Source organism: Lathyrus oleraceus, chromosome 6, assembly GCF_024323335.1.
Source record: "Lathyrus oleraceus cultivar Zhongwan6 chromosome 6, CAAS_Psat_ZW6_1.0, whole genome shotgun sequence".
NCBI lineage: Eukaryota > Viridiplantae > Streptophyta > Magnoliopsida > Fabales > Fabaceae > Lathyrus > Lathyrus oleraceus.
Window position 1 is genome coordinate 285,086,970 of NC_066584.1, and position 72,089 is coordinate 285,159,058.

Below are 72,089 nucleotides of genomic sequence, written 5' to 3' on the forward strand. Positions count from 1 at the left end.
AATGGTCAGGTCAGTTTTGTGTAATGTACATATTTGGATTGATGGCTCTTGATGCCTGAACTGTTGTGTGTGACACAGGGTTTAGTGTTTGGAACATGTTGGTTGCAGGTTCATAGGCTGCCTTAGGTTTGCTGCAAGTTAACTTGGTGAATGGTTGTATGCAGTTTTGCAGCACCAGTCTGTTGTTGTGTTCATGCCATGTTGTAGCATATAGTCTTGCAAATGGATGGTATTCTCTACCTTGACTCACATGCTGCAATAACAGGGTTCTGCAGTGAGATGATTTGATGTTGGCTTATGATGCTTCCCTGTTCATGGCTTGGAGAGTTGGTGTTCAGAAATTAATTCAACTGCCTGTTCTGCTAAACCTACTGCTGCATCAGGGTGAGGCACTCATCCTGTTAATGGTTCACTGTTATTTTATTGCAGTAGGGTCACATTGATATGATCATGACCTTTGCCAATGCCTTACAAATCACTTGGTTCGATCCTCTTGTTGCAGGTCTGGTAATCATGTTGTTTGGCAAGATTGTACATAGTGGTTACAAGAACATTTGGTGAATGAAACCTCTGTTGCACACGACTCCTTCCACTCTTCCATGCTAGCTGCAGGACTCTGGTGGCTGCATTTGGTATGTCTAACTGCTGTGACTTGGTTTGAAAACTTGTTTTAAAGGATTAGCTTGGTTATGCTGTGACAGGTTTTGGTATTTTAATGTGCCAAGCAATGAACATGGCTGCAAGTTAACTTAGGCTTATTTGTATTTTTGCAGACTGATATGAATGATATGCTAATCCATGGCCATTTCCTGATGAGTTTGTGGCAGCAAATGTGTTGCAGCAGACTAGCATGATGATGATGATATGGTGTTGTTGCAAAGCAGGATGTGATATGAGTTGTGACAGCAGCATTGGCTAAACCATCTGCATCTATGGATTTGTTGCATAGGTGTGAGGTTCTTGTTGCAGCCAAAGGACATGAGAAAAGGACAATGGTTGAACTGTTAGGGGATTCCTTGGTCGATGGTTAGGGGCAAGCCAAAGGCAAATGGTTAATGGTTCAAAAGCTACAAAGTCATGGTGCACCACATGTGTTACTTGCAATGGAAGCTACCAAGAAAACATCAACAAACATGAGGATTGGATGATGTATTGAAGAAGAAGGGTCAGGCCAAGTTGGATGGGCAAGAGCAAGTGAAAGTTGGTTGTGGTCAAAGTTGACCAAAAAGTTAACTGTTGACCAAAGTCAACAAATGGTCAAAAAATGTATTTTCTTTATATTTCTTTGTAAATGGACAATGAATAAGTGGTTAGGGTGGAATTTAAGGTTTTGGGGATTTGGGTTGACTTTAGTCAAAGTTGACCAAAAAGTCAACTGTTGACCAAAGTCAACAGTTGGTCAAAGATGCCAAATTTTGTATTTTCTTGTATGGAATCATATGTAATGACATGAAATGGATTGAAATGGTTTTAAAAAATGATTGAAATTGATTTCCAAATTATCTTGTTTTTGGACTTTTGAAAGATAGCTTGACTAATAATGAACAAAACTATCAATGAGACCATAAGGCTAGGGTTCTGACAAAGTGTCCATGATCTAATGGCATGACCAACAAGTGGCTTGAAACACATGGGTTTGATTGTTCAGATGACCAGGACCAAAGATGTGTCCACAACCAAATGAATAGCACCAATGACTTTGAACTAAGACCAGGGCTCCAAATTAGGTCAGGCAAATTGACAACGAATGCACAATCAAGCCACCAAGTTCCTCTGATTACCATCTCCTGATTAGGGCTTTGGGGACCAAGATGAGGCCTAGGGAAGCTCCAAGAGATCCAGCCTTGAGAAATTAGGGTTTTGAATGCCTTAGGTTGTCTGGTCACAACTTTGTTGAAGTCAAACCTTCACCACCATCATTAGGGTTTCACATGCTATGCTGATGATGTGACCAACCCATGCCTTTTGATCTTGATACCTATGTAAGCCCTAACTTCCTGGGCCCAAGTTTCTTTTGAATTCATGAGGAATGATGCATGTGGATGAGTTATGGATATATGCAAGTCATCTCTTGATCAAGTGATTAGATACATAGGTGAAAAAGGGGAGGGCAAATTTGGGGTACAACAACACTCATCCGTATAAAGAACAATCGAAATGGTTCATGTTGAGTACAATGGATGTGAGGGGTGCTAATACCTTCCCCTTGCATAATTGAATTCCTTACCTTGTTTCTCTTCCCCCTGGGTTTTATCAATATTTTCCCTTTCCTTTGGAATAAATAAAGTTCGTTGGTGACTCTATAATATCTTCGAGCATGTGATACACTCAAGTATTTTTTACAGCACGACAGTAGGAAATAGTAAACCAGGGGGAGGGGGTAGGTTCAAATGCAAAAATAAACAAAGTGTTAAGATAGAATTACGAAAGCGATCAGGTTGTGTATAGAATCCCCTATTTCTCTATTGTTGATGTCTGATGCATTATATGAATGATATTGACACTATAATCCTATGGAGAATTAACAAAACCGCTATAACCAATCCCTTACGATATAGATCACTAATTACTACTAGGAGTTTTCTATCCCTAGTCCACCAGCGTAAGCAGGATTAGGCAATGTAACAAAGTGTTAATTCACTAGACACTACTTGAGGTCTCCTATCCCTATTCAACTAGCATAAGCACAACAATTTCCCTAAGTCCAACACATAGACTAATGATCAATATTCACCATGTGCCCAAAATCATATTAAAATAGTATCTCACATAAAAAGAATTATGAACAAGAAGCAATCAAGTAGAATTATAAGTTAAAATACTCATGCAATATCAAATCAAACACATGTCCCAACATTATTGAAACAGGTTCATCAAACACAACCTACCCTAGAGAGATTTAGCTACTAGTAATTCAAAATACAATACCAAAAAAAATCAAGAAGAATTACATATGAGATCCCTTGAAGGATTGTCCTCCAATGGCTTAAAATGCTCTCAAAAATCCCTCATGGTGCTGTAAAACTCATACTTTATGTGCTAAACTTCGTAACCTTAGAAAAGTGCAGAAAGTCCCCTTAAAATTTTCAACATGTACCTAGGCGCGTCAAAAAACCCAGAAAAAAGGGCCATCGCGCGATGCAGTTGATACATCCCTATCGTGCCCGTGATGTTGCACGTGATTATTCTAGTAGCTGCACACTTTTGCTCCCTTTTCACCTTATTTTTCACTAAGTCCCTATTTCTTCACACTTAGCTATTTTTCCTTATTCTTTGGTCTTTGTTCTTCATTTTTGCTCCTCTTTAACTTGTTTTGATCTATTTCTTCGACTGAATTCAAGCACTGACGAGCTGTCATTAGATACTGACGTATTGAAAGGTAATGATTTGGTATCCAAGATAGGATTGCTAAACAACCAAGTTGTGGTGCCACTCACAAGGCATCTCGCTCTTGGTTGAAATATTCATATGGTTGTGCTAAAATATGAGTTCTTAGATGAATAATACAGGTTAGCGAGAGCAGACGAATTATTCGTCTGAGTGAGTACACATGCTATGAAAGTAGCTATTGTGCAAAGTTTTGTCTATTTATGTAACTCGATATATTTTTTCTCATATTTGATTTGGATAGTCAATTGGGTATGTCGATATAGATAATCACATACCCAAACATTTCAATCACTTTAGATACTTATCGCTAGAGTGAAAATTGGTAATCAAATATATCTCCTTGTGGTTCAATATCTTTTACTACTTCGCATCATCGTGAACTTGAGGCTTACATCATGGGAAAAAATTAAGGTAGTGGGGTTCCTACCTTCTCCACTTGCTTCTTCCACTACTACTCCCATAAGGGAACAATTAGAGGGACTTTTGGGGTGATGTTGGGGATCCCTCTTCCGCTCAATCTTCCCTGACTCCTCTTGGTCAGGGTTAAGTTTCTTCTGCTAAGCCAAACAAAGGACTGGATGGTCAGGTTCCGATTGATATTGATAAGAGATATTGGGACATGCATGCTCTTAATTAGGAGAATCATAGTAAGAGGCTCAAGCCTTCTGACCCTTCCCTTACTAGAATTGTTCTTATTAGACCTGGGGACCCAACTACTTCTTTCAAGTTTATTAGCATTTTTTAGCCTCTGATACCCTGCACTTTGCAAGAGGCTCAGGCTTGTTTTCCTGAATTGGATCTCGCCTTCCTCCAAAATCTCACTGACACCGAAAAATGGAGCTGATTTTGGAGGTTGCATTCCATGTGTTATACAATGCTTTTTTGATGTCTATGATGGATGTGGTTTGAGGTGATGTCCTTACACTAGGTAATTCCTCTAAGGAGAAAAGCCTATGGAAGGGTAAAGTACGACGTAGCCATCCATGACCGATTGCTACATGGCACACCCTCTGCCTTGGTAACCAAAGTGTTTGAGTTGCAGATGTCTTTGGAGACCAAAGATAAGATCATTGAGGAAGCGAAGGCTACTTTGGCTTCTCAAGTGGTTGCAAATGAAAAGGCTTTCAAGAAGGAGAGGAATAAGGAGAGGGGAATTCATGTTGAAAAGATAATGATAATGTAGGAGATGGTCAATTAGGCTATGGACGAGGGTTTCAAATCTGTCTTCGATGATTTTGAGGATGTTGTCGATTATGTGGAGATGTTAAATCTAGGTATTGTGATTCCTTGATCGGAGCTCGATCCGGAGAAAATGGTTCTCGACTTGTAATATTTCATGTTGGTCTAGCTCATATGTTGTTGTTATCCCTTCAAGTTTTGTAACATATTCTCTTTTTGTGGTATTTAATAATATTACCTATTGTAGGATTATATTAAATGACTTGGTTCCCTAGATTTGTCTTTTAGACTTCTTCGTCCTAGCATTGTGCATACTTGACTTGTTTTGCACTTCCTCTTTGTTGGTCTGACCGAGCACATACTGGACTTATGGATTTGTTATAAGTCGGCGTGAATTTTAAGTATTTTTTCATTACCTGTCTCGCATATCAGGAGCTGGTGTAATCCTCACTTGTCCTATTCGTTGGGAGCTAGCGTAACTTTTACTTGTCCCTTTAGTTGGGAGCTAACGTATTCTCGCCCGCCGTGTTCATCAAGAGTTGGCGTAAGTTTTACCCGTCTCTTTAGCCGAGAGCTATTGTTATTCTTCGGGGATAATCCTAGACTAAGAATAGGGTCCCCTTTCATGCCCACGGGTTTGAGCTTAGTTCGAGGTGGACGTCTTTAGGCTCTAGCGTCTACGCCCTTTGAGCGACTATCTCCTAAGGGGGTTGCGCTAGGTGCGACACAATGCGCTTGTTTCTTTGACATTATTCTCAAAATAAATAGGATAACATATATCATTTTAACAAGTTATAACATTAGTCATATCATAAGGCAATAAAGATGATTTGGTATCCAAATGCCTTTCTTAAAGTACTTAGCTTGAATATCGCTCGAGGTCTTGATTTAGAGTTGATCCCTGACCTATAATTTGAGGGACCAAAGTTTATCACGATTTCCTAGAAAGCACCGCGATGAGACACACGACATCCACCCTTCTACCCATTTTATTTTTGATCGGCTCCGACGAGTTTGTTCTTTCGCGTTAAAGAATTATAGGATTGATAGACACCCCACTGGTTCAACCCCTTATGTCAACCCACACTAAGTGGTGTGTTCTTATGCCCCTAAGGATCCTTAGGTGCATCAAACTGTCAAGACCTATATCGTCTCAAGAGTCATGGTTTTGATGACGTCATATCAAGGGTTTCACTAATCCTCTTGTGGCATCATGATCCCTGATTCCTCGTTATGTTCCCACAGATCGTCGAGAGTTTGATTATGGGGATTCTCTTGGTACGGTGGTTTCCCTTGGCGTTGTTGGCAACAAAAAATGGGAAGGATATTTGGGCGAAAGACAGGAAAGAATTATATGTATATGCCATCCCCTCATCTTGGCATTACGTCGTGACGAACTGGATTTTGCATCAGACATGGCATGGTCGTGGAAATTCACGATAATCATAGATCAATTCCCACAGACGATGTAATTTTTCTAGATCACAACCAGAATTATACTTGAATTATGAGGTTGGACTCCTTATGCGATGTTGCAAGTCTTAAGCACAATGGATAACGGAGAGTGGACCTGTAAAGTTTGCGCTCTAAAGCTAAAGCCAACGAATGACTCCAAAATGGGATAAAGTGAAATGTAGAAAGTATGAATGTACCTTTGGTGTTATGCGCGTATAATTATTTATTTTTGGATGGTTTAGATTGTTGGACTTTCCTTAGAGCACTAATGAGTCTCCTTAATGAGCATTCAATCGGCCCGAAACAATTACTAAATAAATGTATTATATATTTATAATATTTTAATTACTTTGAAACTTCAATGGTATGAATTATTCGAATTAAATAAATATTTACTTTTATATTAATGTTTATATTCATTTTTATGTTTGAAAATAAATTTTTTTTTTTTTTAAATTTCATAGTTCAAAGTTGAAAATGGTAATGTCTAAATTACACCTTTAATTTATAACAGCTAAATTAAAAATGATTTCTAATGTTTTTAAGAAAATTTTAGAAAAATCATTTAAAAATACTAAGAGGGATTCATTTTCGTTTAAAGAATAAAAAATTTGTTTATTCATAAATTATCATACTAATTTTAATCACTAAAATATTAAAAGGTTAATATCATTTCCCCCAATTATATAGACGATTTAAGATTTTATCGTTTTAGACCTTATAAAAAAATGATTTGTTTTTTTATTTAACTTTGAAACTTTAAAAGATAGAATAATTCAAAATGTTGCACTCAATGGAAGTTGAATCCATGACCTCTCTCCTCTATAGTACAACTGCGTTAACACAAGGAAAAAATTGTTATTTTGTTAAAGTTTCTGATTTAAATGTATATTACATAATTATGTAAGAAACTGAAATTATTTTAAATTAATAAAATGAAACTATTAAATAATAATAATTTAATAAACTGAATTTATTTACTAATAAATTTAAATTAATAAATTATTAATTTCTATTTAATAATTTCAGTTTATTAAATAATTTTGATTTAAAAATTTCAGTTTATTAACTTAAAATAATTTTAGTTTATTATTAATAATAAAATAAATTTACTAAATTGGAAAAATAATTTCTATTTAATAATTTCAGTTTATCAATTTAAAATAATTTCAATTTAGTATTTACTTATATATTCAAATATATTAGTTTCAATATATATATATATATATATATATATATATATATATATATATATATATATATATTGAAACTAATATATATATATATATATATATATATATATATATATATATATATATATATATATATATATTGTGAGGGAAAAAGTTATTAGTCTTTGTTTTAATTATGTCAAACCTTTTAGTAGCTCATATTGTGAGTGCATTCATTCTTTAACATGCTCAAAGTATCAATTCAATATGTCTCTGCATATAGGAGCATCTCATATATGTCAATATTGCACTTGATCATTGTTGGTACCTTAGGCCCATAAGAGAATGGTTCATATTGACCAAAATACATCTTAAAAACTCATTTTTGACCATTTAAAATCTTTGAGTCGACTCATGCTTTGGAACGGTCGACTCATTCATGCATGTCATTTTCTTTGTAACTCACGGGTCTGAACAGGTCGAGTCTTTCAGTCGACTCATTTTTGGAAAAATAAGATGAGTCGACTCATCTCCTGTTTGAGTCGACTCATAACCTGTTTTAATTGAATTGTGTTGTTGCGGGTCTGAACATGTCGAATCTTTGAGTCAACACATTTATGGAAAAATAAGATGAGTCGACTCATCTCTTGTTTGAGTCGACTCATCTCTTGTTTGAGTCGACTCATAATTTGTTTTATTTGAATTGTGTTGTTCCGGATCTGAACAGGTCGAGTCTTTGAGTCGACTCATTTCTGGAAAAATAAGATGAGTCGATTCATCTCCTGTTTGAGTCGACTCATAACCTGTTTTATTTGAATTGTGGTTTACGGGTCTGAACAGGTCGAGTGTCCAGTGTGAACAGGTCGAGTGGTCGTTGATTTCACTCATTTTTCTGCTGTGTATTTTTGCTATAAAAAATTATTGTGTTTTTCACTTGGTTCATACATCATATATATATACATATATATATATATATATATATATATATATATATATATATATATATATATATATATATATATATATATATATATATATATATATATATATATTCTTGAGTCTCATTTTCATAAAATAACAAGAAAAGTGAAAGATATACACTAAAGTTCTTATTCATCTTCATTCTTCAATGTATGTTTCAACAACTACACATAATATTTTTTGTTGATCATAGTGCATTGTTGTGGTGATAACGTCCAAATAGGATTGTGTATCTTAGTTTGGATAGAGGCTTTGAGTGGTATTTTTTTATAATAAAATCTTAGGATTTTGTCCTCCAATATTTAGGTGTTTTTGCACAAATCTTTACTTCATAGATTCAGCCGAGTGAAAGGTTTGAAGAACGGCAAGTTCATTTGAATGAGTAACGGTAACCGGAGGATTGTGAAGAAATGTTTAGGTTCAAGCATGTCGCGATTGAAATCAGCCGAGCTAGAGTTTTTGAGAACTTGGAGTTCTTGCTATAAGGTAGCTACAACCGGAGGTTTCACGCATATCCAATCGAAATCAGCCGAGCTAGAGTTTTGGAGAACTTGGAGTTCTTGCAATAAGGTAGCTATAATCGAAGGTTTATTCGAAACGTTTGAAGTACTTGGTTCAACTCGAATCAAGGGGAGAGAAGTGAATAGGATCTACAACAACACTTAGGCTTGCTTGGTGGTGATTATTTTTTCTCTTGTATAAACTTTGTAAATTGATAATAAATATCTCAATTCTAGTTTTAGAATTGGGGGCAGACTTATCCTAAGTGAGGACGAAAAGGGAACTGCCTAAACAAATTTGGTGTTGTTCTCTCTTTCTCTAACTCTTTAACTTCTGCATAAATTGAATCTTGTGTGAAACTAATCGGTAACTTCATCTCGCTTAATTGTTGTGCATTAAAGCTGTTTGATAAATTGTTGTATCCACTTTGGTTGTAACTGAGGAAAATTTTGCACTATCAATTCTAGTTAAATTAAGTATTGGTGTAATGTGCACACCAAGTGTTTGCTAAAATTAACTTCACACAAGTTTATCAATATTTTGTTTATTTTCTCATTATTTTAATTCATCATTGGTGGCAGCTATATCAAGAATTTGTGTATTTGATCGATTGATTAAGATTGTTATTGATTAGCTTTATCTTAGTCATTCCATTAGGTTTCACGCATATCCAATCTTTCCAGTAACGGATCGTTTAGACGATCGTGGTCTAGGGAGCTTTTACAACCTTTAAAAATAAATTTAAAAAACACTAATTTTTTTAAATACTGATCTATTCAACCCCCCTTCTAGATCGATACTATCGTCTAACATATATATATATATATATACATTTAAAATGAATTATGTTACTAATTTTATCACTAAAATATTATTTATATATTAGTTTCAATTTAAAATAATACTTATTTATATATTAAAATAATTTTATATAAATTTATAATGTATACAATTAAAATAAATTATCTTAAAGTTAATTAACTTAGAGCTAATATATAGATAAGTATATGTTATTCTAAAATATATATAAGTATTATAGATAAGTTAAATAAGTTTTTAATTTATTAACATTATATTTATCCACATATTATATTGTTATTTATTAAAAATTAAAATTAATTTTTAATAATAAACAAAAACTTTTTTAATTTTTGAAAATATAACCTGAAGGATTTGACATACCAGAAGAAGCCCAAAAGATATGCAAGTTACGAAGATCAATATATGGATTGAAGCAAGCTTCCAGAAGCTAGAATCTTCGTTTTGATGAAACAGTAAAACAATATGGATTCATCAATAATGAAGATGAGCCTTGTATCTAAAAGAAGGTTAGTGGGAGCATGATCGTCTTCTTGGTATTATATGTAGATGACATATTACTCATTGGAAACGATGTCCTTACCCTGCAACAAGTAAAGACTTGGTTGGGGAAATGCTTTTCTATGAATGACCTAGGTGAAGCAGCCTATATATTATGAATCGGGATCTATAGAGATAGATCACAAAAACTGCTTAGCCTAAGTCAGAGTACATACATAGACAAAATGATGAGACACTTTAATATGCATGGTTCCAAGAAAGGATTCATACTTATGCAACATGGTTTGTGTCTATCAAAAACACAATCCCTTTCAACTAAGGAAGAAATGGATCACATGAATAAGATTCCATATGCATCTGCAATAGGATCTATCATGTATGTCATGTTATGTACTCAACCAAATGTCTCGTATGCTTTAAGTGCAACGAGTAGGTATCAATCTGATCCCGGTGATGCTCATTGGGTAGCTGTCAAGAATACCCTTAAGTATTTGAGAAGGACTAAGGACCCATTCTTGATATATGGAGGTCAGGAAGAGCTTGTTGTAATTGGATACACCGATGCTAGCTTCCAGACAGATAAGGATGACTTTAGATCGCAATCTGGTTATGTGTTCTGCTTAAACGGTGGCGTTGTGAGCTGGAAAAGTTCAAAGCAAGATACAGTTGTTGATTCTACAACCGAGGTCGAGTATATTGCTGCCTCAAGTGCAACAAAGGAAGTTGTTGGATCAAAAAGTTCATTAGTGAACTTGGCATAATTCCTAGCATTATGGATCTCATTGATCTCTATTGTGATAACAATGGTGCTATCGCACAAGCTAAGGAGCCTAGATCTCACCAACGATCCAAACACAGATTTAGGCGTTATTGTCGTGGCGCGAAAAATACCCAAGCATAGGGAACGCTCGAAATATAAATAAAACAGAGTCGTCACCGAACTTTATTTATTCCCAAAGAGAGAAAGGGGAAATATCGATAAAACCCACAAAAATAAAAAAGAAATGATCGTCGCAACCAAATCGGGTTCAGGAGTCGGTTATGCAAGGGGAAGGTATTAGCACCCCTCACATCCATCGTACTCGATGGGACCCATTTAGCTAGTTTCGTGTTAAAGTGTTAGCGTGATATCGTTTGTGATCTTCTACTTATCGGGTGAGGAAAGAGAAAGAAAGAAAGGAAAAACTTAGGATTTTTAATATTAATGTGCCTGACAAGATTTCGCAATCCTGCTCCTACGTATCTCCAGGTGCTATGAAGAACTCAAGGCATACGTAGTTCTACTCAAAGAGAACTACTGGGTGGATTACTTTTAAAGAGAGTGATGCTTGGAACATATTTGAGTGATTAAACCTTTACTTGCTGCTCGCTCTTGGAGGCTGAAGTCTTTGTTTGTTTCGCATCAAAATGGATATTGCATACTCTTTTCTGAAAATGTTTTCGGAGTCGCACAAGGGCGGAAAATAAGTTTGATGAGTTTGAGTATATTTTAAGCGGAGACAAGCATCTAAGCAGGGAGCTCTACTGCAGTACTCAGATGCTCGAAAAGGAAGAGGCCTAAGCCCAATCACTCTCTTTTCATCCAAAAGTTTGCTATGAAAATGTGTGGCAAATTAGGTCAAAGTTCATTAACGGAAGATGATTAATCAGACAGAGAGCTCTACAGCAGTGTCCAAATAATCGGGAAAGAGAAGGTCGATACCCAATCAATCTTTTTCTTCTATAAGAGAAATGACCTAATTCTGGTAATTACTGTATGTTAATATGGAAGACGAATGTTTGAACATTAAGCTCTACAACAGTATCCTAACATTCGAAACAGAGAAAGTCTAAACTTAATCAGTTTCTTCCATTTTTATTGTGAAAAGCTTTTAAAAACAGCGGGACAACTTGAAATTGGATCAAGCATCTGAAGTTGACTTTATGAAAATAGTTTGGATGTAGCGGGGGCAATAGTTTCAAAATGGTATGAAGCCGAAGTGATTATGAAATCAAATGTGAATTAAGTCGATCAATATTTAATTAACAAAATCAATTGATTAAAAAATAATTTAATCACCTAATTAAGCTTAATCAAAATTATTTGATTAAAAATTTGATATAATCAAATAATCAAGTTAACTAAAATTGGTTAATAAAATATATAATTAATCAAAACTTTAATTAATTAATTAATTTGAATTAAAAAATATAAACGAAAATATTTAGTGCAAGATGATCGGAGAGAAATATGCTCAAAGCCGGTTTGTGCATAATGACAACAAGTAATGTCATATGCAAGATCATAACACAGCGAAATATCATATTAATATGTCAAAATTTTAGCGGCATAACAACATGAAATTGCCGTATCCACGGATCACAAGTTCGATTCACACAACACCAGCTCGACAATAAGCAAACAGAAACAACAACAAAACTTATTCTTAATATCCAAAATTAGTTTAAAAATCAATTAAACAAGAAAAACAAGTAAATAAAATGATACTTTGTACATGAGTTAGCCTACTGAACACTTTATTTTTTTTACTCATGATTTTAACTTATGTATTATAAAGAAATGGAAAGCAAAACAATCAAAAGTAAATAAGATACAAAAGTGGTACAACCTCCCCCCACATTCTATTCTTTTTGTTCTTCCTGAAATTAATTTGCAACTAATTGCTTCATGAAGTATTTGGTTCGAACATTATGGCTTATAAATCATTATATTGAGAGCTAAACATACCGTGCATAACTTAACCACAACAACCATATAATTATTATTAGAACAAAAACAAACAAACGGTAACCTTAATATCTCACCACAACATAAATTCAAAATGCCCAATATTCATGAAATAATAATAACATGCAATATCAAACAAACCGGAAATTAAGTAGCCTGGGTTATGCTAAACTTTTAGATAATCCAGCTTCATTGCATCCAGGGATTCATTGCATGAACTTAAAATAACATTTTTAGAGAAGAGAAGAAAACAAAAGAAAAATTCAATGAAATTGAAACAAAAAAATAAGTGTAGCAGGAACAACGAAGTCGAAACGAACAAGGCAACACGAATAAACTACATATACACTAGATTCGACACAAACCGACAACCAAAATGTAACTACTAAATAAGCAACATGATCAATTCAGCACCAATAGAAGAAAATTAAAGAAATTTTAAAAATAACATGCAATCGAAGAAATAGAAACAACAACATAACATAATCCAAACCGAACTATAAATGAAAACCAAACGGATTTCGAAACGACAAGTGAAACCAACCGAGTCTATGATCCTTGTTGCGGTTCAAATGCGATTGTTGTTGTGATGTTGATTTCAGGTGAGTAGTTTAAAAGCTTCGGCGAGATTTGCGTGAGTTCATGGTGGTAGTGGTACGAAGGTCTGATGTCGTTTCTGAGTGTGATTCTCGCAGGTGTTGTTATTGATTCTTGGAACTTTATTGTTATTATATCACGGTGAAGGGTGATGGACGGAATATAAGATCTATAAGTTGAATGGAAAATGATGGAAGACGGTTGTTTATGGTGGTGCGGATGCCATGGTTGGTGGAAGAAGATGAGCAGTGGTGTGGAAGGTTGTTAAGGGCGTTGGAGCAGTGAGGAAAAAATTTCGGTTTGTGGTAGCTTTTTTTTATTATGAAGTAGTTGTGGTGGTTTTATAGACGGTGAATAAAAAAGAGAAGAAATGAGTGAGGGAGAGAAAAGTTGAAGATATTGAAAACAAAACCAATCCCCTTTCTGAGTTTTTTACCGTCTATTTTATTTCCAAATGAAAAGTTGGAGCCTCTGTGAAACGGCGCCTGCGTACGGGTAGCAATCATCAGAAAAATTTAATTAATTATTTTTATTTTTTCTTTGCCAGCTGCCACGAAAAATGGGGGGAGATTTCCCACCCTTTTGCCTTTTTTAATTTTTACGTAATTCAAACATTCATTTATCATTCAAATTTAAAATAAAATAAAATTTCTACTAATTAAATAAATAAATAAACAAAACAACCCAACCTAACATTGAACTAACATCATAGATAATTCAAAATAAATTTGGCGATCATTTTAATAAAAATAAAAAATAAAAAATAAAAATAGATGAGAAATGAAAAAAAAATTATGCGTAAAAAAACAAACTCCCCAAAAAAATAAATAAACTGAATGCGTCAACAAGATCGGTCTGAAATTAACTTCTCGGAAACATATAAATTTTGATCAAATTTTGAAATAAAAATCGACCGGTTAAAAAGCTCAAGCTATTGAAAATGCGACTAAAAAGTAGTCAAAAAATTAAAAGGAGCACGCCAGATTAAACTACGCAGATCATAGATTAATAAAATTGACGTTTGCAATCTCAGTTTTGAAATTTTTCGCCCGCTAACTCGACGCACAGTTGAGAAACAGTGCGACCAGTTTGTCTGTAGACCCGAAAAATTATTCCAAACGATATTTCAAGTACTATGCGAAACAAAAATATATGTTGTGACAAGTATAAAATACAAATGTCCGGTGAATGCACTGATTCACTGATTTAATAAATACGAACAGACAAACAGACACAAAATGAATCAACATTGGACCATTTACTTCTCATTCTTAAGCACAAACAAAACCCTATATATATTTAGACAATGATAACACTCTTGATTATCACCTTTTGAACCTCTGAGACAAGATGTGATTGAATGAATGATGCACTGAGATCGAGAAATCAAGTCTTTCGATTTCTTAATCAATGTATGATGAATGAATGTTTTTAAGATAAGATAAAATGCCAGAACTTTTGACTTTTCATCCAAAATCTTGATAAATTCTTTTTAACTGATGAAATGCATGACAAAATGGATCGATTCATGTTATGCTTATGCGAGTGAAAAAACTTAGGGGAAAATTTAGGGTATGACAGTTATCACCTCATTCGAGAAATAATAGATAGAGGAGATGTAAAAATATGCAGAGTACCTACACTTGATAATATTGTTGGCCCACTGACAAATTCTCTTGTGCAACAGAAGCATGATGGTCATACTAGATCTATGGGTATTAGGAGTATGCCTGATTGACTCTAGTGCTAGTGAGAGATTGTTGGTGTAAGCCCTAGAGGCCAATACTTTTGGTACTTGTATCGAATTATTTATTAATAATAAAAAGTTTTTTCTTTATTATGTTTGTCTAACAAAGCCCCTAGAATAGTTAGTCCGTTTAATGTATCAAGTGTTAAACATAAGGACATTATTCTTAAAGTATCTGTACTCGAGCTTTGTTGTGAAGTTGGATAACATTAAAGCATTAAGACTATTATGTATATGGACTGATGATCACATCTCATGGATCATGGAAAAGGAGGTTATCAAGTCTTAAACATATGTATGAATATTATGAGTAATATTTATACTGGATTGACCCACTATGAGAATACTACATAGAATGTTATGCAAAGTGTCATAAGTTATTCTCATGGTGATAGTGGTGTATACCACCCTTCGACCTGAAACCACTATGGACCCTAGATGTAGAGCCGAGTGCTTTATTGTTGATCAAACATTGTCCGTAACTGGATGACCATAAAGACAATTGATGGATACTCCACAAAGCATGCTGAGAGACATGAGTGACCTAGATGGAATTTGTCCATCCCGCGTAACAGGATAAATGTCTAATAGCCCAATATTGAACAGGACAAGGATGACACGATCTATGCCTTGTGTTCAATATAGACATAAGGGCAAAAAGGGTAATTATACACACAAGTATTATCACAAAAAGGGATTTGTCAGATCACATGACATTTTCGTGTCTTTGGTAGCAGTGATGTGTTGCTAGATACCGCTCACTGTTTATTATGTTAAATACGTGATTTAATATAATTGTCAATGTCGCGAAAACCTACAGCCTACAAGGTCACATACAAAAGCACGAATTGATGAGAGATAGAGTAAATAAGGAACACTGTAAGGTACGATACACTTAAGTGAATTATAGAACATCATAAGGTACAGTGCATTTAAGTAGAATACGAAATGTGGTAAGGTACCACGCACTTAAGTGATTTTCGGTATACCATAAGATATGAGCCACATACACTTAAGTGGGTTTTTTAGCTTGTAGCCTACACAAGTGGTTCTATAAATAGAACCATTGTGTAGAAGCATTTCACTTGATGAAATTTTGTTTCATTCTCTCGCTCTCTCTCACTCAAAGCCTTCATTCATAGCAGCTAGCACTGAGACTGAAGGAATCTATTCGTGTGGAATGAGTAGAGGCGTTGTCACCATTCAACGCTCATGATCACTCCTTAGATCTGCATCAAAGGTTTCAATCGCCACAAGAGGTAACAGTTTCTATCACTGATCATGCCCATTCATAAGGATCACTATAGGAAAAAATTTAATTTCCGATGCGTTTTGGATCGTAATTTTCCTTCATCTTCATCTAGCTTAGTTTATAACATGGTATCAGTTTAAGTCACCGATCTAGGTTCTGCGATGATGGAACCACCATCGTCATCGATGCCAACACTGTCACCTTCCGCTCAGACCTCTGATACGACTGTGCTGGCGGTGTCGAAATCCTCAGATGATTCGAATCGCTTTCAATTTTAGGTCAAGATCAACACAAACTTGATGAGAATAACTTTCACTTGTGGCGTCAACAAACTGAGTCGTACATTAACGCACACAACCTCATAGAGTTCGTTGTATGCTCACTCATTCTGTCTCAGTTTGATAATGATGAAGCTCGTGCTTCTGGTGTAGTTAATCTCGACTACACTCGGTGGTTGCAAAAATATTAGATGTTGTTTTCGTGGCTGCAATCGACGTTGTCGAGCGAAATACTCTCACGAGTCCTTGGCTGCACTCATGCTCATCAGCTATGGGATCAATTGTTCAACTACTTTCAGAAGAAAAAAAACTCGTGCCAGAGCAAGACATCTTCGTGTTGAGCTTCATGCCCTAACACATGATAATTCCATTATGCAGAAGTATTTGCTCAAAATTGACAATATCGTTGATGCACTTGCATCAATTGGCGATCAAATCCTGGTTTGCATCACATTGATATTATTTTGGAAGGTTTACCTTATGAATTTGCACTTGTCGTCTCAGTTGTTGAGAGCAAGTTTGGTTTGATGGATCTTGATGAAGTGGAGATTCTCCTTCTTGCGCATGAATTTAGTTTCACCAAGTTTAAGAAGCAATCCCCTACTGATCTGGTGTCTCTCAATCTCACACATGTTGGTTCCACAGGTTCCAACATTGAGGACAACAATTCCTCTACACCCGGTCCCAGTCCTCTGGTGGTTGAACAACATTCTGATACTGACTTTCACCAGTTTCGTGGTGGCAGAATTTCAAGAGGTGGTCGTCCAGGTCGTGGTCGAGGTGGTAGGTCTTCCACTGTGCAGTGTCAGGTCTAATCAAAAGTAGGTCTCTCAACTCTCAATTGCTGGGACATGTTTAATCAACATTTTCAACGTACTTCCAATTTTGGATCTACTTACCTCAATCAACCACAAAATGCTTATTCAAATACCTTTGCTATGCAGACTACAAATGTGTGGACCAAACCTCATTCAACCAACAAAACCCTTCCACCACTGAATGTGCCTAGTGCCTTTGTGGCCAACTTTCATCAACCTGCTTCTCCAAGTCCATCTTGGTATCCAGACTCTAGGGCCTTCTATCATGTCACAAATGATTCGAGGAATTTGCAATAGGTGACACCATTTGAAGGTTCTGATTAAATCTTCATTGGCTATGGTCAAGGTTTTCAACTCAACTCAACTGGTTCTAGCACCTTTTCATCCACAACTCACCCTCACACATCTCTCACTTTGAATAATATTTTACATATTCTATCTATTACTAAAAATCAAATCAGTGTTAGTCAAAATTTTATCGTGACAATGGAGTCTACTTTTTATTTACCTCTGACAAGTGTCTTGTCAAATCTCAGGTTTCCCATGAGGTGTTACTTGATGGTGCCATTGGAACTAATGGGTTATATGAGTTTCCCTCTATCAACCTGCCAAGCTTTAGTCCCAAGGCTACTACTAGTACTGTTTGTTCTAATTCAGTGTTTCCTAGTGTTAATTCTACCTTTGTTAGAGCTAGTCCTACAACTATGTGGCATCTCAGGTTAGGACACCCCAATATGCATGCCCTCAAACTTGTATTACATAATTGTAACATTTCATTCAATAATAAAGATTGTGTTTCATTTTGCTCAGCTTACTGTATGGGAAAGTGTCATAATATTTCATCCTCACCATCACACACCACACACTCCAAGCCATTGGAATTAATTTATGGTGACCTATAGGGACCTTCCCCTAATGCATCTACCTTAGGCTTCAAGAACTATATGTCTTTTGTTGATGCTTACACTAAATTCACCTAGATTTACTTTCTTAAAAACAAGTTTGATGCCTTATCTACCTTCAAACAATTTAAGACCGAGGTTGAATTACAATATGGTTTGCCTATTAAAGCTTTTTATGTCTGGCTGAGGTGGGGAATTTATACCCTTCAACAAATATATGTCTGAGTTAGTTATTCTACATAGTCATTTGCCCTTATACACATAATCAAAATGGTGTGATAGAAAGAAAACATAAACACGTAGTGGACACAGGTCTCACTTTCTTCAGTCAAGCTTCCCTGCCTCTCACTTATTGAGATTTTGCTTTATCTACTAGTGTTTATCTCATCAATATATATATATATATATATATATATATATATATATATATATATATATATATATATATATATATATATATATATATGAATGTCAAAAATAAATATGGAGTGAAATAGAAGGGAAAGTGACAAAGAAATGAAAAGGATTTAACGTTGAGTGGAAGAGGGTGGCTATTTGCTTCAAAGGTTACCAAACATGATTATGATTACATTTCACTCAAAAACTTCATCATCAAATAAAAGTTGAAATATTCTCAGATTTTTTATATACAGTTCACATTATAAAAATCAACTATGCATTCAAACAATTTGAGAAGAGAAAGAAGATTCATAGGTTTATCAGAATGGCATGCATGGATAGAGTATCTCCTGCTCTCAAACAAATACTGCTCAAGCTGTATCTGTAAGAAAATTTATATTACATAATCTTCAATGGTTAATGCTCATTTAGAAAATGATGTTGAAGTGCTTATTCATCACTTTACAGTGCTGACAAGTCCATTGAGATTGATCATCACTTATACGAATTTGGATCGATCGAATACCATATTCAGGTGAAACTCACTAACTGCATATGTTTGAATTGTCGACGAGTTCGACAAAATCAATAAAATCGAATTTCCAATAAGAATTGATTATTTCTCTGTTACTTTACAGTCTCAAGCCTCTAATCCTCTACTAGCCTACTTATCAATATCAATACCTCCACTTTGCCATGGAATCCTGCCAAATAATCTTTCACCATACACCATCGAAATGGTAAAGGGAATTTGTCCTAATGTAGTGGAGATCGAAGAACCTGCTAGAGACGGATTTCAGCTTACTTTGAAGCTTAACCTATATCAGATTCCAAGAAATAAAGGTTTGTTTCCCGTAATTTATTCGCTAATGTATGATTTTCACATTCTTAACTTAGATTTTAACCGGTCTGGCATTCTGCATGATTCTTGTCGCAGACTATGTCAAGGTCATTGGGGATATTTCCTCGGTTCAATCGGTTATTCTGAGTTCACAGCTGAAAGAAATATTGTGGAATGTGAATTCTGATGATGCGTCTCCGGGAATGTACAAACCCATCAAACTAGTTTATCATCCGAGAGAACCCTTCTTTGTCATCAGGCAGGTAATTCTTACGTAACCAAATCTTCGAACTTTTCATGAAGAATGCCATAGAAGAAAGCTAAGAACACTAAGGTCGTATAATTCATGCCTCATACAGCCACAGAGAATCATAGCAGTATTCCCGATTCGTTTCAGAGAAAAATCAGACATCGTTATTGCAACAACTTTCTTTCAGGTTTGCAGCTTAATAAAAAGCAAGTAATTTATTTTAAACTCGGCGTGCTTTCAACTCAATCGTTTTAACTATCTACGACAGGAGCTTATGGATGTTGGAAACTCAGATAAATGGACAAAGACACCCCCTTGCACCTGGTCAGCCATTCCTCCACCAGAGTTGAGAGGAGAAGCTTTCGAGGATTTGAGTACCAATGGAGGGTTTTTCTCTTTCGGTATACTATTTTCTTCCAACAATAAAAGAACTACTTCCCTACAAGCCATAAATTGATTACACTATCATAGTTTTGATCTTTGGTTTTTTATAGATATCTCTTCTCGGCATGTTGAAGGCAAGAGGCTAGACAAAACTGTCTGGAATCTATTAAACTTTAATACCTATGTTAGAAACCATGTAAAGGTAACGATGACGATAAAATATTGTTTCATAACGACTATTTCCAGTTGAAAATTTAAGATATCTTTGACTAACATCTGTTCTGCAGAGCACGAAAGGTTTCATTCACAGAAGGATGAGGAAACGTATGGAAAATTTGGTTCAGGTACACAAGCACCTGAATTGAACCATAAGTTGATTGTTTGAACATATATTTCTGTAAAAGCAGCATTGAAATTTTATAGGCAATCACTATAAATAGCTAAAACATGTTTGATAAATGCTAATCCTTTCATCTTACTCGCAGGTTCTGCACGGAACAAACTCAGAAGAAAACGAACAAGCCAAACAAGTAAAACAACGTCAAGGTCTGCTTTCTGCTAAACACATTTAAGTACTGATAACAAAACTTACAAATTAAGGAAACAGATAATAAAACTTGTTTATTTACGATTTCTATTCAACATGCAGGATTTAGGTATACAACAAAACTAGTAAGATCATCGAAACACACCATGAAACAAAGATGGCGCACATTGGGAAGAAAAATCAAGAGATTTCATTTCCGACTTAAAATTCATGGATTTACACGATTTCGTCAACGTTGGTTGAGGTTCCCGAAATTTTCTTCCACAAAATATACAAAACTGGAGTAGATATTTTCGCATTTATTACTTCTTATGCAATACATGGACTCCAACTACGCGAGAAGATGCTCAGTGCACTATTTGATAGAGTGTGATGTATAGTTATAAACTTTATCCGATTTTAAACTACTGGATTGTAACAAAAAGAGAGTACATTCATATCTCTAGACAATTTCTGATTCTGTAAGTTTTCTCCAAATGCTATAACTTTCACTGATTGTAAGTAAACATATATATTGTTCAAAACATCTTGACATGATGAAACATTGCTACAAAATCGAGTAAACAACAAACCAGAGAAAAGTCGGTAAGAACCTCCTAACCTGAAATTTCAAAAAACACTAATGATTCTTCACATTGCAATTTGCAACCTTTCCTTCAATGTTATCATAAAAACAAACTCATTCCTATTTCACTTCACCCCATCTCGAGATCACACATCCTCCCACTTGTGGATTCAAGCTCAGACAGCAACGGTCCCTTCACCTCGCCGCATCTCAAATTCCTCTTACTCGCCAACACTCCAAACAATCCAAACCCCAAAATTAACACCACAATAGCATGCAAAATGAACAACAGCTCCATCATAGCAGCACCTCTCAAACTATCCTCATCAAGATCACACAGAATATCCACATTCTCCATCTGAGGTGTCAAACTCATAATCGAAATCTTTTGACACCCTTTTAACCCAAAAGTATTTGTATACAAAGAAAACCCAATTTGCAACAACCAAGTCCCCTTGAAAACCAATCCAGAAGACAACAAAAACTCAGCAAAAAAAGCAGTTGGCTTAACTGCCAGATAGAAGCATGTAAAAGCACATACAAGAGTCAATCCACCTAACAATCCATATACAACACCAGCAACACCAGAAATCCCTTTATCCATTACAGAATACTCCATCAGAAAAACAACACCACCAAAAAGAAAAACAAAACTTTCAGTAACAGAGAATGAGTTAACATATTCAATCAAAATGATCAATATGATCAAGACCCAGAAAGCTAAAACAGCGAATGATTGCTGGAAGAATGAGAATCTGTAAGTGGGGTGGTGAGAAAACGAGAGAAAGAGAAAAAATTCGGAGAAAGATGCTAAAGGTAAAGCTATGAGAAGAAGATAGAGATCAAGATTTTTCCATTTTGGGTCGGAGAAATACCAGAGCTTAGATCGGAAGTGAGATGGATTTTGAAGATAGAAAGAGGAAGAAGAGAGTAAGCGATGAATGCCAATGGGAAAGAATAGGACAAAACCAGAGAAGTTGGTGACTAATGATGCCATTTTCTGAGGTTGTTCTGTTGTTGTTGATGATGTTGTTTTATTTCATTTCATGTCTCTCTTTTGGTTCTTTGGCTGGGGAATTTGTCAAAAGGGAGAAGAATTGGTCTTTGTTTAATTTTTTCCACTCCAAAATGTAGTTGTGTGAAATTGTACTCTTCATCAAAATAAATTTACAAGTTGAGCCACATGTCCCCTAATATTAATATTATTGCGTAAATATTCAACTCTTCCTGCAATAATTTGGTTTCAAATAGATTGACTCAGGTCATACTATTTTTGTGAAACTTCAAAATATAGGTAAACAAGAGATATTTTTATTATATAGACCACAAATGAAGAGGTCTAAGGTGATTTGATAAAAATTCAGCAGCAACAACTCCCTTGTCCTAAGACAAAGATTTAAAATATATATATATATATATATGATAAAAGTATTTTGAAATCTTTTTATTTACCTAAATCCTCGTCCTCATCAGAATCCATTTATGTTTAATTCTGGATATTATTTTCTTGCTATAAAGATAAGTTTAAATTAACTTGGATAAGAGTTAGGGGCTTACAAAACTCAATATTTGAACTATTAGACTTATGGGGAGCTTACAAACCTCAGACTCTGATGTTGTCAAATTAGTTAAACTGACCAACCATTGTTCTTAAATACATTTGTTTGTCATCATCAAAAATGAGGAGAATATTGAAACAAAATTGTTGATATTCCTTGGATTTTGATGATAACAAAATACTTAAAGAATAATTGGGTATACTAACATTTGTTCAAGTGTGCAGGAACACAAGTTTAGAATTCAACTCTAAATTGACCTTGTTAAAAGCATATGTTGACAAGCTGAATGTCTTAGATTCTGAAGGATCCGAATTTGTTGACTCTGAACGTATAGATCAACTTCTGAAGGAACAACTTCTGATTATGGTATGCCTGCCTCTAGTGACAACTCAGACTTTAAAGACCTTAGCTAAAGGAGCTCAGCCTCTGATCCGTACTCTTCACCATAGCAGACTTATCTTATCAACACTAGACTTATGGAAAAAGTCAACTAGAGTCTCCTAGTGCAAGGCTCAAGAAAAGTTGATGTGACTTCTCTAGTCTGCCCCCTCGTCTGGTTTATACCTAATATGATAAAGAAGTAGCGGACTATTTTATTACACATTGTTTGAAGATCTTAACAGGATTCATCTTCCAAGGTCTCTCTCTTAGAGTTGTTGCATTTCAAAGATCACATATGCAAACAACTTTCCAACGACTCTCTTTTTGCCTCTATAAAAGGGAGTTGAAGATTTGAAAGAAGGTTAACAATTATCAAACAATCTAACATAACGCATAAAGTACAAAATTTAAGTTAAGGTTTTATTTGTTTATTGTACAAGCTCTTAAGATTTCTTATCTTTGTATATCTTTAAAATATAAATGTTAAGAAACATTGTGGTTGTTGTTGAAGGAGAAGGGCGATCCAAAATGCAGCGGAAATTAAAATTTTCTCTTTTAGAGATCCTTACGAATGGGCATGATCAGTGATAGAATAGTTACCTCTTGTGACGATTGAAACCTTTGATGCAGATCTACGGAGCGATCACGAACGTTGAACGACGACAACGCCTCTACTCAGTCCACACGAACGGATTCCTTCAATCTCAGTGCTAGCTACTATGAATGAAGGATTTGAGTGAGTGAGTGAGTGAGAGAGAGAGAGAGAATGAAAATGCAACCGCAATTAATGCTTCAGCACAAGAGTTCTATTTATAGAACCACTTGTGTGGGCTTCAAGCTAAAAAGCTCACTTAAGTGTATGTGGCTCATATCTTATAATATGCCCAAAATCACTTAAGCACGTGGTACCTTACCATATTTCGTATTCTACTTAAGTACACCGTACCTTACGATGTTCTACAATTCCCTTAAGTGCATCGTACCTTACGGTGTTCCTTAGTCACTTTATCTCTCATCAATCTGTCCTTTGTGTGTGACCCTGTAGGTTTTCGCGGCATTGGCAATTATATTAAATCACGTATTTAACATAATAAACAGTGAGCGGTATCTAGCAACACATCACTGCTACCCAAGACACGAAAATGTCATGTGATCTAACAAATCCTTTTGTGATAATACTTATGTGTATAAGTACCCTTTTGCCCTTATGTCTATATTGAACACAAGGCATAGACCGTGTCATCCTTGTCCAGTTCAATATTGGGCCCATAGACATTTATCCTGTTACGCAGGATATGCAAATTCCATCTAGGTCACTCATGTCCCTTAGCATGCTTCGTGGAGTACCCATCAACTGTCTTTATGGTTATCCAGTTACGGACAATGTTTGATCAGCAAGAAAGCACTCGCCTCTACATCTAGGGTCCATAGTGGTTTCAGGTCGAAGGGTGGTATACACCATTATCACCATGAGAATAACTTATGACACTTTGCATAACTTTCTATATAGTATTCTCATAGCGGGTCAATCCAGTATAAATATTACTCTTAACATTCATACCTATGTTTAAGACTTGATAACTCCTTATCCATGATCCATGAGATGTGATCATCAGTCTATATACATAATAGTCTTAATACTTTAATGTTATCCCACTTCACAATAAAGCTCGACTACGGATACTTTAAGAATATTGTCCTTATGTTTAATGTGATCTCATGATCAAGTCACACTTGATACATTAAACGGACTAGCTATTCTAGGGACTTTATTAAACAAACGAAATAAAGAAAAAACCTTTTATTATTAATAAATAATTCAATATAAGTACCAAAAGTATTGGCCTCTAGGGCTTACACCAACAGTTGTAACACTTTTATACTTCTTATTGAACATTAAAGTATAGTTGTAATCATTTCTACTAAACTATTTGTTTAAAGTATAGGAAGTCTCTTGCAAGGTTGCTTAAATAGTGAAGTCTCTTCCCTGTGTGCTTGAGCGATGAAGCCTCTTGAATGTGTGCTTGAGCATAAGCCTCTTGTAGGATTTCTTGAGCGAAAGTCTCTTTCTAGTGTGATTGAGCAGTGAAAGTCTCTTACTAGTTTTCTTGAGCAAAGTTGTAATCAGTTTGATTATAGTGAAAATCTCTTGTTGGACAAGGGGACTGGACTACTCTCAGTTTAGGAGAAGAACCAGAATAAACTTTGTGTGTTAATTTACTACTTACTTATGAACTCTACTTATTCCGGTGCCATTAACATTCTGATATCAGACTCTGAACTTGTTCAGATTCTGTAGCTTTTCATCAGAAGAGAAAAAGAAATTAAATACACAATTCAAACCCCTCATTCTTGTCTATTTTTCTCACCTTCAGTTGACACGGAGAATGGTCTATACTATAACACTTAACAGTGGTGCAAAAAAGATCTTGAAAAAAATACACCATTCATCATGCCTGGTGGTCATGAAATAACTAGTCCTGATAGTGCTACTCCTCGTGGTAATAATAATCATGATCAAACTGTTAGAGCAAGATTTTGATTCTGGAATATATGTCTAAGTTTTGATGATAACAAAGAGTGAAACAATTTAGTAGCCTAACAGTTTTCTTAAGTGTGCATGATTCTAAGTTAAAATGACTCTGATAAGTCACCTTCTAATTATTAAGAAACAAATATTTGGCATCTGAGTTAGTCCAAAAGCGCTGACCCAGCCCAGAAAAAATCACATCTGACTCTAAACAGAATGCATCTGAGGAGCAATCACCTGAAGAATCTGACTCTGAAGTTCAAGCTTTGATGATCTGATTCTAAGAACTCTATCTAAAGACGTTGTAAGAGATATCTGAAGACTCTAACTCTGAAGACTCTGATCATGCTCACCTCACTCTGACACATGCTTAGAAACACGCCATCAGATGTCACCTGGTCAGAAACTTAAGCTGGAAGCATTCAAACTGTAGTACAATCCTTTTAAGGAAACATTTGATTACGCTCTGAGTATGCTATGGAAATGACAAGAAATTTACTACATTTATCTCCTAGAGCTGGCACAAAATCTTTATTAATTTCCCCATAACGGTGTTATCTCAAGTGCTATATAAGGGCCTCTTAGACAACTTTGATTACACAACATTGTCATAGGACTTTCTCACCACTCTTACGAAGAACAACTCATTGCATACAATATTACTTATTCACCATTATTGTTGTAAGAAATAGTTTCCATACAAGAGTTGTTGCTCAATATTGTATGGTTATCTTTCACTGTTCTTAAATTGTGTCTATACTGCTTATCTATAAGCATCTAGCGAAACAATTTGTAATTCTTGTAATTGCTTTTGATTCCTCAAGTGACTTGTTTAGATCTGTAGACTTGAGAGGGCTAAGAGGTTGTTGAACTCTTAGACGAACTTTGTAATATGTTGAGATTAGTGGATTAAGTCCTTGTTGAAGGTGAAATCACATTGGTCGGGTGGACTGGAGTAACTTTGAATTTCAAGCGAACCAAGATAAATCGTTTGTGTTGTTATTATTTATTTTGTATGTGTGTTGTTGCAAAAATCTTTTAATTCCTATGAAAATTCAAACCCCCCTTTCTTGTTTTTCTCTACCTTCACAAACTACATCTTATATTGTTAAACCACCAACGTTCAGTGGTAACTCCACTGAGTTTAATTGGTGTAAAATCAAAATGTACAGCCATATCATAGGCCTTGATGATGATTTGTCGGATGTCCTTGAAGATGGAATCGTCTTTGAAGTTGATGGAGTAGGTATGGTAACTAATAGATAAAATCTCACGCCTGCTCAGAAAAAGGTTTATATAAAGCATCATAGAGTGAGGGATATTTTGGTGGATTCTCTACCTCACTCAAAGTATATAAATATTATTGATAAGTCTACTGCACAAACCATCTTTGAATTTTTATGTGCCACTTATGAAGGGAATCAACAAGTCAAAGAAGCTAAGCTAATTAGTTGGTTTAACAATATGAAATGTTCAAAATGGAAAATGATGAGAGTATTGAAACCATGTTTTCAAGGTTTCAAATACTTATGTCTAGGCTTCAGATTCTGAATAAAAGTTACACCACCTCTAATCATGTCAAGAAGATTCTTAGGAGTCTTTCTGTCAGGTATATACCAAAGGTGACAGCTATTCAGGAAGCAAAAGACATGAAGAAAATCAGTATTGAAAGTCGGATAAGTAATCTCCAAAGTCATGAGTTAGAACTCAATGGAGATGAAGAACCAATTAAGAAATCAAAGTCTATGGCTTTGAAATCTATGGGGAGGTCTAACAAACCTTCTAAGTATTAGGAGCAAAAAGAAGTCACTCATGATGAAGCTTCTGGTGAAGATTATGATGATGATGAAATGGCATTCATCATAAAAGATTTAAGTATCTTGCCAAGAAAAAGAATAGGTTCTCTGGAAGAAAATATGGTTTCAAAGGAACAAGCTCCAAAGAAAACAAGGATGATCAGAAAGGTTATTTCAACTGTCAGAAGTTTGATCATTTCATTGTTGACTGTCTAGATCTGCAGAAGGACAAAGCCAATAAGGAAACATTCCAGATAAATAACTTCAGAATTAAGTTCAAGAAAAGTCTCATGGAAACATGTGATGAACTTGATGACGAAAAAGAAGATGACAAAGTAAAGAGGAAGCCAACCTAGCTTTGGTTGCTTCAACATTCTCAGATTCAGAATCAGAAGCTGGTTCTAACTCAAATTCAGAGGACACGGAAGAGGTATTTTATAAACTCTTTAAATATTATTTAATTACTTTGTGTCAAGATCTTATGGAAAGATGCCTGCCAAAATCCAGGCATATGATCATCATAAATAAGCAATATGGTCTTATAAGATATGAACTAAAGTTATCTAAAGACAAGATTGAAAAACTTGAAAGAGATCAAATTGCTTTAATAAAATATATGTATGATAAACCTCTTGATAAGTATGAATCAACTCTTCAAGAATTTATCATATTTGGCTTCAACAAAACCAAACTTGCATCCATGATCTATGGTGTAAGTAAGAGAAAATGAGAATGTCTTGGTTTTCATTAAAAAAACTTATAATCCAAGGACTTAAATCTTGGTGAAACCATCATATCCTTCTTTTTCAAGCACTTCTCAAAAAGGGTTGATTGTTTACTTTGTGTCTGCTGCTGTTAATGGTAAAGTTCTGAACCAATCAGAACCTGTGATTGATGACTCATAAGTTCTGAAGAAATCAGAACCTCTAACTCAAAGGTAAAAAGTTCTAATAAAACTAGAACTTGAGGCTCTCAAGTCAGAAGTTATGAATAAATCAGAAATCAATGTTGTTGAAACAAAGGTTCTAAGAGGTTCAGAAGTCAAGGTCAAGACATATCCAAGACAAAATTTATATAAACAAAAAGTCTGAATGATTATAGAACCTACTACAAGTCTAAGGCTCAAAGCAAGAGAAAACCCTGTAAAACTAACCTCAAAGGACCCATATGAGTATGGGTACGAAAAAGTGAGATTGTTTTTGCTACAGATATACTAAAGGGAAAGAGCAAAGTAATAGTTTTTATTCCAAGACAATGGTTGCTTATAACTTTTAACAAGAAAAAGGCCTATATCCCAAATCCTAACTCTGAAGGAGGAAGAAAATGTGGAATCTTGAAGAAACCAGTAAGGCAAGATTATTGGTACTGGGAAGTCCGAGGTTGTCCTAAAGTGTCGGTGGTTCAGACTCTTGATACATCTCTGAAGTTCATTCAACTAATTTGGAATCTAATAAGACTCTTGATAAATTTCTGAAAAGTATTGTTGGAACAATGTTGTTCCTCAAGAACTATCTAATTGTAGATTAAAAGTTGCACAAAGAAAGGTATTACTATCTATATGTTTTTATGCAACAATTTCTAATCCTATTTGTTATCTCTGTTAGAAGAGCTTCCTATCTATGAAAGAAGAATTAAACTTCACTATGGTAATTCTACTTCTATCAGAATGGCAAGGAATCTTGCATCTTTATCTTTTAAAGATATGTGCTTACATCTGACTGGAGTATAAGAGTCTGATGATATTCAGAAGCTACTATGATCAGAAGCTCAAAACCAACTTCTGATGTCTAGTAGCCTTTAAAGAATCTTAACCTCTAAAACTCACAATAAGGTTAAATGCCTCTAATATGCACACAAGTGGACATACATGTTCTTTTTGCCTCTGGCACCTGTCCTCTTATGTGTCATAAATCTGAAATGTCTTATGACACGTGGATTTTAGTTGTTGGGTAAAAACTCCTCAGATCTTGTTGTTTTATCTATGTTACTATGATTCTTTCCTGCTTGTCCGTGTATTCTATTTTTTATTAAAATTATTTTACACTCAAAGTCACTTTACTGATCAGACGCACACATTATCTATCTCTCACTTCCCACACTTTTCCCCCCAAACCTCTTATGATAAACACCCCATTTCTAAAAAGGAAACCCTAAAACTCCTTCTACAATGACATCCTCAAAAATTTCTCATTATGCACACATGCTTGTCGAATCTGGAAAGATTCTGACTATCAAACCAAAGACCATGGATATCAATCAGAATGATCTAAAGCTTCTGGTGGAACAAATTATTGACTTCAACTCCTTCAATCAGAATGCGTATGACCTTTAGAGCTCTTTAAATTTCAAGAGTGATCTTCATTCTTTGATATGCTGAGTGGACCAACTTATCCTCATCTTGTAAGAGGTTTATGGGTTAAGGATGAAGTTTTTTATGAATATTTTGCATCTATGGAAATGGGTCTATTGATAGAGAATAACAATTCTTTGAAAGGAAAGAGTAGAAAAGAAGTGGGTTTAAAGAAGTAAAAATTAGACCAACAGTGATGGGTATTGAATTAATCATCCTTCAGAAGACGATTCCTAATATTTTAAAGGTACCAAACTCTAGAAGGTTTATTTTGAATACAAAAGAAAACAATCCTGAAGCTGAAGCCATCAAAAGATGTTTGTTTGAACGCTCTGGAGATTTGTGTTCTTATGACTTTGGAAAGGTCAAGACCATGAAGAAATATTTTAAGTTATTGCTCAAAATTCTTATTGGTTGTCTAATCCCTAGAAAATGGAGTACTGACCAAATCTCATGGGATCACAAGCACTTCATTTTCTACCTAAAGAATGAAGATAAGATCAATCTCAATGCCTATATCTTCAATCATATTTGTGAGTCTATCAAGGATAGCACAAAGCACCATAAGAAGAATATGCCTTATGATAGACTGTTGTTTGAACTATGTTATCAGGGTTCTCTAATTGATGCCCTTAGAACTTTGCATAATAATGAGGAATTGGTGGAGATCCATGGGAACATTTTGTCTGCTTCTGTTCTTGACAACATGAAGCTTCTGAAGAAAAGTGAAATGGTTGTTTCTAAAGTGCCTCTCTCAGTTAAATGTACTAATCCTTATTTCTTGAGGATTATCCTGTCATTACCAATATAGACAATCCTGATGTAATCGAGTTATACATTCAACTGGATTTCAAGGAAGGTATGGTTCTGAGATACAAAGACTTACTTGATAAACCTGATTAAGTATTCAAATTCTATAACAAGAGAAAGTATGTTGTTTTAGATACTCAGTGGGAAGTTCAGAAGCCTTCTAAGAAAAAGAATGTGATTGAGAAAGAGATTGAAGAAGTCATTGCATCCACTGAGTTAATGCCCTATAAGACTAGAAGTTGAAGAACTACTTAGAAGGAATCTTCTTCTTCTGTCTCTACTGATTCACCTTTAAGGAAGAAGAAATTGAGGAAGATGGTTGTTTCTGATGATATTGAAGAGGAAGAGGAAGAAGAAGATGTTGGGTTTCCTTAGTGAAAAGGAAGAAGATTGTTGATTATACTGCTCATAAGAGTGTTGTAAAACATGTTTTTAGAGGTGCACAACTATTTGTCTCTGCTCTATTGGAACATGCAAAAAAGTATCTTATAGCTTCTGATGCTTTGTTAGAAGAAGTTTTTGTTGATAGAGATGTTCTAGATACTATTGAGGTCCAGGTTGCTGAAGTTATTGTTGGGTTAAAGTTTGTTGAGGCTGAAGCTTCTAGTATTCCTTAATAAGTTATTTTGAAAAGAATCTAGTTGTTATGAGTTCATTTCTCTTCTAGTAGTATGTTTTGATTAATGTCAAAACTAGGGCACTTAGTATTTATGTACCTTGGACGGTATCCTTTTAATTTGGGTGTGCATTTTCACGACTAGAAGTTTATAATTATCCTAGAATCATTTCTTATTTGTTTAGAATCATTTACTAAGTAAAAGAAAAGGTTTTGTGTCAAAATGAATTTTATACATCAACTCATAGATGTTACAGGTCAACTCAAACTGCATAAATAATGTGGGAAATTATTTTCACCCAGCATGCATCAACTCATAGTTTCTACAGGTCGATCCATGATTTTTTTTACTCAGCATGCATCAACTCATAGTTTCTACGAGTTGATGCATGAAAACTTTTCACTCGACATGTATTGAGTCATAGTTGCTACAAATCGGTGCATGAAGACTCAATTTTCAAAAGAAAACTCTCTAGATAGTATGAGTCGACTCACCCATGTTATAGGTTGATGCATAGAATAAATTTTTCTTCTATGAGTCGATGCATAAGTCGTGCTTTCACAAATCATTTTCTCTATTTTCTTCAGGCATCGACGCATGGATTTTATGAGTCGACTCATAGCTTTTTTTTGCTAAAAAAAGTTTGTTATTCTTTGCACGAATTTTCGGTTACATTTCTTCTTTCTCACACACATATAAATACATTCATGCATCTCATTTCAAAGCTTTGAAACCTGAAAGATACAAAGATTGTTCTTCATTCATTCTTCTTCATAACATTCATTCAACATTTACACATGATAATTCTTGTTGAGTGATCTAGATTGAGAGTGATAATGTCCAAGTTAGGGTTTGTAAATCTTAATTGGGTTGAGAAAATTTGGGGGTTTTATTAATAAAACCAATTGGGGTTTTCCCTCCAAGATCGGGATAGATTTTGGGGTTTTTGATAAGAGTTTTGTGATTGAATTCAGCCGAGTGAATGCCTTGAAGAACGGCGGCGTCTATCAAGGGAGTAGTAGTAACCAGAGGATCAATCAAAATTCTTGGGTTACTTGATCTTGCTTAAGATCAAGGGAAGAGAAGAAGATATAACCAACATCAAATACTGAATTTGAGGGTTTGCATGGCTCTTTCTTATCTTGTATAACATTTTGCAAAAGGTTATAGAAACTATCTCAATTCCTATTTGGAATTAGGGGTAGACATACCCATAGCGAGGTCGATTGGGGAATTGTCTAAACAAATTGTGTGCCTCTCTCTCTTTCTCTCTTTATCTCTACTTTACATTTGGTATTATTTTAAATTAAGTATGCAATAGTTAATTGCAGAAAATTTCTAAGTGTTAGATTGTTTTTCAAATTGTTTTTGTGAAGAGAATTGCAATTTAACAATTGCAATTAGATTCCACCATTATCAACACATTGAGAAATTCCGCTTGGTGAACAATGCACACCAAGTGTTTGACAAATTGCTCAATATATTGTGGTTTTGAATCAAGAACTATGTTTGAGAATGGTTCAAGTCATGACTATAGTGGAATCTCAAAAATCTTTTGAAATTTTGTAAAATTGAGATTCTGCTAGCGTAATTTGAATCACACTCTTCATTTGACTTGAATCAGACTCCGGGAGCTCAAGAATTATTTTCCAATTTTCATGATTTATATCCATTACAAGAGAACTAAAGAAATTAAGGATTCTAGGATTAATACATTGACAGGGGAGTTTGAACTTTTCCGTATAAAACCCGGCGAAACCATAAAATCCATGCAGACTCGTTTTCTCCATTTAATCAACAAGTTGGAAAATTTGAGAAACTATTTTTCTTACAAAGATTGTGCTAACAAAATTTTAAGGTCTATGAACAAGGAAGGCAAACCAAAGGTTACAACCATCAAAGAGTCAAATGATCATAATAATTTAGATACCACAAAACAGTTTGGAAAGCTGAAGGAACATGAGAATGAACTGAAATGGTTCACTGCAAGAGAAGTAGGCTCGAAAATGAAATATAAGGTCAAAGAAGAGAAGCGAGATATTTTCGTGAAAGCTTCTTCGTCAAAGACAAAGAAAGTAAAGGATATTAGTGATAGTTCTAACAATGACTCTTCCAAATAACAAGAGATGAAGTTATTCGTCAAGTGTTACAATCAATATATGAAGAAATACAAGCTCAAACATTTCGACAAAAATTTGATCAACTTCAAGAAGCCACATCCACAAGAAAGAACATAAGACAAAGGAAAAAAATTCACATATTTTGAATGCGGAAAGTTAGGTTATTGCCAAAAAAACATGTCTGAGTCTCAACAAGCGCAATAAGAAAAAGGACAAAGATTCCTCTAAGACGAAGGACAATTGTTCCAAATATTGTATGGCCTATATCACTTGGGAAGAAGAATATGAGAGTTCTTCATCATCTTTCAGTTCTAGCTCAAATGATGAATGTGCAAATTTGTGCTTAATGGATCACAAGAAAATTAAAGACTCGGAGGTATATAATTTTGATTCTGAATTTATACTTTCTTATAAACACTTGTCGAAAGCGTTTAGTAAAATGCATGCAGACGCGTTAGGTGTTTTTAAGAAAATTTATCTCCAAAGAAAACTTATTTCAAAAATTGAAAAAGAGATTAATGATATTAATAGGTCTTTAGATTCTTTAAAGGAAGAACATGCATCTCTCATTAGTGATCAGTTTAATATTTCTGATACTTTAGATGAAAAGGTAGTAAAGATATATTGTAATAGTTATCCAACTTTTAAACCTGAAAATAAGAATTTTAAAGGTCAATTAGTAAAATGTATGTCTCTATCTACTACTATCTCTACTTTTTCAAGTGAAAGAGGGATCGATTTTGAGAAAATCCTTGTTTTGCCAGAATAAATAGAAAGAGTATTTTATATAAACTGGTCAGTGACTTTTTAGGCTAATTCCTTGTGTGTTTTATGCTTGAATAATCATAGTTTAAACTTAGTTTTAGTTCATTTTTGCTTGTGTTGTTTCACTTTCTCTGAGTTTTGAGAAACAAAGACCAATCGAGGATAAACAATATCAAAGAGGACAAAACATGCATCCAAGGATGAAAGGAAGGTTCTCTAGTACAAAAATCAGAGCCCATTACGACCTGGCCATAATAGGCACCCTCCATCCCACCTTTCAGTTGCCTCCATACATCACACTTGAGAGCATTACGGTCTGACCGTAAATGCCATTAATGGTCAAAATGACTCATCATGAGCCTTAAATTCTCTTTTTATGTAGTTGTTTCTTATTATTTTTCTGACTACATCTACTATGTTTCATTTGTAAAATCTCATGAAGGATATTTACTTAAGATTAAGGTTATAATTATGTGTTTTAGGCCTTAAATAACTAGTATAGCAAGAGGAAAAGACATCACTCAGTACTATTTTTCAGCTTTTGTATTATTGTTATCATTTTCTGCCTTTTGGAATTTTGTTAAAGCTTTACTATTGTTGTATTCAAAAACTCTATTGAAGCATTTTCAATTCAAGTCATTTTTACTTTTCATTCAGGTTTTATTTCTCCTATTGTTAGTATTATGCATGCTATTATTCCATTAATTCTATATTAAACGACGTGTCTGGGTAATTTAGTTTAGAGACCAAGACATGATGAGTGTTGTATCGACACGCCTCATGCAAGTTGCATAAGTATCAATTGTAACGAGAATAGTTTTTTTAAAAAATTTTGTTTTAAAAAGAAAAATGTTCACAATGAAAGTAAGAAACAGAGATATCATTTATGCACCGAAAGGGTACAAACGATATATAACTTTGAAGGTTTTAAGATTGTGAAAGCATTTCTAGGCTAATTGAGAAATTACTTTTATTTTATAAAGGATCATTAAACTTACGAATCATGTTGTAAAAGTAGAAGGATTATGAGTTTAGAGTTCGCTAATGCGTCGACGAAAATAGGCATTACCACTGATTTTGGTACTTTCTACGAAAGATAAAATTCTCGTTATAACCAATACCGCAACTTGTATGAGCTAAGTCGGGGGGAAAGAATCATAATCTTGGACACTTATTTTTATTATTAAGAATGTCATACCCCGATTTTGGTCCTGAATTTTTTTCATTTTTTCATTTTTTATTTGGCACGTGGCCTAAAGTTCATTTGCGTACATTCATGACCAAAGGCAACCGTCCATTCCCAAATCCATATTTTTTTGATAAACATTGGTTATTATCTAAGCTTTTTGATCATGGTGCTTCTTTTGATTACAAAATGGATTTTAGTTATTTGACTTTTTTTTTTAATTTCCAATTTCAATTTAATTTCAAAGTAAATCTAATTCCAAATTTCAAGTTAATCTTAATTGTTTTTTTTTACTAATGATTCAAACTCTAATTGATTTTTATTTTCAAATAAATGTTAGAATTGATATCAAAGTAATTTTAACAAATTATAGACTAATTTGATTTTAATTGGTTTTATTGGTTTTTTGATTTTAAATTGACATTTAGATGAGTTTTAGATTATTTCAAAAAAAATCCATATCCATTTCTATAACCACAAATTCATTTCATTCAAACCAAATTCCATGAATAATTTCAAACCAAGTTACAATTTCACTTCCAATTCATTCTACATTTTACACTAACCAAATTCAAACATTCATTACACCATTCAAATGTCCAAATAATCATTTCATGCATTAACAATCCAATTACTTTACAATAACCATGTCAAAAATAACAAAGCATAATCTCACAAACATGATCCATTTTCCATCCATAGCTCATTTCAAATCAAAATAGTACATACACTCATTTCATAACATTCAATAATATTTGACTTTCAAACATTTCCAAACTCATTTTCATACATACATTTTCATGTCCATTTAACATTCAAATGTGCATACAACTCTTGATAATAATTATAAAAAGATGAAACTGTGTTGAGATAACCTAATCATCAAGCATAATCAATTTGCACCGTGAGGTCTTGCACACCAAAATCATGGTATAGACGATGCACAAATTCTAGAATTTGTCGATCATCCTCTCCTTTCTTTACCTGCATCGACAGTGAACCAATCACACGACCGGGCACCAATTCCCAAAAACGGGCCTGGGATACTTCCAATACGTCTTCTCGAGCAGAAATCTGTCTCAAGCATTTTCTAAAAGCAGTAGTTGGGATGCTGGGAGGTGCCATTTGGAGCAAGATACCACCAGTGGCCCTAAAGAGAGGCAAAACTAGAGTAAAAACTGCAACAGAAACGAGCCCCAAACACAACACTTCTGCATTCTCAACCCCGATGGACAATAACCAGGATGCCAATATCAAACCTGCACTGCGAATGGAATCTGTAAGAACGTGCAGAAAAAACAGAGTGGCAATTCATATCTTCTGCATTTCAATAAGCAAGATTTATCCGAGCATAGTTTCTAAAGAACCACACGCCAATGAGATTCACAAATAAATTGGTCGCTGCAGAAACTGTTGGTGTTAGCCCTAAAGGCCAATACTTTTGGTACTTGTATCGAATTATTTAAAGGCATTTTGTTTATTATGGTTGATTAATAAAGTCCCTAGAATAGATAGTCCGTTTAATGTATTAAGTGTGACTTAATCATGAGAACACATTAAACATAAGGGCACTATTCTTAAAGTATCCGTAGTCGAGCTTTAATGTGAAGTGGGATAACATTAAAGCATTAAGACTATTATGTTTGTAGACTGATGATCACATCTCATGGATCATGGATAAAGAGTTATCAAGTCTTAAACATAGGTATGAATATTAGGAGTAATATTTATACCGGATTGACCCGCTATGAGAATACTATATAGAAAGTTATGCAAAGTGTCATAAGTTATTCTTATGGTGATAATAGTGTATACCACTCTTCGACCTGAAACCACTATGGATCCTAGATGTAGAGTCGAGTGCTTTATTGCTGATCCAACATTGTCCGTAACTGGATAACCATAAAGACAGTTGATGGGTACTCCACAAAGCATGCTGAGGGACATGAGTGTCCTAGATGGAATTTGCCAATCCTGCGTAACAGGATAAATGTCTGTGGGCCCAATATTGAACTGGACAAGGGTGACACGGTCTATACCTTGTGTTCAATATAGACATAAGGGCAAAGGGGTAATTATACACATAATTATTATCACAAGAGGTTTTGTCAGATCACATGACATTTTCGTGACTTGGGTAGCAGTGATGTGTTGCTAGATACCGCTCACTGTTTATTATGTTAAATGCGTGATTTAATATAATTGCCAACGCCGCGAAAACCTATAGGGTCACACACAAAGGACGGATTGATGAGAAATAGAGTAACTAAGGAACACCGTAAGGTACGGTGCACTTAAGTGGAAACGAAATATGGTAAGGTACCAAATACTTAAGTGATTTTGGCATATTATGAGATATGGGCAAAATACACTTAAGTGGGCTTTTTAGCTTGAAACCCACACAAGTGGTTCTATAAATAGAACCCCTTGGGTAGAAGCATTGTCACTCCACTCCACTCAGACTGAAATTCAAGTAGAGACTTGGAATTTTGTTTCCCTCTTTCTCTCACTCAAAGCCTTCATTCATAACAGCTAGCACTGCGATTGAAGGAATCCGTTCGTGTGGACTGAGTAGAGACGTTGTCATTGTTCAACGTTCGTGATCGCCCCGTGGATCTGTATCAAAGGTTTTGATCATTATCAGAGATCTGCACCAAAGGTTTGAATCGCCACAAGAGGTAACGATTCTATCACTGATCATGCCCATTCGTAAGGATCACTAAATGGAGAAATTTTAAATTCCGTTGCGCCTTGGATGACAATTCTCCAACAGAAACATTCAAGTAATGCTTGTGTTCTGATTCATCTTGTACAAATGCATGAAGTGTTTCAACTGCTAGGAAGAATGACATATACAAAAGCAAACCATGACAGTAACCTCACACACTTGAGAGAAGCAGTAAGACGGTTAGCATATCATTGTCTCTTTCAACTGAGTCGCCCGCGAATATGATTGTGAACCTGCAGAAAAAAATTGACGGCAAAAGCAACTCTATTACTACAAGGAACATCTTCAACAGTCCAGCCTGCATTACCGTCCAAGTCAAGCAATCTGCACATAAAAAGAGAAAAAACAAAAAGAGGACTTCACTTTCAAAAATCTGCAATCAACATATAACTGACCCAACTCTCTCATAAACAGAACTTGGATCATTCAATTCGGTCCTGAATACTTCAAATACCTTTCCGAATCCATAGGAACAGGAAGTCCAACATGAGGCAAAGATTCTCGGCATATACCGGGTTATTTCAAAGTACCTGCTATGACGCTAAAAATGTATTCAACGGATTTGAATTCCAACGCAATAGGAGACAAGTTGTTCAAGCATCTAACAGCATTCGGACAGAACATTGTCGATACATCCTATGATGTTACCTGCAAGGCATAACAAGAAAATTCAAGACCATGTTACATTTTGATTGAAACCATTCTTTAAGTGATTAGGCAAGACAAGCTTGGAAGTTTCCATTAACAATGAAAGTAATCAGTCGCTTCTCGGGTACCGCTTGTGCATAGCCAAGAGTTGCACCAACGGACTATCCAATTGAGCCATATTCCATTTAGAACTCGTACCTGTCACCAAAATTCTATCAGCAGCTACACTGAAACCAGAGAATTCATTTTGCAAGGGAAATTCACTGCAGTAAAACCAAGTAATTAGCAAGGCAGTTAAAAGTTCAAAAATCCCAAAATGGAATGGAGACAAAATTCAAAGAGAAAGCATAGGCTCAGATTACCTTTTCCAAGTCCAAGCATCAAAGAGAGCAATCAAAAACTGAGCACCTAAAAGCACTTCCAGGAAGTTTCTTTTTTTGAATCTCTGTATACCAATCTGAAACCCTAGGTAGTGAATATAAAAGGGAGCGAGCGTTTGAGCGTGAGGGAGGTTTTTTGGGGGGAGAAGAGGCGAACAAGACCACGAAACCCTAATTTCAATCGACGGCTGAATACCCTGAAACTTAGCGAAGAAAGACAGTTGTAAGCTCGCCACCACCACCGAATCACCGCCAAAGGTGAGCTTTCGTATTGGATCTTCTTTTTAAATCTCTGGTTTTTTCGCGTTTGGGTGTGAGATATCGAGAGGCGACGAGAGGTTGAGGTTTGGTAGGAGCGATTGAGGGACGGATAGAGGCGTGAGGTTGAGAGCGAAGGTTGAGAGCGATTTTGAGAGAAGTGAGATTGAGAGGACGCGGGAGCGATTGGGAACGGCGATTGAGAAGAGAGAGAACGCAAGTGAGGACGACAAGAGGTTTTTTTCGTTACTGTACTTCACATCTTCTTATTTTATCCTTTTTATTTAAATGAAAAAAATGCTTTAAACCATAAAAAATTTAATGAATACGTTTAGTATTCCTCTGCTTTTTATTAAATGGTGTATAGTAATGATTTGCTTTTTGTTATTCCCAATCCATTAGCCTCTAGAACCCAACAGCCAGGCGGCTGGGTTTAATTTCTTGTTTTTTTTTCACTTTTAATTGGTAGTCCAATAGACTATTTTATCTTAGTTTTTATTTTTAATTTTAATTTTAATCTATTCTAGCTTACTTATCCGAATTAGCATTAAGATAGCAAATAATCATGAATGGCCTAGTGGAGAGAGACTACTTTCATTGCCTTTAGTGGAGTGGGTTTGATACTTGTGGATAGCAAATCTTTATGTCTCTATTTGTTATGCTTACCATTTTGTTTAATTTTGTATATAACTTTTACTATTTATTTTATTTTAAATTTTATCAATTTAATTTAATCAATATTTAGTTGTTTGTATCTTTAAATGTTTTCCTTTCAGATTTAATTAATGGTTGAATTTCCGATACTATTTTATTCGATTAGTCCATTTTTGTGTGTTAACTAATTTAGTTAGGTTATTAGTACCCATATCCATACTTTTATACGTGTAAATAACCATACTCAAATTTCATTCGATTTCAAAATCAATTTCAACTTTCCTCAACTTCAAAATACATTCCAAAAATAATGTGAATCATTTCAAGATCATTTCACAAATCATCTTCTAAATAAAATGTGAAGAAAAAGATTATCCTGGAGGGAATATCCAGTTATAATCCCGAATATTAGGCTCAAGTTGTAACAGCTTGCAAGCCATAAATATTCGTCTTCCCTTCTACACTCTAATATTCAAATCGTCTTCTAAATAAAATATGAAGAAAAAGATTATCCTGGAGGGAATATCTAGTTATAATCCCGAATATTAGGCTCAAGCTGTAAGAGCTTGCAAGCCATAAATATTCGTCTTCCCTTCCACACTCTAATATTCAAATCGTTTTCTAAATAAAGCGTGAAGAAAAAGATTATCCTGGAGGGAATATCCAGTTATAATCCCGAATATTAGGCTCAAGCTGTAAGAGCTTGCAAGCCATAAATATTCGTCTTCCCTCCAAAACATTCGTACATATCCGAATCATTTTCTTAACAATATTGGAAAGAAACAGACTGCCTGGGTGGAATGTCCAGACGTAGTCCCGAGTACTAGACCCAAGCTGTAAGAGCTTGCAAGTCATAAGTACTCGTCTTTCAAACTCCAAAATACTTAATTCCTATCTTAACCTCTTTCAATAAAGATGGAAATGGAACATGGTGTATACCGTGCACTCCTGAGATTAAGATTCGAGGCGGATGCCTCGCCAATCTTAACTCTCGCCATCGTCTAAAATTGTCAATGTGGTTTCTTCAAACCCTTTCTCAATCAAACCTAAAAATACTTAATCTCTATTAAACACTTTTGCCAATAAAGATGGAAATGGAACATGGTGTATACCGTGCACTCCTGAGGCTAGGATTCGAGATGTATATCTCGCTCATCCAAGTTCTCGCCATCACTCAAAATACATCCAACCAATCAAACTCTTTTCTCGCCGCCGTGCGATTAATCAAAAACCTTTTTATAAATGAAAGATATATTGTCTTAAGGTGATGCAAAACAATGTTTCGGCCACGATTGTTGAGTAGAGATAAATGACGCTTTTCCGAATGTAGATTTATAAATCCGTTCGATGTGTGGTATGCGTCTACTCCTCATCTGTTTTGGGTAAAATAATGTTTTTGTCGATTAATGCACTATAGCTTTCGCTAAAATCGACCAACAAACAAACATTTTTCTACCCAGAACTACGTAAGCCTTGATTTCTCTTTTGAGATACGTAGGAGCAGGATTTTTAAATCTTGTCAGGCCTACTAAAAAAAACTTAGGTTTAGTCCTTCGTCAAAAACCAAAAAAACATTCTCTTCTCATCCTTTCTTTCTTTCCCACCTAATAATTCGAAAAGCCTAATATTTCAACTAACACTAACGCACACAACTAACCTAATGGTTCCCGTTGAGTACAACGGACGTGAGGGGTGCTAATACTTTCCCCTTGCGTAATCGACTCCCGAACCCTGATATTGGTTGCGATGACCATATCTTATCCTTTCTTTTAGGGGTTTTATCGATATTTTCCCTTTCCCATTTTTGGGAATAAATAAAGTTCGGTGGCGACTCTGTTCAGTCCATCATTACGAGCGTACGATTGCACCTCGCTTAAAGTCGCATCCCCATTTTTCGAGGTGCGACAGATGGCGACTCCACTGGGGAACTTCAAATCCCTAAGTGAGTCAAGCCTAGTTAGGTCGTTTGTGTGCCTTTGTTTGTTTACCTATGTGGCTTTTCTTTATTGTTTTTACTATCTCTATTGTCATATTGATATGAATCTGTTGTATTGGTTCGATTATGGTTTGGTACTTGGATACTCTGATTGCAAACCTTGTGGGAAAGACTTTTTACCCGAGTCTCGAGTAAAAACATAAGATAGGACGAGGTTGAGTAGTGCGGGTCCGCGAGATGTATTTCTCGTTGGGTCGGTACGAGAACCTTACTTAGAGTAGATTCTTGAGAGGATGTTGTCGCTCGGCAAGTAAGTTGTCGTAAGCTTCAATATTTTCTTTAGGATCCATGACTCTGAGAACCATTTGTAGAACCTTAGTTCTTTGCCCAACTAGGAAAGATGGTTGCGTAGTGTGGGTCTGCGAGATGTATTTCTCGTTGGATCGATGCGAGAACCTCACTTAGAGTAGATTCTTTAGATGGAGTTGATGCCCGGCAAGTAAGTTGCCGCAGGTAGCAAACAGTCTAATGGATCCATGACTCTAGGAACTTTTTCAAAAAACCTTAAATCATACCTGGTGAGAACCATGTTCTATATAAAGTAATCAGACTTATCCATGCCTTAAGCTTATTGAACCTATACAAAAAAAATGCATCACATTCATACATTACATCAACATCATAAAAAGCAAGCTCTTTAGTTGTCTCTTATTTATTTCAGGAATGGAGAACTTGAAAATGACAACTTCAATGAGACACACTTTCACGCTTAAGTACAAGGAACCTAAGTTGGACAGTCTGAAGGGTTTGATCTCTGATTTGACTCTCAGCAAACGTGATGAGTTCGGAAAAAACTAGGGGAAAATTTTGAGCCTTCTAAATAAGAAAGTTGACTATGGAATTATCGGCTCTCTGGCACAATATTATGATCCACCTCTGCATTGTTTCACATACGTTGATTTCCAGCTAGCTCCTACTTTGGAAGAAGTTGAGAGAATCGTGGGTCTCAAGTTGAAAGATTTTAATCCATTTCCAAAGCTCGAAGAAGATATGGGCCCAAAGAACATAGCTTCAGCCCTAAGTATCAATGTCCCGACTGCTCGAGGCAATTGGGTTGAAAAAGGGGGTTGTAAAGGTTTTGCCGCGATGTTTTTGGAGGATTTAGCTCTAAAGTTCAAGAAAAGTGGAAATTGGAATGCATTCTATGTTGTGTTGGCTTTATTGATCCATGGGATTGTGCTCTTCCCAAATGTTGAAAATTTTTGGGATCAAGTAGCCATAGAAGTCTTTCTCTCTGGCAATCCAGTACCATTTCTCTTAGCTGACATTTACTATGCCATTCACACTCGACACGAAAAGAGGGGTGGAACTTTGTTGTGTTGCGCTCCTTTGCTTTACACTTGGTTCATGCAACACATTCCCGAAGAAGGTCCTTTTGTGGCAAAAGAACTTAAGTCTCCTCAAAAATTAGCTTCTCTCACCGCAAGTTCCATCAGATGGTATATCCGAGAATGGGAAACCCCAGATATTATAGTCAGTTGTGGGGAATTTCCTAATGTACCGTTGTTGGGTACCAAGGGTTGCATCAATTATAACCCTATGCTATCTCGAATGCAACACGGTTACTCCATGGTTGGTCCTCCTGACGCAAAGGACTTACAACCATTTGTGCTCTCTGACATCCAAGCAAGCAATCCTGATGTGAGAGCAGTACGAAAGGCTTGGTTAAAGGTTGTAAGAAAGGGTAAAGAGTTTGGAAAAAGAAACATTATCTCCAAAGAACCTTACACTCAATGGGTGAAAGAAAGAGTTGAGGAAATCCAGTTGCCATTTATCCTAAAGGTTCCAGCTTTTCCTAAAACTCCTGAGCCCCCAAGCCCATACTCCCTGAGGACATGGAGAAACTCGTTACTAAGGTTAAGGAGCTCGAAATGGAGAATACTGAATTACGAATTCAGATGAACCGAGTTATCTTGGAAAATCAGAATTTGAAAGAGGAACGTAAGGGAAAGGCCCAAGAACTTGAGGATAGTAACAAGAGAGCCAGGCTATTGGAAGACCAAAAAGATGATCTTGATCATATCCTATTGGGTTCCACATCAGTGATCCGAACCAGGAAGGAAGAGCTCAAGAAAGCTGAGTATAGGGTTTGTGAGTTAGGGAGAATGTTGGATAAATCTCTTATGGATAAAAAAGAAATTAAGCTCGACTTTGAGGCACAGATCCGTGACTTGAGGGACGCTCTGAAGAAATGCGAGGAAAAGTTGTCTCGCGAGATACTCCAAAAGGAAGAAGCTGAAAGAAACTGTCACCATCTCAGGTACCAGTTGGAAGAAGCTACTAGGAGATTTGCGGTTTTGGAGAGCCAAGAAGGTGATGCAGCCTACTTACTCCTAAAGAATGATTGTGTGTACTGGAAAAGGTTGTATAGGGAGGCTAGAGCAACCTTAGATGAAGATCAAAAGGTCATCCAGAAACTCCAAGAGCTCTATGTTGAATGGAATGGCAAGTTCCGCAACTTAGCTAGGTTTGTTAACCTCAATATGTTGGAACTCCCAGAAAAACTCCAGGAAGCGGATTGGTGTATGTGTCCAGAAAACACGCCTCCTCAAGTTTTCAATTTCGTCAAGTTTATCAATAAAATGATGAATGAGCTCACCACAGATCTGGCTACGATCATAAGAGCTGAGACAAGGCTTAAGTTTACTTGTACTTGAATCTGAATTGTTGGTGTTTAAATCTTTTTGTATTCGAATCATGTGTGCTTGAAGATTAAATCCTTTTGTATTCGAATTTGATTTTAATTAATGGAAGTTGTTATTTTGGGTCTCAATTATTACGTGTTATTTTTATTTAGTATGTTCTAACATTGCTGAAATAAATAATAAAGATAACTAAGAGCTTTGCACAAAATGCACCCATAACATGCACTCATGTCATTCTTCAAACAAAAAACTCATTTTTGTGTCTTCTTCAGTTCCACACTGAGTCCTCAACATCACTACAACACCAGAGCCAGCGCTCGTCAAAGAATGGCAGATTAAGAGCATGAATTGGAGCGAGTAATCTCAGAACTCGAAGACCTACGAGGAAACATGGGTCAAGTCATGGAGATATTACAGGTCATCAAGGCAAAGTTAGACACCCAAACGACGGTTGTTTCAGAAATCGTCGGTCCATCGATTGAACCCCAACCTGCAAGGACAGTACCAACAACCTGGCCAACCTATGGTTTACCTCCCGGTTTCACACCTACAGTTAAAGGCGCCCCTGGTTTTGCACAATCAACTCAGCAAATGGCTCCTCTACCAACCATCAATGAAAAGCATCCAGTGGTCCACACGTTCGCGCCACCTCTTGTTCGTGCACATGTGCAACCTTACTTTGAGGATCAACAACATGCTCCAGACTTTTCAGATGAAGATGAGGAAAGGCAGGAAGACATAAGAGGGATGAAGGAGAATTACCAGATTCTTGAGAAAAGGTTGAGGGCTATGGAAGGTGACCAAGTTTGTGGTGCTACTGCTAAGGAGATGTGCTTAGTGTCAGGTCTTATGATTCCTGCGAAGTTCAAGACCCCAGATTTTGATAGGTATGAGGGTCACTCGTGTCCTAAGAGTCACCTTATTATGTACTATCGAAAATTGGTTGCGCACGTGGAGGATGATAAACTTATGATACATTGCTTCCAAGACAGCTTGAGGGGTGCTCCCTCTAAGTGGTACTTAAGCCTTGATCAGAGTAGGATTCGTTGTTTCCAAGACTTATCTGATGCTTTCATCCAACATTATAAGTATAACATGGATATGGCCCCAGATAGGAGGCAATTGCTCAACATGTCCCAGAAAGATAAGGAGTCTTTTAAGGAATGCACGCAACGATGGAGGGAAGTGGCCTCGCAAGTCTAACCACCTATGGCTGAGAAGGAGTTAGCAGATTGGTTCATGGATACCGTCAAACCTATGTTCTATGAAAGAATGGTGAGTAGTGTATCTGCAAGCTTCTCTGACCTGGTCGCCGTGGGCATAAAGGTCGAGCTTGGATTAAAGAATGGAAAAATGATAACTACCTCTGAAACATCTGGTAGTAATGCCAAAAAGTTTCCTGGAGGATTTCAAAGAAAGAAAGAGGCTGATACAAATGCAGTGTCAACCAGTCAAAGGAGGAGTCATTCATGGAAGAAACAACATCAATTTGCTCAACAACAACCAACTTATCCAGTACAATATGTTCAACAACCATATGTGGCAGCTGTCACACCAAATTTCAACCAATCACAAGCTTCTGTCTATCAACCTATCCAACAAGCACCAATATACCAGCAAGCGCCCGCGCTGTAGCGGTGTATTCGTCACTTTATGATTTATTGACTAAATCAAAAGCAAAGCATACAAAGATAGAGTCGCCACCACACTTTTATTTATCCAAAGGAATGGCTAAAAAGCGAACAAAAGCCTAAGAAGTTTTACACATAGAAAACTAATGAAAAGGTCAGAGATCTGGGTAAGGGGTTAATTACGCAATGGGAAGGTGTTAGGCACCCAAAACGTCCTAGGTACTCCTAGGGAACCTCTTTTCACAACTCGTTGTATGAAATGTTATTTGTTTATGAAATATTTATTGTGCAAACATGGATTGAAGGGATGAGAGAAAGAATATACAATTTTTATTGTTTTTGTGTTTGAACGGATGAACCCGTTGCCTACGTACCTTTCCATGGAAGGTAAGGATCAAAACGCCGTAGTTCGGCTAAAAGATTTCCAAAAGTGAGTGAGTGGATTGATTTTAAACAAAATCCCTAAGGTCTTTCATTATCCACGGGAGAAAACTCAACCTTATACAAACAACAAGTCCACGATGTGAGAATAACTTCGACATACTGGAGGGGTTAACCCTGTTTTCAGTATGGAAGTCTTACGGTTCGATCACTAAGGACAAAAGGCGAGATTAACATCAACCACTAAGATAATTGAAACCTATGACTAATGTATGAAAACTTGATGAAGAAGTGGACCTGAGCCACAAAAGCAATTGAGTGAGTGAAATTAACTGGTTATGAGTATTCACAAAAATGAAGTGCAAGTATGATTAGAATTCAATTCAAAAGAAGTATTGTGAAAATGGAGTTTGAAAATCAGAGGCTTAAGGCCTAGGTTTCTAATTTGAAAAAACAGATGAAAATATTTGCACAACAGTTTTTTGGATTTTGGGTTGACATGCCAATGGAGGTTTAAAGCAACAAAAGGTGGGAGGGTGAGGAAGTAAAACTTCTTAGATGTTCACCTCTTGAGATCATATGTAGATGATTCAAGTGATTCCTTTGGAATAGGCAACAAGCAAATAATAGATGAGCAAAGTAAATGGATACCGGATGCCAATCAATGGACTTATTCCAATCTCCTAAAACAAAAATGGATACCGAATGCCAATCAATGGACTTACACCAATCTCCCAAAGCAAAATGAAACATGGATACCAGATGCCAATCAATGGACTTATACTAGTCTCCTAAAACAACATGGATACCAGATGCCAATCAATGGACTTATACTAGTCTCACAAAACAAAATGGATATCGGATGCCAATCAATGGACTTATTCCAATCTCCTAAAGCAAAGAGCAAACATGGATACCATATGCCAATCAATGGACTTATACTAGTCTCCTAAAGCAAAGAGAAAACATGGATACCAGATGCCAATCAATGAACTTATACTAGTCTCCCAACATATCATGGGAAACAACTGCCAAGCAATGGACTTATGCTTGCCTCCTCCATGGACAAAACCAAATGTTATAAAGTAATGAAAAATGTTTATGAAATGATATACAAGTAATGATGATAAATGCACAAAGGCACACTCAAGAAAATATGCACAGATGAATCAAGTAAGCAAACACACAAGTCAATTAGCACACACTATATACAATCAATTAGGCTCAAGCAAGGTTAGGCTTTACAGCCAACTGGAATGGGGTGTTTTGAGCTCTTAACCCTAACATTGAGAGTTAGGGTGAAGCAGATGAAATGGAGATGAGGGGTGTGCCTCATAACTCTTATCCCTGGTCAGGGAGAGCTTTGATTAATGGAAAATGTGGGAGTTCAGAAAGTAGGAACTCTTCTCCACAAATGAACTTAAAGCAACTTAAGTACCTGTGGAAACAACTAAAAAAATCAGTACAATACTCAGACCAACAGATAAATGTCAATAAGCAACAGACAATCCCAATGTACAAAATGTGTAAGCCATAAGACAAACTCAAATGAGTTAGCATCAACCTACAAAACACACAATGTTAGTAATCAAAAAGCAAACATCAATATTCACATGATGGAGCATCATCAACTATGGAACTTGGATGCTTAAACCTGAAATCAAAGCTCACAAGTAAGTAACAAACCACTAGGTCAAAGCCTAGGGTCAAAGATGGAGAAAAAATTTGAATCAGGGGCTGAAATTTGACACAAAGTAACTTCAAACACATACTTACATATCCTAAAAAGGCTCACATCAAAATCAATTACCAAAAGCATTTCATGATCAAGTGAAGTTCAAGGCAATATCAAAGCTCATATGTGATCAACATGAATGAAAAATTCAAATCAAAACAGAAATGATTCAAATAAATCTTAAAAAAAATCATGCACATTCAAGACATCTAACATGATCCACATACAAAAAATCAGGGGAATCGGAGATCATTTGGCATAGAAATCAAGTTGCACAAGTAAGATAATCAAAGGTGTGACACAAATTGTCACACCAAGTTAGCACAAGCATAAAACAGCAATGGAGCATAGGAAAAATACCAAATCAAAACCAAAATGTCAAGCAATATGTCTAGATTCATCATGCAAAATTTCAAGTTCATTGGATAAGAAACAAGCATTTCACAATGAGATAAGCAAGGCAAGGTTACAATTAGACATATGATCAATCAACCTAGAACAAATTATTTTTCCAGCCAGGCACAACTTGCAAATTCATGCTCATAAAAAACTAGACAGAATGAGGAGCATTTTGCAAAAAATTGGGATGAATTTGGATGAGTTTTCAATTTGTTATGATTTTATGAAGTTGAGAAAAAATTAAAAAAAACATATGAAGCACATAGCAAGGTTCATGGAGGGAAAATGAGAAAATGAGATAACATTTGAAAATAATTCCGTCGCCAGGAATCGAACCATGAGTGGATTTGAATTTTGAGCGCGCGCTACAAAAACGACATTGTTTTCCTGTAAAACCCTAGCGCTGCATGGCATTTCCAGATTCGTAGCTAATTCATGATCATCATAGCAAAATCGTAGCAAATTCCTAGCCAATACTGGAAAACGTATGATCTTCATCTTCTTCCTCATGAAGATGATAAATAGTGTACGTGTTCATGCAAGCTCAGAAAAATTTCTCCAGAAAAACAAAACTCATACATCATTTTAAAGCATTTTTCACGTACATCACAGATCCACAATCATTTTAACATAATTCATCATAACAAATCCAAATCGAAGAAAAACTTAAATGACATCAAAACTTGAATCATGCATAACTTCACGTATAGTGCGCCATTTTAAGTGATTTTTTCACCAGAATTCTCAACAACACGAGATCTACATAAACATACACATGGATTTGAGAATTATGAGAATAAAAAATCCTACCTCTTGAAGTGCAGATTCGGATTTGGCTTGTTTCAAGGCTTGTGATGGTCCAGAAATCCTCTACAATGCTTGTTTAGATAATTGGTGAAGAGATTGAAGCTTAAGCACACGTGAAACCAACTCAATTTACAAACTCCATGAATGCTTCAAGCTTCGAGTATGTTCAAATATGGCACGATTTGCTTCAATTCCACGTCCAATTCCACTCAAAAATGCTTCAGGATCATGAATCAATCAATAGAAATGTCTCTTATGTGAAGAATTGCAAAAAAAATTGAGAGAAAAAATTTGGTTGATTTTGAATCTAGATCTGAAAATGAATGTTAATGGCAAATGCAGTTATGATTAACACTATATATTACTTGCTAATGATGCTGAAAACCTGTTTAAGCCAAAGCTAATTGAAATTAATCAAGTTTTAAGGTGTATGCACAAATTGGATTTTCACCCCCATGCATGAGGTAGCCACGTGAACAGTGCTCCACTCTGATCCAAAACCACTTAAACAAGGCCCATGCAAGCTTTAGGATTGGTATTTTATGCATATGATCAACCAAATTGATTTTATGAAATTTCTTTCAAAAATCTTCATGAGTGAGCACATGATCATGCAAGGGAAATTCAAGCCATGTAATGAGATGTTTGGAAACTACAAGCCATGATGAACAAAATGCAAAAAGAACCACTCATTTTGGAGCTTTGGTTCAAAAGTTATGCCCATTTGAATTTTCAAGCACACTTTGCCATGATTTGATCATACCTCCTCAACCACACATTAGAAATTCATGATCTTGGACTTTTTGGAAATGGGAGAGAAAGATCTACAACTTTCATGTTCAACAAAATTTCATTTGAAGCTTTCTTGATAATGTAATATTGAGTTGAAGTTGGTCCAAAATCTTTCCATTTTTGGAAAGTTCAAATTATAGGTCATTTGCTATTTTTGGAAATTTTTGACCTGACTTCAAATTCTTCAATGTGAGTGTTTGAAATGTCAAATGAGACTTGTTTGAACATGAATGAAGTATTTCCAATCACTTCCCACCTCCAAATCCACAGTTGACTTTGCAGTTGACTTTCTAGGTCTTCAGTTGACTTGAAGAATGTTCTGATGAAGTTCAAGCCTCTACCACTTGGGATTTTGCTTCAAAATGTCATCATAACTCATGTGAACTCTTGTGAATGATTGTGGGCTCCAAATCTCAAGAATGACCACCATCTATTGCTCAATGAATGACTTTAATTGCTTTGACCTGTTATTGCTTCATCTGCAAGACAAAGGTTAGATGACATATTTTTGTACTTTTGGTTAGTGATTAGAAAGAAAAGCAATGATATATAAATGCAAGGAATGCTTGGTGATCAAGAACCACTCAAAAAGATAACCCACCCACAGGGAAGGAAGCAAGGTGCACAATGATCCTTGAGGCAATGCAATGATATGATATGATGCCATGAGGGATCTCAGGGACAAAATTGGGGTCTTACAAATGCCCCTATTTAAGGTCATTCTAGCCGGAGAAGTGAAGGTTAAAGTCTTCGTCTTGACGCGGTAGAATGGGCTTAAATAACAGTAATGAGACAAAATTTGGTCCCTGAGAGACCTCATGATGCAGATGTATGAATGCAAAACAAACTATCTCTGTGGGGAATATGAGTCCACAAAGGAGAAAAAACGATCCATCGGAGTAATACACTCACCAGGAACAGAGACTCTAACATGACTCTCATGGGGATAAGAAAAAAAATGTGTGAGCAGGACACGACTCTGAATTAAGGAAAACTGATGTTGCGTGAGCAGGACACGACTGGAGTAGAGACCTTACTGGGGAGTAAAGGACTCAAACTGGGGAGGAAAGAGTTCCAAAGGAAGACAAATCCATTGGAAAGACTCAAGCTGACTCAAACTATGCGTGTATTGGGGAAAACGCCAATACAGCCACACGAATATAACCACAATTCCGCTGGGGAAATCTAACAAAGACTTTCCAGGGGGAAGCCAAAGGATGAGATGTTACCGGTTAGTGAGTAACATGCTCGGGAAGAATGAATATCTAAGACCTGTGTACGGGTGAGAGATATCAATCGACCAAATCGTCTGAGGAAAAACCTGAAAAAGGTATACTTCAACTCAGGGAAATCTAACTCCATAGGGGACCAGGGTCGCAATAGGGAGCAGACAGGAAGAAACACCAAGGATACCGGGTTGTAGGTATATAACAGGTGACCGACCAAGGTGTGAATTGGTGTGTGTTCCAAAACACTCATCATCCTGAAGAAAGCTAGAAAAGCAGACTTGTTTATAGGATGGATATTCGATTCTGTAAAGAATGCGAATCTTACTCAGTTGGGGAAACAAACAAAGGATTCAACCAAAGAGTGCATGAGATGTATTATCTATAGCCGTCAAAACGTAGATAATAACCTCGCATGGAAGATTATCCATAACCGGGTTGTAGGTTGTTAAAGGATAAATCATCCGAAATCGTGAGTTGGTTTGTGTTCCAAAACACTCATCATCTTGAAGAAAGCTAGAAAAGCAGACTTGTTTATAGGATGGACATTCGATTCCACAAGGAATACGAATCTTACTCTGCTGGAGAAAACAATCAAAAGATTGACCAAAGAGTGCATGAGATATATTATCTATAGCCGTCAAAACGTAGATAATATACTCGCATAGAAGATCATCCATAACCGGGTTGTAGGTTGTTAAAGGATGAATAAACCGAAAAGAGAAACAATCGTTACCAACAACAACAGGGTAGACGAAAGATGACTCACTAAGGATAAATTGCAAGCGTCCGGTAATTATCCAAGAGGAAGGGGTGAATATTCGGTTCCGCAAAGGGACAACGAATCTTACTTGACTGGGGAAACACGAAAGGCTTCGACTGAAGAGTGCATGAGATATATTATCTATAGCCGTCAAAACATAGATAATATACTCGCATGGAAGATTATCCATAACCGGGTTGTAGGTTGTTAAAGGATAAATCAACCGAAAAGAAAGGCATCGGGATACCCAACTAGGTATACAATGATGACCAATCAAAGGGAGCAACAGACATTACCAACAAGAAGGTAAATGAAAGAAGACTCGCCGGGAATACATTGATGAAAATCAATGATCCAAGGAACACAATCACTGGCAAACGGTGAAAGGACTCGCTGGGGATAAAATTGCTAGCAAAGAGCAATTACCCAGAAGAAAGAGGGAAAATCAACATCGAATATTGGATGAAGATAACCACAAAGAGTAACTGTCATCGGTTGGGATGAACAACAAAGTTAACTCCGTTAGGGGAGAAGATAGGGTTTATGACTACCGGTTAGTAGGTAGTAAACCACACAGATAGGACTTACGACTGCCGGTTTGTAAGCAGAAAGCCAAGAGTTCCACTGAGGATAAGATGAATGAGCGTCGGTTAGTAAGCAACTATTCATTTATACCACAGGGAAGCACGAGAGACAGTTGAAAAAAGGCCAATTTAGGATCAAACCAAAAAGGCGAACTTGAATCAAGACTCGTCCTAATGAGGATAGAACTCAAAAGGGAAAACCCGTCCCATTACGTGTGTTGGGAGGGAACGGAAACAACCGTCATCTACGAGGATGTATCTCAGTGGGGAAATGGCAGGAAAGGAATGACACTTTCTGCTTAAGGGGCTGACTCTATATTGAGAGATTAGACACCCGACATCTGCTTGGGGAGATCTACTGGAGAGATCTGTGTCACCATTAGCAGGAGACAACAAACAAAAGATATATGGCAAAAATGCAACATGAATATCTTGTATGTTTATGATTATGCATGAATATGCGTGATTTATGTTTGATGAATGCTGACAAAACAGACATTTCTAACACAAACAGGTCCAGGGAAACAAACGCCCGGTGTCGCATTACGCGAAAAACCGGCGGGAAAACAAGAACAACAGAGCCGCCACCGTGCGTTATTTATCCCAAAAGAGGGAAAGGAAACGCTCAGAGTAAACCTGGAAAAGACGTGGTCTCGCGACCAAAGAGGATGGGTTCGGGAGTCGGTTATGCGAAGGGAAGGTATTAGCACCCCTACGCATCCGTAGTACTCTACGGGATCCACGCACAATAGGAAGGAAAAATGGTTGCTAAACACTGCTCAAACACACACACACTGGCTGAAAGAAACAAGAGAGACTGACTGAAACTGACTCGGTAAGATGTCGCATCCTGGGCCTACTTAGTCTATCAGGCATAGACATCAGAGTCGAAGTAGTTCGGACTGGGGAGACGACACATGCTCGCTAGGATATCGCATCCTATGCATACGTATCTTCTCGGACGAGAGAAGAATCAGAGCATTCGTAGCTCGGCTGACATGCACACAAACAAACAAGACACAGGCAAACATGGAGCCTGAATGCCAATCACTGGGCTTACATCAGCATCCGAACCAAAACACACGCACACTGGAACCCAAATGCCACTCGATGGACTTACATCGGCTTCCAAGCACACAACAACACAACAGGTTAATAGGGAGTCGGGGACTCGAGCCTATAACTGTCAGACAACACACACAAAAGAAAAGAAAAGGCGCCCGGAGAGATCAGCTCAATCTCCTGCCTACATACTTCATCTGGTGTGAAGATCAGGGCGATGTAGTTCCCCTACGCAGGGACAAGGATCTAGCCTAACCAGATAACAGAGGGAGACACAACTCTAGGGAGACTACGACTCGAGCCTAGATGTTGTCATGCAAAATCAACCCTAAGTTATGGTTTCTAGCTAAATGGCACAAGGGCCAACCTATCCTAAGCATGGCTCACACAGGAAGTAAGCCACACAGACTTGACTTGCACAGGAAGCAAGTCAAGCACAACCTATCTTGCACAAGGGCAAGTCAAAGCTAAACCTAAGGAGGCAAAGCAAACAATCACAATCACAAGAAGCACACTCTATATACATACAAGAGGCTCACACAAGGGTTAGGCACTGAGGCCAACTGGAATCGGGTCAGAGGTTGCTCCTAACCTTGCCATTGAGAGGCTAAGGTGAAGCAGATGAAAGGAGATGAGGGGTGTGCCTCATTGCTCTTATCCCTGATCAGGGAGAGCATATCAGAAAGTGTGGGAGCTCAGAAAGATGGAGCTCTTTCCACATTATTGACTCGATAGATCTTGGGTTTTTATCTCAATGCTACAACCATGTAATGGGAGCAAGGAGAAGACTCACTGAATAGTAGGGGATAGGTTGCTTATCCCTTTGATCTACCAATTGCCTTACTTGAAGGACTTTTCCTGCTTGGGACAAAATTAAACACACACAAGCATTGCCTCTTAAGGAGGACTTCAGACAGTTTGCCCGGCCAAATAACAGGCCGGGTCTCCAGACTACATGAAGAGAGAGTAATTATACCTCAAAAGCAAGTTGCTAAATAGCAAAGCAAAGCAAATAAAGCAACTAAGAGTACCTGAAAAAGTCAAACTAATTAGTAAACAGTTCAACAGTTTAAATCAAAAGGAAATGAATCAAACAGTTAAATCAGAGGGACCAATGTGCAAAGCACAAGACTCAAGTCACATGAGTCACACCTACAAAACAAAAGTTAGCACATGATATATAATCAAACTCAAACAAATTGGCAATGGTTTCTTTGAGGCATCATGCTTAACCTGAAACATAAACTCAATCATAAGTCCAAAAGACCACTAGGACAAGCCTAGGGTCAAAAACAAAAGGGAAGGTCAAAACAGCAAACAAATAGTCAACCAAAGTCAAGTTCAAGCATTTAAGAAGCAAGCACAATTGGTCTCAAGTTCATATCATGCATCATTGTCATTTCATAAACCAAAGAAGGCAAGGCATGGCAAATGAAAGCATATAGAAGTCAACAGAAATACTTGGCTCAAACCCAAACATAATCAATTCCAAAAATTATGAAATAATTCATACTCAATCACAATCCATAACATAGCATGCATATGAAATTTCAGCTCAATTGGATCATGGGAAGATGGTCAATTAAGATCAGGAAGTCAAAACAATTTCAATCATGCACAAAGAAGTCAAACATACATGGGTCAACTTCAAAAAATCATAACTAAATGAAAACAGATGAGAAATGGATGGGATCAACACCAATGCCAAGCTCAAGATGTCTAGTATGCACATGCAAAATTTCATGATTATACAATAAGGTATGAGAATTTCCTAAATGAAATGGCAAGGCATGTCACACAAAGTCAACAATTGACTAGGCAGGGAAGAAAAATCTCAAACAATTAAGAAATGGCTCAATTAAGTCCAGGAAAATTCACACATCAACTAGACATATATGAGATGGCTCATGCAAAATTTCAGATTAATTGGAGGCCAGGAAGCATGTCAACAAAAATCAGCAAATTGCACATCCATGGTGTGACACAAGTTGTCACACCCTACTTCAAAAATTCAAAGCCCTCAATCCACATATGATAAAATCATGAAATTTACACCAAAATAAGCACGAATGAGTGTAGAATAACCACAAAAATTTTCAGATCAAATGGATGCAACATGATTATTTCACAAGAGAAATGGCAAGAAGTACAAATTTTGGTCACATGATATAAACCCTAAGGCCATTTAAAGTTCAACCAACCAAAAAAATTATTAAAAATCATGACAAAATACTAGACAATCTCATGATCATGATGCAAAAATTCCCACTGGATTTGGAATTAAAATGAGCAAGAAATGATTTTTGCAAGTTGAGTGATTAAATGAAATAATTATTTGAAATTAAAATGAAATAATATTGAATTAAATGGGCCGAGTGGCATTGTTGTAATTTGGGCCTTCACTAATCAAAACGACCGTGTTTAAGCGCATGGAATGAAATATTGCTATTGGCTCATGCGTACACAGAATCATGCTTCACGTACAAATCACCAATTCTGGGCAATGCAACAGTAAATTTAGGGTTTTGGATGAACAGTGTCATCTTCTCCACTTGTCCAAAATCGTGTTTTCTCAAAATTTCCAGAATCCAAAATTAAACATACATACATGTTCAGCATGGCAAGACAAACAACAATCCAACATCAATTTCCATTTAAACAACACACATACTCTGAATCGAGCAGAAGAAGATTCAATGTCAAACTTGCTCAAGCATAAAAAATCTCAGAAATGAATAATGGGCATACATATAGAAGCATTAGACCATGTACATGACAAATCCAAGCGCTGTTTTCATGGAAACATGCTAATGGAGGAGAATCGAGCAAAAATGCATATGAACACAAAACTTCATTTCCAGATTTCTTGCAAACCACTTGACCATTTCACACGAGACAAAGTGCATGATGATCAGCATGTTAGGATCTATACTAAACATGGCATGGCTTGGCAAAATAAGTAAATCGAAAACCTACCAAATTGGAGAGCAGATGGAGATTCAGCAGCTTTCTGCTTGCAAATGCTTGAGACAGTGGTTCTTTATGCTTCCAATGGTTGAAAGGTGAAGAAAGCTTAGCTTGAAACACAACAATTCAACTCTGAATCAAATCTGCCATGGGAGATGCTTCAAGAGGACAGTCGGATCAGGGCTGCTTACAGCTGAGTTTTGATGCCCCAAATCTCTTCCAAGTGATGGCCTAGTGATGATTCAATGAAGGGAGACTCGAGTCTTTTTGGAGTTTGAGCAGAATTTTCAAAATGTCAAAAATGGACAATGAGAGAAATGAGAGGATTCTGTATGTTTGCAGCTGCTAGGTCTTTACCAAATGCTCAGAAAAATGATTATATACCTCTGTTTAGGTTTTGTTAATCATGTGCTAATCAAATTTATGCTAAATGAACCAAAATGCAAAATTGCTAATTTTGCACCAAAAGCAAATGGAGTGTGCAAGTCTGCCCGAGTTTGGGCTTGGAACATGTTTCAAATATCAATTTAAATGAATCCCAATTGGCCAAAGTGAGTGAAAACCTTTAATTCAAAAAGTCAACTTTTGGTCCACTTGAATTTTAAATGGAACAAGTCAAAAAATGCCATTTTGATTGGCAAGGTTTTGGTACATGATGTTTATATTTTTGGAAAGAGGAGATGAAATGTGGTTTGTAGGAAAAAAACCCCACTAAATTTGGCCTTTTGGTTCATGAGATATGGCTTGTTGAAGTTCAAAAAAATGTGAAAATGAATTGATCATATCTTGCAAACCATTCATGGGATTTGGGTGTTCTTGGACTTTTTGAAAATGGGAGAACAAGATCTTCAACTTTCATGTTGGGCAAAAATCCATTTGAAGCTTGTATCATGATGTAAGTTTGGGATCAAGAAGTTTCCATTTTTGGCAGTTAAAATTACAGGTCCAGTTTCTATTTTTGGAAATTTTCTGTTTGACTTCAAATTCTTCAATGATGTTGATTGCCATGATATATGAGGCCTATTGGGACATGAATAAGCTCTTTCAAACCATATCCATCCATCAAAACCATAAAATCAACCACAGTTGACCAAGTTTGACTTTCTAGGGTTTCTGACTGATTGTGCATGGACTGATGACCTCTGAGCCTCCAATCTTTGGCTTAAACACTTCAAATGGACCTCCAAGTCATGTGAACTTGTTGGACAAACCCTAGGGCCTTGGCTCCTTGAGAAACAACCTTGCTTGCTTGGTGGACTGATCTCCTGATCAGTTTGACCTAATTCTTGACTTGCTTGCTCTTGAGGCAACTGGGAACAATGCAATGCTATGCAATGGACCATGATATGCTATGACTTAATATGAAAATGTATGTACAATGATAGGTGCAAATTTGAGGTGCTACACCCGGTACTACACTTCCAGAGGAAAGTCCAAGAAATCCAAATGGAAAGCCAATCTGCTGGAGATCCGAATGCTAAAAAGCAAAGATCTGCGGGGAAGCAAGAGATCAGAGGTATCAAAGGAAACACCAAATCTCTGAAAGATGGATCATCAATCAACCCGACTGGGGAACAGAAGTTCAAAGCAGGCAGGAAATGCCACGGAAGCAACTCTGTTGGGGATGTAGAGAAAACATGAGACTTCTGCAAGAGATTATCATTCCCATTTGAGAAAAGGTGTTCGCTGTACAGGCAAGAACTGCTGAAGAGAACAGAACACACAAGTAGAATCTAGCCGCACAAGCAACTCTACTGGGGATACTGTCAGCGACTCCATTGGGGAACAACCCACTGAGGGAGAAAAGATCACACAAGTAGATTATGACATACAAGCCACTCTACTGGGGATCAAAACATCAGGAAATTACCCACTCTCTGCAGGGGAGAAATCAACACAGATACAATCCACCATGCAACCAATCTACTGGAGATTTACCTGAGAAAGAGAAGGAGAACCGGGGGTCGACCACCAAGTATTGAACCTTCACAAAATACCACAACTGCTGAGGAGGAAAGACCTCACTGCTCTGCTGAAGGGGGGGGGGAGGTGAAAACCTCAACAAGTGCTCTGATGGGGAGATATCATAGCTGAAATATCATATCAACAACTCCTCTGGCGACTTCACCGGGGAAAAAGACAAAGTAACGGGGTGTCAACCCACCAACTACTGAATCTTCCAAAAGGAAATCAACAGTGCTAGGGAGAAAATGTTGCAAGAGAGGAAAACTGAAGTTTCCAACAAGCACTCTGTTCTGGGAACACAGACAAACTCAACAGAAGCTCTGTTTGGGGAACAAACCCCAACAACGATCTGGAGAAAGAGGATACAAACATGCCAGGAATAATGAACGAATGTCTTACCCTGTTGGAAATCATGCCACCCTTGGGAGAGCACTGAGAAATTCTTAAGTATCCTTTCATCATTGTGAATGTTCACTTTGTTTAAAACAATTTTTATGAACAATTTGTTTGTTTAAAACAATGACATTTTATCAATTAAAACATGCAAAACATTTGTTGAATTGAAACAAATAAGAGTGCAAATGATTGGATAAAAGCTCAAATTGATTTAATGGAATGGTAGTCTGCGAATGGCGAGACTCCATAGATCTGTACAAGTTTGAAATCAGTGATATATATTGGAAGAGGGCTACATTGAACATAATGATCCTTCCTCTACCAATTTGAATTTCGATGTATTTGAAGCTTCAGCCGGTGACGAATCGAGAATCTCTGACGAAAAGACAGTCGCGGAACAGAAAGTCTTGTCAGGATGCAGTTACTTGCCAAATCCCTAATTTTTGCCTAGATTGCCCCAGGGTGAGGTACTCAATCTAGCGGGATGCAAATTCATTTTTTCTTTTATGTCTCTAATTTTTGCCTGGATCGCCCTTTCGGGTTTTCCACCGAGACGCTCATTTTTGCCTAAGCCGCCCTTTCGGGTTTTCAACTTAGCGAGCTATTATGTTTTTCATATACTTTTTTTTAGGCAAAGTATTTCTTGACTGCATCTGAATTCACAGGACGAGTGAAATCCTCTCCATCCATAGTTGTGAGCATCAAAGCTCCGCCTGAAAAGGCTCTCTTGACAACATATGGACCCTCGTAGTTTGGAGTCCACTTGCCCCTGGAATCGGGCACGAAAGACAAGACTTTCTTGAGCACGAGGTCACCTTCTCGGAACACACGAGGCTTGACCTTCTTATCGAATGCTTTCTTCATTCTCTGCTGATATAACTGACCGTGGCACATGGCAGTCAATCGCTTCTCTTCAATCAGATTCAACTGGTCGTAACGACTCTGAATCCATTCAGCATCAGTCAACTTGGATTCCATCAAGACTCTCATTGATGGGATCTCCACCTCTACTGGGAGAACAGCCTCCATGCCGTAAACAAGGGAAAAAGGGGTTGCCCCTGTTGAAGTGCGGACAGATGTACGATATCCATGCAAAGCAAATGGCAGCATCTCATGCCAATCTTTGTATGTAACTGTCATCTTCCGGATAATCTTCTTGATATTCTTATTAGCAGCTTCAACAGCCCCATTCATCTTTGGTCTGTAGGGAGAGGAGTTATGGTGTGCAATCTTGAACTCAGCGCACAACTCTTCCACCATCTTATTATTCAGATTAGATCCATTATCAGTAATGATCTTATCTGGCACACCATAACGGCAAATGAGCTGATTCTTAATAAACTTCACGACCACCTGCCTGGTCACATTCGCATACGATGCGGCTTCAACCCATTTGGTGAAGTAATCAATTGCTACGAGAATAAACCTGTGTCCGTTGGACGCTTTCGGTTCAATCATACCGAGCATGTCGATTCCCCACATAGAGAAAGGCCATGGTGATGAAATCACATTCAGAAGTGTCGGAGGAATATGAATCTAATCCGCGTAAATCTGACACTTGTGGCATTTCTTCACATATTTGCAGCAGTCAGACTCCATTGTCAGCCAATAGTAGCCTACTCTCAGCATCTTCCTAGCCATGGCATGTCCATTGGAATGAGTACCAAATGAACCCTCATGGACCTCAGTCATCAACAGGTCTGCTTCGTGTCTATCCACGCATCTGAGCAAAACCATGTCAAAATTTCTCTTATAAAGCACTTCACCACTGAGGTAGAAACTGCCTGACAACCTTCTTAAAGTTTTCCTATCTTTCACAGATGCCCCAGGCGGGTAGACCTGGTTCTGAAGGAAATTCTTGATATCAAAATACCAAGGCTTATCATCATTGACTTCTTCAACTGCAAATACGTGAGCTGGTCTATCCAAGCGCATCACGGTGATATTGGGAACTTCATTCCAATACTTGACTACAATCATCGAAGCAAGCGTAGCAAGCGCATCTGCCATCCGATTATCTTCTCGAGGGATATGATGAAAGTCAACTTCTGTAAAGAACGTTGAAATCCTCCTCGCATAATCTCTATACGGGATGAGACCAGGTTGATTCGTCTCCCATTCACCCTTGATCTGATTGACAACCAAGGCCGAATCACCATACACATCCAGATGCTTGATCCTCAAATCAATACATTCTTCTAATCCCATAATGCAGGCTTCGTACTCAGCCATATTATTCGTGCATTTGAAAGTTAGCCTCGCTGTAAAAGGAATATATGTGCCATGAGGAGTAATGATTACTGCCCCAATTCCATTTCCGTACTGATTCACATCGCCATCAAACACCATCGTCCATCTGGAACCAGGTTTCGGACCTTCATCAAGTGTAGGCTCATCACAATCTTTCATTTTCAAATACAGAATCTCCTCGTCTGGGAAGTCGTACTGAACAGACTGATGATCTTCAATCGGCTGGTGGGCCAAATGGTCAACCAAGATACTACCTTTGATAGCTTTCTGAGCTCGATACTCGATATCATACTCAGACAACAACATCTGCCAACGGGAAATCCTCCCGGTTAAAGCAGGCTTCTCGAAGATATACTTGATTGGATCCATTCGGGATATCAACCAAGTTGTATGATTTATCATGTACTGGCGTAAACGCTTAGCAGCCCAAGCCAAAGCACATCACGTCTTCTCAAGCATAGAGTATCGAGACTCACAATCAGTAAACTTCTTACTGAGGTAGTAGATAGCAGATTCTTTCTTCCCTGATTCGTCTTGCTGACCGAGTACACAACCCATCGAGTCTTCAAGCACAGTCAGATACATGATCAGAGGTCTTCCTTCTACAGGCGGAGACAAGATCGGAGGTTCAGACAGATACTCTTTGATACTGTCGAAAGCTTTCTGGAAATCCTTGGTCCAATCATGAGACTGATCTTTCCGGAGGAGCTTGAATATCGGCGCACATGTGGCAGTCATGTGGGATATAAATCTGGAAATGTAGTTCAAGCGGCCAAGAAAACCTCGGACTTGCTTTTCAGTTTTGGGCGCAGGCATCTCTTGTATTGCTTTGACCTTTGCAGGATCAACTTCAATACCTCTCTCGCTGACAACAAAACCCAACAACTTGCCAGAACGGACTCCAAATGTACATTTGTTCGGATTCAGACGAAGCTTGTACTTCCTCAAACGCTGAAAAAGCTTCAACAAATGTTCAACGTGTTCAACTTCCGTTCTAGACTATGCAATCATGTCGTCGACATAGACCTCTATCTCCTTGTGCATCATATCATGAAACAAGGTAGTCATAGCACGTTGATACGTAGCTCCGGCGTTCTTCAAACCAAAGGGCATCACTCGATAACAGAATGTTCCCCAAGGTGTGAAGAATGTTGTCTTCTCCATATCCTCGGGTGCCATCTTGATTTGGTTATAACCGGAAAATCCGTCCATAAACGAGAAGACTTTGAACTTAGTTGTATTGTCTACCAACATGTCAATGTGTGGTAGAGGAAAATCATCTTTCGGACTAACTTTATTCAAATCTCTGTAATCAACACACATACGGACTTTTCCGTCTTTCTTAGGCACAGGCACAATGTTGGCCACCCATAGAGGATATGTAGAAGTCACCAGAAACCCCGCATTAATTTGCTTCTGAACTTCTTCTTTGATCTTTACTGCCATATCTGGATGAGTTCTTCTGAGCTTCTGCTTCACAGGCACGCACTCGGGCTTCAAAGGCAGGAAATGTTGCACAATATATGTATCTAGACCTGGCATGTCTTCATACGACCAAGCAAAGATATCGGAATATTCTCGTAGCAAACTGATCAACCCCTTCTTGACAGACTCTTCAAGAAGTGCCCCAATCTTCACCATTCGAACACAATCTTCAGACCCCAAGTTGATTGTTTCCAGATCTTCGAGATGCGGCTGAATGATCTTCTTCTCGTGCTCAAGGAGACGGGTAATCTCGTCAGGAATCCCTTCAACATCATCTTCCTCTGCTTCAAATACAGGGAATTCAAAAGTGGGAGATGGCGTTGGATCATTATGTTCAATGGGTTTAAGAACCAACCTGCATAATGATTTTGGATAATAAAAAGCTTTAGAATTTAACCAAACAAATCATTATGCAGATGAAAAGATTGTTTTTATTCTTGTTTTTAGGGTTTTTTGTGATCACCGATTTCATGCAAAAGTAAAAAGTGAAAACAAAATGGAAAAACAAATGTTTAACAATGCATTAATTGAATGAAAATATCATTGTATATATGATGCCAAGAATGTCATCACTTCTCCTTTTGGCATGGGAGAGGGGTTTTTGAACAAAGTGAACAAATTACGCTGACTTATGAATGACCGTAGGAACATCCACAGTGACCCAATTGTGGCAGACACCGCCAGGGATGACAAAGTTGTTCAAATCCTCTGCATCCTCTTCCAGAATAGCAGCATTTTCTTCAGTCTGATTGGCGTGGATGAAACCTCCACTCTTGAACAGCCCTTGCTCGTTGAATGCCCCAGAAGAATAGCCAATGCCAGCCCGGGACTTGTTGTCTTCAAGCTCAATCATCTTCCCTAAACCAGCAACTGCACCACATTCAATGGCCAGTTTCGCATCTCGGTAGGAAGCAAATGAAGGAGACTTCTTCTCAATCGGCTCAGCAATAGACAAAGCTTGGAAAGGCGTTCCAACTTCATCCTCAGCATCAATATACGAGAAAGAAGACAGGTGGCTAACCAAGAGAGCCTTTTCTCCCCCTACCACAACCAGTTTCTTATTCTTGACGAATTTCAGCTTCTGGTGTAGGGTGGATGTCACGGCGCCAGCCTCGTGAATTCATGGTCTACCAAGGAGACAGTTATAAGATGGGTGGATATTCATAACCTGAAAGGTGATCTGGAAATCACTTGGTCCAATCTTGATTGGGAGATCAACTTCCCCAATCACGGTCTTGCGCGACCCATCAAAAGCTTTCACAACAACACCACTCTGCCTCATGGGAGGCCCTTGATATGACAATCTCGAAAGAGTGGTCTTTGGCAATACATTCAAAGATGACCCAGTGTCCACCAGCACGTTGGACATGGCGTCGTTCTTGCAGTTCATAGAAATATGTAAAGCCATGTTGTGGTCTCTTCCCTCCTCAGGGAGATCAGCGTCACATAAACTCAAAGTGTTGCAAGCAGTAATGTTTACAACGATACTGTCAAACTGTTCAATCGTGACATCATGATCAACATAAGCCAGATCCAACACTTTCTGCAGAGCCTCCCTATGAGGTTCTGAATTCAGAAGCAAAGATAGCACGGAGATCTTGGACGGTGTTTGTAGAAGCTGATCTACAATGTTGTACTCACTCTTCTTGATGAGCTTCAGCATCTCATCACACTCTTCATTCACAATGCCACTAGGGCCAACAGAAGATGCAAGAGTCTTTTGTACAGAGGAGGGTTTGGCAACAGGCTCTGGGATCTTGAACACCGGAGAAATCACATTCACCTCTGGTTCATCTTCATCAACGTTTCTATTCTGCAGAATCTCAATAGTCCCATCATCTATCAATTCTTGCAACTCTCTGCGCACTTGGCGACAACCCAATCGATTGACGGAGCAGATACGGCATTTGTCATGATCGTGCTCCATATGATTGTAATCACACAGCAATCGGTGCAACTCGACCAATGACTGTCGAATATGGCTTACATATTTGACCTTGTATTTGTCAGGGCAACCCTGGACCATGTTAACTGACTTCCCATGCTCGGGCAATGGGTTCTTCTTAACATTGGGGCCTGAGTCCTCAAAGCTCAAAATGTCGCATCTCATAAGGTCCTGAACCTTAGTCTTCAACTGAAAGCAGTTCTCTACATCGTGGCCCGGAGCGCCAGAATGATGGACACAGTGCAAATCAGGCTTATACCACCACTGAGGGTTAGCAGGTATAGCCGGAGGATCCCTAGGAGTAATCAACTTCCGCTCTATTAAAGAGGGATACAGCTTTGCATACGATACAGGAATCGGATCGAAAGTGATCTTCTTCCTCTCATAATTCTGACCAGCTGGATTACTACTGCGAGGCTGGTAAGCCTGCTGCTGAGGGCGATGTTGTTGTTGATGATAAGGTTGAGGAGATTGTTGATAATTGTGTTGCTGATGTTGATAATGTTGAGGTTGCTGATTATCCCTGAAAACAGGTGCTACACTAGCCACCTGGTGCTGATGACGCACTGGCCTCCTCTTGCCAGAGGGTCTTCTGGGTTTAACATGGGATTGCACAACATGTGCCTCCCCATCTTTCTTCTTAAACGCCCCATATCGTTTAGAAGAGCCTTCATCCTTGGATAAACGTCCTTCCCGGACTCCTTCCTCCAATCGCATCCCCATGTTCACCATTTCAGTGAAATCAGAGGGAGCACTTGCAATCATCCGCTCATAATAAAATGAACTAAGAGTCTTCAGAAAGATCTTAGTCATCTCCTTCTCTTCCAGCGGAGGAGTAATCTGAGTTGCCAGCTCTCACCACCTCTGGGCGTACTCCTTAAATGTCTCTTTGTCCTTCTGGGACATGGCTCTGAGTTGATCACGGTCATGAGCCATATCAACATTGTACTTGTACTGCTTGACGAAGGCTTCGCCAAGATCGTTGAAGGAACGGATGCTTGCACTGTCAAGGCTCATATACCACCGAAGAGCTGCACCAGACAAACTATCCTGAAAGTAATGAATCAGCAGCTGATCATTATCCGTTTGAGTAGACATTTTCCTGGCATACATAACCAGGTGACTGAGCGGGCAGGTGTTCCCCTTGTACTTCTCAAAGTCAGGGACTTTGAATTTGACGGGTATTTTAACACCGGGAACTAAGCATAATTCAGCAGCAGATTTACCGAACAAGTCTTTCCCTCGAAGGGGCTTCAATTCCTTGCGGAGTTCAAGAAATTGGTCATTCATGGCATCCATCTTTTCATTAACATCTGGGCCCTCAGACGGCTCAGAATGATAGATGGTGTCGTCTACCCTGGGAATGGTATGCACGACAGGAGGAGGCATCGCAAGGACCGGGCTAGATGCCGGCATAGAAGCAAAGGTAGGAGCTGGAATATCAGGCATAAAACCAGGAGGCATACCCCAAGGAAACCCGGGAGGCATGGCATTCGGCACAAAGTGGGCACTAGCAACTGGCACTGTTGACGAAGCAACTTCAGAAATAACAGTCCTCTGGGGAGGAGTTGCAGGAGTCGGAGACGGTTGATTCTGAGCAGCTAGAAATTGCTCCATCAGAGCACTCAGTCTAGCGACCTCTTCTTTCAGCTCACGGCTCTCTTGTTCAAGTTGATCCATCACTCTTGCAGAATTAGCTCGGGTGTAGTACCGATGAGTCAGCTTGTCTTCAAAATAAATGAAGATCACAGAGTTAGGCCACAGACAAGAAGACCAGAACAACACCTGCTTATGCAAAATGATGCATGCAATGCTCGTGCATATGCTTTGTTTTTATTTCAAGGAACTTTTAGGGTATCATTTGCAAATTTTGAAATTTAAAACATTTAACCGCATATGGAAAATATCTCATCAAATATATTCGAGACAAAGAAGTACAGCATTGTCGATTATTACAAGGGAAAAGGAAAATAAACATCCTATGGATCCCTAGAAGCTCGAGATGCCGGAAGACGAGATACACAAATCTTCTTGATCTCTCTCTCTCATATGCTGCTTCCATATCCGCTTTCTCCTTAGCAAGTCGATCATACTTCCTCTTCCAGAATTTGGAAGACTGAGGAAGCAGAGAAGTCCAGGTATCGTTCGGATCATCTATCACCTGATGCTCGAGGAACTCGATCAAAGCGTCATTTTCCTTAAGTTGTTGAAGCAACTCTTCTCTTTCACCGATCCAGGCATGTGAAAGGTCTTCTTCTCTCAACTCCTATACGCCTTGGTTAGGGAGGGTTGAAGGCCCAGCCATAACCAAAGGTGTAGGTCTCGGATAATCATATGGCATAAGATACTCTGATGCTCTCTGTCTGACCCAAGAAGTATACGGCTCCAAAGCTATGTAGTTCTTTGGACCCAACTCACTTCTACCCTTCTTGTGAATCTTGCGCCAAGCGCGGACCATCCTGGCTTTCAGGCCTTGGGGATTTTTATCCTCCTGAAAGAACACACCTTCTAACAGAATGTTATGAGGTTTATCCTTTAGGGGGAACCCAAGCTGACGACGTGCTAAGATAGGGTTGTAGCTGATCCCACCACATGTACCAAGAAGAGGCACATTAGGGAATTCACCACAATAATCAATAATCTGAACTGTATCATTCACGCGATCATACCAAGAGATATCGTCATTAGTGAGAGACATAAGTCTCGTAGACCACCGTAGACATCCCTTGTTCTCCTTGAAAGCGACCGTCTGCGGTAAGTGAGAAATAAACCACTTATACAACAGAGGCAAACAGCACACAATAGCTCCTCCACCTTTTGCATTCCTCAGATGCAAAGAGAAATAGGCATCACCCAACAGAGTAGGAACGGGATTAAGGACTGAAAAGATCCTAATGGCGTTCACATCCACGAATTTGTCGATGTTGGGGAACAATACCAATCCATAGATGAGCAGCACGAATATGGCCTCAAAGGCATCCTCACTCATGGCCTTCCCATAAGCGGTAGCTTGAGCGACGAGGAAATCAGAAGGAAGACCCTGAATTCCACCTTTAGTGGTCATATGCGCTTCAATCAGGGATTCATCTATGTGCAACAAGTCTGCGATCTCTCGAGAAGTCGGAATACTCTCTAAGCCACTGAACGGCACCTGATCCAGAATAGGAATACCCACGAGATGAGCATACTCCTCGAGCGTAGGCAATAGCTGAAAGTCCGGAAAAGAGAAGCAGTGATACAAAGGATCATAGAACTGTGCCAAAGTACTCATCAACCCTTCGTCAACCTGAGTAGTCAACAGAGGCAGAAGCTTCCCATAACGAGCCTTGAAACCCAAGGGATCTAATACATAAGATGTTAGATTCCTTAACTCTTTCAGATCGGGCTGGCGAAAGTTGTACTTCTTTGTATGCCTTTTTGGTCTTTCCATGTCTGAAAATTTTGCAAATAAACCCTTTAAGTTCCTTGAAAATTTTCTTGATTTTTCTGATGACATGAATGCAGATGAATGCATGAATGTAAGAATGCAACAATCACACTCAAGGATCAAGCAAACCACACCAAACAAAGGTCATGGGAAAGCTCATAGCATCCTTAATATCAATCATCCATTTTGGTGGATTATGGTTTTCACCTTATCGACACCCAAGTTCCATTGATATTAACGATACATGAACCGGCTCAATCATCCTTAATATCAATCATCCATTTTGGTGGATTATGGTTTTCACCTTATCGACACCCAAGTTCCATTGATATTAAGGATGTCTGAACGACTCAACCATGAATCACGGGTTTGTTGAGAGTCACGAGCATGGAGTCTCGGTTAAGAACCACCCAAAGGGAGTGTACTAGGGTTTAAACCTGCCGAACATGTTCTACAAGAGGTTCCCATAGTCATCATCCCATCTTTCGAATATTATCGGAGGAACGAATACTCGTATTCCAACAATATTCTCAAGAGAGACTCTTATGAGTGTAGTATCGCGTAACAATCGCATCAGATCTTACATCTGAACGACCTCTGCACTACGTCCTAAAAATAGGCCAAGATGGGCTTGGTAAACTAAGGTCCTTGGCTTCTAAGGCACATGTTAAAAGAATAATGCCTAACCACAAATAACTTGTGTGACATTATTAATCCAACATGACCTCCACCAAGTGAATGGACTCGCAAGTCAACTTGCTAAGGAATACTCCACACAAGTCGACGAGACTATGCCATTCTCCTATCCTAAGGTGCACTCGAGTTCGGGTATAGAACTCCTCTCACAGAGATCACCAAGCAAACAAGCAATTGTATATCAAGCAAGTCAATCATTGCAATCAATACAGTAATCCCAAATTGTACAAAAATATGTCATATAACAGATAAACAAATATCATACAACAAGGGTGAAAAGTAGGCAAAACCACCAAGGAAAAGATCCCCAGTGGAGTCGCCACTTTTCTGTAGTGGTGTATTCGTCACTTTATGATTTATTGACTAAATCAAAAGCAAAGCATACAAAGATAGAGTCTCCACCGCACTTTTATTTATCCAAAGGAATGGCTAAAAAGCGAACAAAAGCCTAAGAAGTTTTACACATAGAAAACTAATGAAAAGGTCAGAGATCTGGGTAAGGGGTTAATTACGCAATGGGAAGGTGTTAGGCACCCAAAACGTCCTAGGTACTCCTAGGGAACCTCTTTTCACAACTCGTTGTATGAAATGTTATTTGTTTATGAAATATTTATTGTGCAAACATGGATTGAAGGGATGAGAGAAAGAATATACAATTTTTATTGTTTTTGTGTTTGAACGGATGAACCCGTTGCCTACGTACCTTTCCATGGAAGGTAAGGATCAAAACGCCGTAGTTCGGCTAAAAGATTTCCAAAAGTGAGTGAGTGGATTGATTTTAAACAAAAGCCCTAAGGTCTTTCATTATCCACGGGAGAAAACTCAACCTTATACAAACAACAAGTCCACCATGTGAGAATAGCTTCGACATACTGGAGGGGTTAACCCTGTTTTCAGTATGGAAGTCTTACGGTTCGATCACTAAGGACAAAAGGCGAGATTAACATCAACCACTAAGATAATTGAAACCTATGACTAATGTATGAAAACTTGATGAAGAAGTGGACCTGAGCCACAAAAGCAATTGAGTGAGTGAAATTAACTGGTTATGAGTATTCACAAAAATGAAGTCCAAGTATGATTAGAATTCAATTCAAAAGAAGTATTGTGAAAATGGAGTTTGAAAATCAGAGGCTTAAGGCCTAGGTTTCTAATTTGAAAAAACAGATGAAAATGTTTGCACAACAGTTTTTTGGATTTTGGGTTGACATGCCAATGGAGGTTTAAAGCAACAAAAGGTGGGAGGGTGAGGAAGTAAAACTTCTTAGATGTTCACCTCTTGAGATCATATGTAGATGATTCAAGTGATTCCTTTGGAATAGGCAACAAGCAAATAATAGATGAGCAAAGTAAATGGATACCGGATGCCAATCAATGGACTTATTCCAATCTCCTAAAACAAAAATGGATACCGAATGCCAATCAATGGACTTACACCAATCTCCAAAAGCAAAATGAAACATGGATACCAGATGCCAATCAATGGACTTATACTAGTCTCCTAAAACAACATGGATACCAGATGCCAATCAATGGACTTATACTAGTCTCACAAAACAAAATGGATACCGGATGCCAATCAATGGACTTATTCCAATCTCCTAAAGCAAAGAGCAAACATGGATACCAGATGCCAATCAATGGACTTATACTAGTCTCCTAAAGTAAAGAGAAAACATGGATACCAGATGCCAATCAATGGACTTATACTAGTCTCCCAACATATCATGGGAAACAACTGCCAAGCAATGGACTTATGCTTGCCTCCTCCATGGACAAAACCAAATGTTATAAAGTAATGAACAATGTTTATGAAATGATATACAAGTAATGATGATATATGCACAAAGGCACACTCAATCAAATATGCACAGATGAATCAAGTAAGCAAACACACAAGTCAATTAGCACACACTATATACAATCAATTAGGCTCAAGTAAGGTTAGGCTTTACAGCCAACTGGAATGGGGTGTTTTGAGCTCTTAACCCTAACATTGAGAGTTAGGGTGAAGCAGATGAAATGGAGATGAGGGGTGTGCCTCATAGCTCTTATCCCTGGTCAGGGAGAGCTTTGATTAATGGAAAATGTGGGAGTTCAGAAAGTAGGAACTCTTCTCCACAAATAATTGACTCTATAAGATCTTGGGTTCTTATTCACAATGCATCAACATATGGTGTGAGCAAAGTGAATGACACACTGAGTAGCAGGAGATGGATTACACATCTCTTTTATCTGCCAATTGCCTCATAAGAGGGCTTTACCTGCTTGGCAAAAAAATTAAACAATCACAAACATTGCCTCTTTAGGAGGGCTTTAGACAGGTGCCTGCCAAAGTAACATGGCAGGTCTTCCAGACTACATGAAGATTAGGGATCATACCTAAGTGGTTAAGCAACCAAGCAAAAGCAAAGTTCAAATGAACTTAAAGCAACTTAAGTACCTGTGGAAACAACTAAACAAATCAGTACAATACTCAGACCAACAGATAACAGTCAATAAGCAACAGACAATCCCAATGTACAAAATGTGTAAGCCATAAGACAAACTCAAATGAGTTAGCATCAACCTACAAAACACACAATGTTAGTAATCAAAAAGCAAACATCAATATTCACATGATGGAGCATCATCAACTATGGAACTTGGATGCTTAAACCTGAAATCAAAGCTCACAAGTAAGTAACAAACCACTAGGTCAAAGCCTAGGGTCAAAGATTGAGAAAAAATTTGAAACAGGGGCTGAAATTTGACACAAAGTAACTTCAAACACATATTGACATATCCTAAAAAGGCTCACATCAAAATCAATTACCAAAAGCATTTCATGATCAAGTGAAGTTCAAGGC

The 72,089-nt window shown here is 37.4% G+C and overlaps 2 protein-coding genes and 1 pseudogene across 2 annotated transcripts; 1 reads left to right on the forward strand and 2 right to left on the reverse strand.

Moving 5' to 3' along the window:
* Positions 1–18,981: 18,981 nt before the first annotated feature.
* On the forward strand, positions 18,982–21,247 carry LOC127091647 (actin-related protein 2/3 complex subunit 2B). The gene is made up of 10 exons (XM_051030336.1): positions 18,982–19,103; positions 19,188–19,254; positions 19,358–19,562; positions 19,657–19,823; positions 19,920–19,997; positions 20,079–20,211; positions 20,305–20,396; positions 20,482–20,538; positions 20,680–20,740; positions 20,844–21,247. The coding sequence occupies exons 1-10, from the start codon at positions 19,045–19,047 to the stop codon at positions 21,026–21,028; spliced, it is 1,104 nt and encodes a 367-aa protein (XP_050886293.1). The 5' UTR covers positions 18,982–19,044; the 3' UTR covers positions 21,029–21,247.
* Positions 21,248–21,436: 189 nt separating this feature from the next.
* Positions 21,437–22,303, reverse strand: LOC127095203 (uncharacterized). The gene has a single exon (XM_051033923.1). The coding sequence runs from the start codon at positions 22,301–22,303 to the stop codon at positions 21,437–21,439; it is 867 nt and encodes a 288-aa protein (XP_050889880.1).
* A 13,941-nt stretch (positions 22,304–36,244) lies between these two features.
* LOC127095204 (metal tolerance protein C2-like) lies at positions 36,245–42,613 on the reverse strand (annotated as a pseudogene).
* Between the last annotated feature and the right edge of the window lie 29,476 nt (positions 42,614–72,089).

Bases quoted from the DNA above. Each gene is read 5' to 3' on its own strand.
- LOC127091647 (XM_051030336.1), top strand. From the start codon at position 19,045: ATGGCATGCATGGATAGAGTATCTCCTGCTCTCAAACAAATACTGCTC. The intron at 20,397-20,481 runs GTAACGATGACG...TCTGTTCTGCAG, and splicing joins ATGTTAGAAACCATGTAAAG to AGCACGAAAGGTTTCATTCA. The intron at 20,741-20,843 runs GTCTGCTTTCTG...TTCAACATGCAG, and splicing joins ACAAGTAAAACAACGTCAAG to GATTTAGGTATACAACAAAA.
- LOC127095203 (XM_051033923.1), bottom strand. From the start codon at position 22,303: ATGGCATCATTAGTCACCAACTTCTCTGGTTTTGTCCTATTCTTTCCC.